This window comes from Equus asinus, chromosome 27 (assembly GCF_041296235.1).
Source record: "Equus asinus isolate D_3611 breed Donkey chromosome 27, EquAss-T2T_v2, whole genome shotgun sequence".
Classification (NCBI taxonomy): domain Eukaryota; kingdom Metazoa; phylum Chordata; class Mammalia; order Perissodactyla; family Equidae; genus Equus; species Equus asinus.
The window spans coordinates 36,859,407-36,931,495 of NC_091816.1; positions in this window are offsets into that span (position 1 = coordinate 36,859,407).

The following is a 72,089-nucleotide window of genomic DNA, read 5'->3' on the forward strand; positions in this document are numbered from 1 at the left end:
GATTCTCTTCCTGACAGAAATTCACAGATATCCTTAACACTACCGATTCAACAGCATGTGAGAAATTCAAATATTTTTTGCAGAATACCTGATGATGAGTCATACAGTGAATAACCACAGGTGTTACACAACTTGCACTTTCACAAACATTATGCATTTTTTTCTAAGCCTTTTTCTGTTCTACGTATATTTTCACCACCATCATTGGTAACACATTTTAGCAGATTCCACTTCACATTGTACTGGATTCATGTTTTCTCATCTTCTTTAAAAATACTGTCAGTTGTAGCTGTAGATGCAGACTCCTCATAGACACTACTTTTCAGTTACTTCAGCCTTGGCCTTGACTCCTGGAATAAACAACTCAGCAGTATGGGTAACATCCATCGCCTCACAAAGGGCCAAGAACGATCACTTGAAACCATTTGTCTTGTTTTTTATTGACTAACGACAATCCTCCCAATGTTCTCAACTCATCAAAGAACTGTTCTCACTGAAAGACGAATGGTCTTTAAAAAGCCCACTTTATCGGAACACATTTCTTCAGCAGCTACAGTCAAACGTAACATAATGAATTCAACATGGCAGAACTGCTTTCTTTGCTGGGCTAGCAAAAGAATCCCCCAGAAAATTACTTTGTGGCAGCCTCAATTTATTTGTTTATTTTTGTGAAGAAATTCTGCTCCGATGATATATTACATTATAAATTTTATGATTTTTCTGACTGCTGCCTCCCTGTAACTTGGGAAGGGTCAGTTGAATGCTTAATTTCGTAATGTTGGTCTATATTGTATGACTTTAGCACAAGTCTGGTGTCATTGCATAATAAACACAATGTGTACCGTCCATTTTGGTAAGAAAATAATCTCTACTCTGTCATGCCTTAAAAATATGAAATTCAAGGGTCACTTTTTTCTTCTTTTGATCTAATGTGTCCTTTAGTTTCCTCAGTTTCTGATGATCTCATTTGTCACTCATTAGGGGTGTGTATTGTATTTTTCCCTTTCTTAGTGTGCTCTCTTTCTGGGGAATTTTGTCTATGTTCCATCACTGCTAGGACCACCCGCTCATTCCCTAGTTAGCCTCTCTACACATTGTTACTATCATGTCCATGTGTCACTGACTAGTTACCCCAAGGAACTCAAGAGTGGGTTTGGGTATTTTAATTGTTTTTCCAAATTGTTCTTTTTCCTTTCGCTGTGTTGAGGAGATGCCGTCACCAACGACCCTGAACTAGACCAGGCTTCACCAGGAGAGCTACACCTGTGACCTTTGCCTTAATTTTAATGCTAAGATCGCTCCAGGAGGAGCTTAGGCCTTATTACCATCAGCTGCAGTGTCTGTGGAAGCACGTTTTCCAACAGAGCCTGCCCAAGAGGATACCCATATCTCCCTTTTGAATATTCATTCCCCATCCGAAATAAAAGTCCCTGTTTCCCATTGTTTGGGGACGCCATGACTCTGGAAATGATTCCACATGGTCTTCTATTTACCTCAAGATACTTTACTTTGTGAGACAACTACTCGTGGTTTAGAGTCTGATTTAGCTCACCAGTGATTTAGCTCACATTTTGGTTCAGTAACAGATATCAGTTCTGAGTTTTCTCATTTCAAAATATGTATTTTCCTATGTAAACGTAATTTGAAGCTTGTAATATTGTGGAGTGATAATTCAGTATTGTTTGACTATTCATTTCTCTATTATCATTTCACAGAATAGCTTATTAGTCACAGACAAGGCTCTGAATCAATTGTTTTATAAAGTGATGCAAGTGGTGATAGTCAAATTTTATCAGTTCCCCCCCCCCCCCCCCGCATTTATTATCTGGCCCTCTTATCTAAGAAAGAGTTTTTTTAACCAGAAAATGGAGTTATTTGTTTTTGACATACTATTCCTATTGAAAAGCAGGATAAGAAATTAACTTTTCCCTTTGCTTACTTCTCCAGTATAATATGTTAAGACTTCAGCGTAAGAAAGTAATTTAGCAGTCATTTCCAACCTTATTGATTATGTCGTTAGGTCTTGTATGTCCCACTTTCTTTATTTACTTGATCTGTCTGCACTGATAGATACTATGTTTCCTTCTGTTATTTTGACTGTCTACAAATCTTCATATTTTCTGTAGTTTTTGCTTTAAGAAAGTTGCGGCTTCTCTCCTTGGCATAGATAGCGTTAACCTTTTATCTGCATGTACTTTGCACACGTTAGATGTTTAAATTCTCTCTCTGGTCTGGGTTTGCCTTGTCTCATATCAAAACCACATTCTTGCCTTGGTTTGCGTTTGCCTTTTCTACCTTTTCATTTCTGTCCTTTCTGAGTCACTTTGCTTTAAGTTCGCATATGTGGAGAACATTGAGAGGAGCCTTACTGATGATTCAAACTAAAAGTCTTTTTTCTGTTATAAATTTACATTTATTGATTTGCCTCGCATTTCATCTGAATTTTCTGTAACTTTGTGTTTGTGTGTTTTTAACTTCTCTGATATGGTCTGTTTAGTTTCTCTTTCCTTCTGTGTTCTTTGATATTTAGGAAGCTTTGTATTTTTGTCTGAGAGGTTACTTTCTGCTGATAGCATTATACACCATTCTTAGTCCTCTCTTTCTTTTATACAGCATGCAAACTGGGTTCCTATTAAAAGAAACGCCAAAATACTTTTTGACACCTCATTTCTTTCCCTTTCATTTCTCCAGCACTCAATTCTAGTAAGTTTGTTGTTTTTCTGTGTACTTGTTTTATGCTCTTAGACATCTTGGGGAGCTGGTAACCACGTGGTTTCTCAGTCTGAAATGATATCTTGACTGCTACCTCTTGCCTGTGAGTAATAAGACAGCTTCCCATAGGTTTTCTCTTTCCTTTCCTTTTTCCCATTAAATAAATTAAAATTAATTTGTAATATGTGTTTGGTTAGAACACAAAACATTCATGTTTCATTCTTCCATCTTTTGTTTAGGAATTAGGTCCAGAATTTTTTATTCAATTATTTTGTTGTATTTTCCCCAATCATTCTCTAGGTTGTTCAAATTTGTCCTATAGTAGATTTCCCAAGGAGGGCTGTTTTCCACAATTTGTCCTGAGCTCTTTTATATTCAAAATGTTTTTTCTGTAGTGTTGATACTTGAAGGATAGCTTAGCTAAACATTGATGCTCATCAAATTTGTTTGATGGTTTATTTTTCCTTTTTCCTGCACCCCTTGCTTTCTTGCACTTTTTTGAGAGATTTATGCCAATAAAATAAATAAATAAATAAAAGATTTATGTCAACCTCTTGATATTTCTTACTAGTTTTGTTTATTTTTTTTGAGGGAAGAAGGGGTATTCAGCATTTTTTTCCCCCTTAAAGTTTAATAGTTTTATTTGAATGTATTTTTGAGAAAATCATTCCAGAAAAATTTCAAGGGATGCAGTGGATTCTTTCAATATTTAGAATCTGATGATACATTACAGAAAATTTTCTTGAATAATAGTTTCATTTATAGTTTTGATTTCCTTCTAAGGAACTTCAATCGCATATATGTTGATTTGACTTTGCTTTTCTTATATATCTATTATGTTTGATCATTTATTATTTTATTCTTTTTTGTCTTTCTTTGGCTGTAAATTTGGCTTCTTAAATTTTTGATAACTAATCTGATTTTTCCCTAGAAGTATATTTCTCATGAACACCTGGTTTTATTTTTCTTGCATGTTCTCTATCTGAATTTTTATGAACCAGCAATTAGGGAATAAAAGATTCGTTCTCACTTGCTAGAGTGACAGGCCCTTTGTAATTTATGGCATTTTAATGTAACATGGCTGGCTTCTGTTATTTTCTTTCTATTTATTTTTTTTAATTCAATGGTTTTTAGTATATATTCACAAAGCTATACAGCCATTATCATTATATTATTCCAGAATATTTTCATCATTCCCGAAAGAACCCCTTGTGCACCAGCAGTCACTCTCCGTTCTCCTCCCCATGCCCCCACCCCCAGGTGCTGACTATCACTGATCTACTCTCTGCCTCTATAGATAACTCTATTCTGGGCATTTCATAAAAACAGGAGCATATAACATGTGTCTTTTTGTGTCTGGCTTTTTTCACTTAGCATAATGTTTTCAAGGTCTATCCATGCTGTCAGAAGCATCAGCACTTCGTTTGTTTTTGTGATTGAATAATATTTCTTTTTATGGATAAGCATTCCTTTGATGGATAAACATTTTGTTTATCCATGTGTCAGTACATAGACATTTGGATTGTTTTCACTCTTTGGCTATTATGAATTTTACTACTACAAACATTCATGTACACATTTTTGTGTGAACATCATTCACTTAATCTTGAGTATATACCTAGGAGTGGAATTGCTGAATCATTTGACAACTCTATGTTACAAACAATCCCAATGCCCTATGAAGGGTAATCACAAAGGATTTATTGTGGTACATTCATGTAAAGGAATTATACACAGCCATACAAACAGAAGAAACACTACTACACACAACAGAATGAAAAAGGACTACACAAAATTTTGAGGAAAAACTGTGCCATCATAATTCATACGGTATGAACTCGTTTATATCGAGGTCTAAATGGACAAAAGTAAGCTCCGTATTTTAGGGATGAACATATAGGTGGGAAACGTATTTTCCTCAAAAAGCAAAGAACTGATTTAAAATTCAGGAAAATAGTCACTTTTAGGGGGAGAGAAATGTGATATCAGAAAGTACACCCACTGGAAGATTTAGGGTATTTGCATTATTTCTTGTCCACACAAGTGTTTATAAGTATTCATTATGCTCCACATGTATGCACTCTTCTGTATATGGCTTGTGTGTCACAGTTATTTTTTAATTCCATATTTCCCATTAAGTTAGGAGCCTCTATGATTTTTCTGTTTTTAGCCCTCAGCTCAAGCATCTTAAATTATTTCAAAATTTTGCATGTTTAAACAACACATTTCATCAGAATCACTGGAATCAACCATCTGGATAGAAAAAAGATGCTCATTCCTTTTAGGCACACGATTAAAAAGAACATGGAACACGAAAAACAGGATACGTTCGTCAGATTGAAGCCCAAGCAATTAGAAGACAGCAGCTACTAAAGGAGAATGCAGATTAGTAGAAGCTTTCGTTTTTCTTTATTTCTAAAATTACCTTTTAACTTGTCTTTACGTTGAGCACAAATTATATTATTCGTCTTCTACTAAGAGAGATTTACTTTTGAACGCCAATTTCTAAACATTTTAGATAAATAAACACTTTCATTACCTCTATAATGTGGAGTACCACTTTCCAAAAGGCTCTTAAGAATGTCAGAAGATGCAATCAGGCCAATGACAGCAGTTTACCAGTCTTCTATCCTCTACCTGAAAAGACCAAGTGGAAATACTTTTATAGATCATGTAATTCTGCACACTACTCTCTGTGTTCCACAAACACTAACTCATGAAATACATTAGCATATTTTAAATAGAGCACACTAAAGTTGATAAATCATATTCACATTGCATTTGCATAACCCTGATACCAATCTGGAGTCTGATATGCTGGAAAGAAAGAAAGAAAGAAAGAGAGAGAGACAGTGAGAAGAAAGCACGGATGGATAATGGTACTCATATCTTTCGTGGTGGGACGCAATCCAACCCACGACTCTCCATGTTATTTATTTCTTTTATTAACAATTACAACATTGTCTTAACTATGTCTTCTTTCAGTTTTGTTCCTCCACAGCTCTTTCTCTAAACCTATAAAATTTCTTTTTCCACCCTACGTTAGGCAATGTCACTCTTCTTACATTTTTTCATTTGCTGCATTTCTCACTCAGAGACAATGTCTTACCTTGGACTACAGGAATTTAATGTGACCTGGCCCCTGTAACTCTGTTGTTAGCTTTACCTCCACATGCACCTGCTCTGCTTCCATGCCCATTCTGCTCCTTCTTTACCTGAGAGCGGTGCACTCACCTAGGAGCCAGCGTACATTCAATCCTTCTGCCAGAAACGTTCTTACCTAGGTATTGTGTGGCTCAGTCCTCTCTTTCCTGCAGAGCCTGGATCACATGTTGCCTCATTGTGCAGCTACTTTTAACAGAGCTGTTCCACCACACCCCCTCTCAGTCTCCCTTGCCTTGTTTCAGATTTCTGCAAAGCATTTATCATCATCGGATAAACTGACTTTTTTGTTTCCATTGTTTTGCATGTCATCCCCATCCCCACACTATGCAACTACTATAAAGGTAGGGACTGTTCTGATTTGCCTGTTTGCCGTGTCAGCGGCACCAGGAACAGTCCAGCATCAACTAGGTACTTGAGGAATATTCGATGAATAAATGAATGAAGGTTTAGGACGGCACATTTTAGCCTCAGGCTGACCAACGTCACAACTTACTAGAAATAGTCTTGAGGAAGTCGAGCAGTCTCTCTTCTCGTGTTCATCTGTTAAATTGAGAGATTACCACCAGCTTTACAGTTGCAAAGTTTCACGCAACTATGCCTACAAAGTATAGTGCTTGGTACATGTGAGCTGATCAAGGAGATGGACGCACAAATATGCTCATGTCCCTTCTGCGTCAGGTCCCGTTACCAAGGTGGGCGGCACTCAACCCATGCTTTGCTTGAAGTAAAATTCCTTGAAGTACCTAAGTCTTTTAATTTCTTCAAAAAACCATGACCAAATTCAACTGTGAATTATTAGACCAAAAGTAGTTTATCAATTCAATGCCTGAGAGCATGTAATTGTTTAGAAAAGGAGTAGACCACCTTGTTAAAGTGTGATAAAAAAGTGCTCCAGGCATGGAAGAAACTGTATGTAAAATGTGTTCTGGTCCTTGCTGTTTAATGCACAGGTGATGAGAAGTGTGCTTTGGGGGTTAGATATTTAATTGGGCCACTGATTTAAACCAGGATAATAAAAAGAAAAATGTGGCTCTTTTTAGTTTCAAACTGAGAATAAGGATTTTCCTATCTTACCAGAGCAGATTAAACATATCCTGCCTTCAGCTTGTCGATGACAGTACTTGCATAGGTCAGAGAATGAGAGATCCTTCAAGGTATCTGTTGTGACGCAAATTGAACATTTATTTTTCACTGTCTGCCTCTCTGACTAGTATGTAAGACCTGTGAGGCCACGACGCTTGTCTGTTTTGTTTGCTTAAACATTGCTTGTTGCATTATAAATATGCAATCAAAATTTATTTTAAAACTTTTAAACGAATGAAGGTTTTCACCTGAAAAGTTAAATAGAATATTTGATAGTGAATATCCCTGTAGCATGCAAAGGAAAGAAAATGTGTTGAATTCTTTCTTTCTCAGGTAGACTAAATTATTTCTTTGAATATGTAACAATTTCCTTCTCAAGTTATTCATTGTTGTTAGTGGTTTAAAGGAGACCCATTGGGAGAGAATTTTCCAGGGATAACAGAAGGAAAGGAAAGGATAACTTATAAAGGAAACTCCTGTTATACCAGGGATTAAAATAGATGAGAGAGGTAATATAGTAAAGAAGGGCTGAGTGATTTCTCCAGGTTGGATAGTCAGAGAATATCATTCAGACATACCTGAGGGATGGACAGAGTGCGTTACACTTGAGAAAGACAAGCATTCCAGGCGCATGGAGGAGCTAATGTAAATATCCTATGATGGAGACATGCTTATTATGTTCACAGAGTAAGAACCAGCTTACTCGTCCAGAAGTGCAGTGGGTAGAAGAGGAGAGTATTTTCAGATAAAGTCAGATTTTATCTATTTTTACTGTTTTCATTTTTGTAATCCAGGCCAAGAAAGTTGATTTTATTTTAAGCCTTTGGAGTATTTCAAACAGGATAGGGACACTATCACTGTTAAATGCTGTTTGGAAGATCGCTCTTGCTCCTTGTGTGGAGAAAGGATTCAAAGAAGATATAGTGAGCCTAAAGAGAAGGCTTAGGTGACTGTTCCACTAATTCAAGGATTACAGGATTGGAGGAGTGCACAGTTCAAGGAAGCAGATACATCTGGATGCATTTTGTAGATAGAATGGACAAGAATCAATGGATTGAATAGAGAGAGAAATAAAAAATAACTCTAAAAATTTTTGGCTTAAGCAATTGAATTGCTAATGGTGACATTTATAGATCTGGGGAAGAATGCAAATGGTGTCGGATTCAGGATGGGTTGGAATTAAGACTTCGTTTCAAGGTCACAGAGTTGAGATTCCCGTCAGAGGAGCAGAGATGTCATATCTGAACTTAAGGGAGTCATTAACACATACATGGTATTTAAACTTATTGAACTGTGCAGATCAACTGCAGATAACGTATAAGTTAGAAGGGAAAGGATCCCAAAGAGGTCCCTGGGAGGACTATAACATTTAATTATTGAGCTTCCAGGCAGGAACTCTTAAAGGAGTTGGAGAAGGAAAAAGGAGGTCCAAGAAAAGAAAAGTATTCATAAAGCAGAGCGGTTACTCTTATGGAATGCCGCTGTGACGTCTGTGCAAAAGCAGAGATGGAGTCGTTAGATTTGAAGACATAGAAGGGATGCTTGGGACCTTGAGAGTTTCAGTCTCTCTGGAATGGTGAGAAGTGAAGCCAGATTGGGGTGGGTTGAGGAGAGAATGTCTAGTAAGAAAAACAGAGACCAAAGATAACTCTCTTAGCACGTTTTGATTTGAGAGAACACGAAAGATGAGGCCGTCTCTGAAGAAGACATGGACCTAAGGGTATGGTTGTATAGGGTAACTGATCATTGTGTTGCAGTGTTTATGGCCTTGCCAGGCCACTAACATGGAGAAAACCTCGTCCGGAAACACCCTCAGACATACCTAGAAATGATATTTAATCTGGGCACCACCGACTCATCAAGTTGACATGTGAGATTAACGATCGCAGGTCTGATCCCCAATCCATTTTCACTGCCCGTCCTTCCCTTCAAAAGGCTAACACTCACTTATTAATCAATTCATCGAATCCACCTTATCTGACACTCAACGCTCCCCAACAGCCTGACTTCCTAATGGCCATTCAGCTTGAAATCGTCAGAGAGATGGGATACGGAACCTCCTGAAGCAAGCGAGGCCCCCTCTCAGCGCGCTGCTGTCAAATTCTTCCTAATATTAAGCTCAAATCATCCCTTAGTAACTCTCACTTGTTCTGGTTCCAACCGACTGAGTGATTACGAATGCGTGAAATCCCTCTCCAATACAACCATCCTTCAAATATTTGAAAATGCTATCTAACGTTTTAGAGTTACCTTTTCTTCATTTCGTGTATTATGTCTTACGAATATGAATTCTTGCAAGACTCGACTCCCCTCTGCTCTTCTCTCAGAGTGCAGACTTTGCTATTGCTGTTCTCCTCAGAATGTGTAACGTCCATTGCAAAATTCAGACACGGTGGAGAGACCAAGCAGTGCACACACAACAATCAACGATTTCCCCCGCAAAATTCCTACACAAAACTGAAGCCCTAGAAATGGAGGAGATGCAGCTTTAAAAAATATGTGGAAGCAATAGATGCGTTGATTTCTAGAAAGATTTAACATTGCTTTCAAGGTTTAGAAAGCCCTTTAAACTCTATAACTAATAAATTTATTGTGGAAATTGAAAAGACACACTGAACATTTTTATGCTTTAAGGAGTCTTGTATGCTGTAAACGAAATTAATTCCCAGTCAGGTTGGGTTCCGCTGCCGAAAGTGTTTGAATCCTGCAGGGTCTTCAGAGTGTAGCCCAATCCTTAAGCATGTGCCTAGGTGTGGAGTGGCAGATCCTGAGCCCTTGGAAGAGAGAATTCTTTACAATGGGCAACACATATGGTGGGACATGGAAATCCTGTTGACAAGCGGTCAGTTCAATTGCTATACTTTTGTATATAATGCAAGAGAATCAGTTTATTAAAGATAGAATTTTTTTTCTGTGTCAAACATACACTTTGAGAATAATGCAAATATGTTAAGAGGCATGCAAAGAAACATAAAGAGCAGCTTATCCTACAATACAAGGATGGCTCAGAGGGAAATGCAACTACTGGAACTACACTAGATTTTATGCTTTAGAAAATATTTTTCTTGGCATGAGAGTGAGAATTGTGCTAGGTAATAATCAACTTTGATTCACCTTTGGAATAATTTGCAGATTGCTAAGAACATATATATGTAGCACTCTGTAAACTTCAGACAATTGTGTTAGGTGAAGCCAATGAGTAGTATATATAAATGTATGTACGGTTGGGCATGCTGGTGGTGTCGACTGGGATGTCTTATAAATATAGGAGAAGAGTTTTGATAGAACTAAAGAGTTTATTCTGAAAATGAATACTGGCAAAATTCTCCTAGTTTGAAAATATTGTTAATGCAAGGGAAAGTAGAAAGAATATTAGAAAGTTATTTATGTTTCATTTATATTAAATCTACCAACAATTATTGAGTATAATTTTTGTAGGTCAAATATTGTATGTACATATTTTGGGGACACACAGAAGATTAATTTTACTGTCTATGGAGTCCTATTAACAAATCACATTTACAACTTTGGCAGGAATATTGTAGTAAATTGCTAAATATATGAATGGGCAATTCACTAGAAAAGAACGTGGCCTAATTAAGATATTAACATATCTTCATCCTTATAAAATACAGGAAGGCAGCATTGTTTATATTAGTGACATGTTAGAAATAACTCAAATGTTCATCAGAAAGAGTTCAATAAAATATAACCAATTACAGCATACTCTTTTAAGAAACTATTATGCTATGCTTAAAAAAGAAAGATGCACAGCTATATTTGCTAACACGGAACAGTGCAAGCAGAACAGCCAAAAGAAAATGACATTTGCCACACATGAAGCAAATATTTTAGAATAGCTAAAAGGAAATAACATTTTGTATATGTTAAAATTCACTTTTCATAAAAAAATATAGATTTTTAAGTATAGAAGGAAAAATTAAAGAAGTATTCAAAATGTTAGACAATAGTAATTTCGTGGGTGCTGTAACAATTTGGGAGACTTTCACTTTTATATAATTCATGTTTGGATATTTTAATGCTTGAATTTGGATGGTTTCATATACTCTACTCAGGAAAATTATAAGAATATTATAAAATAATAGGAATTAATGGAAGAATAAATTAGTATATTCTGATTCTATTTAAGTTACTTATGGGACAAGGTTGACACCCCTCTGACTGGCCTCATTATTTTTCTTCTTCTCATCTCATCTCGTCGCTCATGTCTCCCATCCATGAATCTTGGTGTTTGGTTGGACTGCTCTGACCTACTCTTTGTGTATGAAACCCAACTTGCACAAGCTCTCATCTGTTTCCACAGGTACCAGCTTTCCTTAGTGGACAGTATTGACTGAAGGGCCAAGGATGGCATAACACTCAAGGACATTTGTCCACTCGAGTACATTAGCGTTTTCACATCAACATAGATTCCTATGTCCCTTCAAAATAAACAACAGCGGTTACATCAACCGAGCCAGTTTCAAAGGCCAGCGTACGCTCAGATCCACATCTGCTTTGCTGAAAGTCAAAGCAACATTGAGTTTCTATGCTGCTCAAACTGGGAACAATAAAAGTTTCTTTTTGTTTATGTTTCTTACCACCATTCTTGGTTCACACTTGGTATTCCACGTAACAGATGTCTGCCGGGGCTTCCAAATCTAAAAGTCAGCGCAGGGAGGAAAAATATAGGAAGAAGCTCCTATTTCTCATTTCATGATTTAATAAAATACAAGGATCAGAACTGCAGTTTTTACTTTGACGTTTTACAGAGCTTTGTGCATAACCACTCTTTACTTATACTGTCAGCAAGGAGCCCTGGAAGGCCCTGGCAGCCCCACAGCTGCCCCCAACAATACTGCTTACAAAGACTGTCTCCACCCCACATCTGGTCCTTCCTTTTGTTCTTGAAAGTGTGTATTCATGATTTGACTTTCAAATATGTTCTGTTTCTCTACGGATTTTTATTATTCTTCTTATTGCTAATTTTCTGACATGCCACTTTGCCATCTAGTTTTTGTTTTGTGAAGGGGATTGTGTCTTATGCTGTGGAACACGACAACCAACACATACACATGCTTTTCAAGTGAGCCTGGAAAATTCACTAGAGTAGATCGTATTTTGGGCTATACAGTAAATTTCAATAAATTTAAAGGGTTTAAGTCACACTAATGATGTTTTCTGATCACAGCAGAATTAAATTAGATATCCAGTAATCTGTAACATACACCAAATTTTGAAATTAAACAATAAAGTCCCCAATAATACCTGGTTTGAAGAAATCATGAGGTAAATTAGAACATATTTTGAATCGAACATTTTGAATATATCAAAATTTGTGTGATGCATTTAAGGCAGTTCCTAGAAAGAAATGTATAGCTTTAAGTCCTTTTATCAGAAAAGAAGTCCTCACATTAATGACCTAAGCTTCCTTCAGGAGAAACTAGGAAAAGAATAGCACACTAAATCAAAACCTAGCAGAAGAAAGTAACCATTAAAGGCATATCAGAAATCAATGAAAATGAAAAAAGAAGGTCATCTGAGATGATCAATGATGCTAAAATCTTATTTTCTGAAAAGATCAATAAAAATGACAAACTTCTAATCAGAATGATCAGGAATAAAAGAGAGAAGTCACAAATTACCAATAACAAGAATGAAAGATACTATATCACTAATGATTGTACAGATTTTAAAAAGATATAATAAAGAATGTTATGCCAGTAAGTCAGGTAAACGGAAAAAATAATCCTGAAAAATTACCCAAGTCAATCAAGAAAAATAAATAGTTGACCTGAATAATTCTGTCTATTGAAGACAGATTTTGTATTTAAAAAAACTTCCCACAAAAACTATGCCAGGCAGAGAGAGTTATACTATTGAATTCTACCTGACGTTTAAGGATGGAATAATACTACCAGTCCTACACAAATTCTTCCCAAAAATAGAAGATAAGGGAACACTTATAAACTCATTTAAAGACCTTTGCCTAATCTGTATTGAAATGTGAAAAGAAACTTTTTGAGAAAAGAAAATTACAGATCAATAATCTTCATAATCAGATATGGATTTGAAACAGTCAAGAAGCAATAGTGAGTAATAGTAGCTTTTCATAGGTCCATAGTTCTGAAATTAGTTTAGAAGCAAGGTTTTTTCTCCTTTCCACTAACACTTAACAGCAACGATGGCATTAGTGTAGAAATAGATAGTGGGTAATAGAGGTAATGTTGGATTAGCCATTTGCAAGCCAACATAAAAGAACAAGGGGTGTGTGTGTCCTTAGGCATACACCGACCTCTCTCTGTCCTCTAACTCCGGCCTCTGGAAGATGGCCTGAGATAACTGGATACTTACGGCACAAATCACTGAACAGGTACAGCTTAGCTTTTTTAGGGACACATTGGGTTCTTATTGTCCTCCAGGATAGAAATCAGAAGAGACAACAAACGAGAGTAGAAAAATAAAATTTTATTAGCTTGTGCACAGGACAGGCACAGGGAGCTGGTGCAAAATGAAAGGGGCAGGTGCCCGGCTCATTAGGGAGCAGGACTGTGGGGCTTTTATTAGGCAAAAGCTGGGGAGGAGGGCCTTGTCATCATGTGTAGAGGTGGGGTTGTGCTTGCGCCTGAGCTGTCACATAGCATGCTACTACACGGGAGGCACTTGTCATTAGTATGCTAGCTCTCCAGCCCTGGATGTGATTTTTACTAATGGGGCTAGGGTCAACTTCAGTGGTCCCCTGGGTGCTAGGGCACATGCCTAAGCCTGGTATAGTCCAAAAACTGTGGAATGTGGATCTTGGTGGCCTCTATCAGATTCTCCTAGCTTGCGGATTGGTTAGGGGCTTTATCTTGTTAGGCCAGGGGCTTTCCAGGTGGCCCTGTCTCATTAGGCTGGTCCTTTCTCAGCTTCATCCTTCCTCCATTGGGAACTGACTTGTCCACAGAAAGCTCATGCTTTCTTCTCAACCCAAAGCTGTAAATTACAGACAGATTCTCCTCCTTTTGGAGGAAGCTTGCCCTGGTCCAGCACGGCTGTAAGTAGTGATAAATCTGCATACTCTTGGTTTTCAGTGTTAGCTCCACCATCTTTCTAACAGAAGAAACTCAGCCACAATTAGTAATGAAGGCGACATATGGGCTTCTGTGTTTGTTTGTTTTATTTTATAGCTTGTCTGTCAAAGGTCCGTGAAGAACAGTCTCTCTACCAGGGATCCCCTCAGAGACCTCGGTAAATACTGAGAGCAGGAATGATTTGGGTGTAAAGGGAGTTGATGGAAGAGTCAGGTGGATAGTTTAGGAGACATATTTCTTCAAGAATAAGGAAAAGGAGAAATGTTGGCACACATGAAATAAAGAGGACCTAGGCATCAGTATCTTGGGGAGGACGAGCAAGGAAGGTTCTGCTACAACGTGGGGGGGGAGGAATTGAAAAGCACAACCTTGGAGCTGAAGCTGGGGAAGAACGAGGACTCAGCATCAGATGTTGATAAACTCAGGAGATCAAGGTCTCTGAATAGAGTTCTCTTGCAGAACATCCTAAAATAACGCCAATAGATGAGTGAAGTTTTATGTCCATCGTAAAATGGAATTTTCTCCTTGGGACCTTGACATTAACCTTTCAAATAAAAACACACTGTTATTGTTAGCAGCATTGCCTCTGTGCCATGCTTATTTTTCACGCAGCTTTGGGACTTCCTTTTGGGTAGCTGGGAAAATGAGTTGAAACAATTTTTCTTTCTTTTTTCCTTTTTTGGAAACTTGCTGTGTGTTGATGGTTTAGACTCTCAATCTATCATTCCTCTTGTAAAATTTGTATCATGACACTGATTCCAAGTATCAGATCCAGCCATTTCGAAATTTCCATTGTTCAAGCGAGCAGTCTTTGACACAGGAGCCGTAAACGCTTTACTGCTCTGGCGCATTAAAAAATATTCTTGAAGCTTGGTGGGGATTTTGACGCCCTGCCATCAATTTATAGTGATGGACAAAACAGAGGGGAAAACATCTCCGAAGAGTGGCACTTAAATGTCTTTTCTTTGCCTGGTTCCATTTTGATAGGCAATGAAAATGTTTTCTGGAGTGCAATAAAGAATGTAAATAAAATGTTATAATTTTTAAGTTATTTTTAAATGTTTTTTTATCGTGGTAAGAATACTCAACATGAGATCTACCCTCCTAACAGATTTTTAAGTGTGCAATACAGTATTGTTATCTGTAGACACTATGTCATGCATCGTATCTCTAGATTTACTCATCTTGCATAACTGAAAATGTATACCCTTGGTGTGCTCCGCTTTGGCGGCCCAGGGGTTTGCCAGCTCAGATCCTGGGCGTAGAGCTAGAACCCCTCATAAGGCCATGCTAAGGCAGTGTCCCACATAGCGGAACCAGAAGGATCTTAAACTAGAATATATAACAATGTACTGGGGGCTTTGAGGAGAAGAAGATTGGGAGCAGATGTTAGCTCAGGTGACAATCTTTAAAAAAAAAAAGAAAAGAAGAATCACTTGACAATAAAATGACTAAAATTTTAAAAATCCAAAAAATGTATACCCTTGATTAGCAACTATTTCCTCTTCCTCTTGGTCCCTGGCAATTACAATTCTACTCTTGGCTTCTGTGAGTCTGGCTATTTTTTTTTTTTTTGATATTTCATATAAACGGAGTGATGCAATATTTGTTCTTCTCAGACTGGTATATTTCACTTAGCATAATGCCCTCAAGTTTCATCCATGTGGTTGCATACTGAAGGATCTTTTCTTTTTAAAGACTGAATAATATTCCATTGCATGTGTATATCACATTTCCTTATTCATTTATCTGTTGATGGACATTTAGGTTGTTACCATATCCTGGCTATTGTAAATATTGGTGCCATGAACACGGGAGTGTGAATATTTCTTTGAGATCTTGATTTTGATTCTTTTGAATAAATACCCCAAAATGGGATTACTGAATCATATAGTATTTCTTTTCTTTTCTTTTTTTTTTTGAGGAAGATTGACCCTGCGCTAACTGCTGCCAATCCTCCTCTTTTTGCTGAGGAAGACTGGCCCTGAGCTAACATCCATGCCCATCTTCCTCTACTTTATACATGGGACACCTACCACAGCATGGCTTGCCCAGTGGTGCCATGTCCACACCTGGGATCCGAACGGGTGAACCCCAGGCCCCTGAAGCAGACCATGCGAACTTAACTGCTGAGCCACCGGGCCGGCCCCCATATAGTATTTCTATTTTGAATTTTTTGAGGAATTTCCATATTTATTTTCATAGTGACTGCACCATCTTGCATTCCCACTAACAATGCATAAGAATTCCAATTTCTCCACATCCTGGCCAATACTTACTGCCTTTTCATTTTTTTGTAATAACCATCATAACAGTTGTAAATTGATATCCCACTGTGGTTTTGATATGCGTTTCCCTGATTAGTGACATTGAGCACCTTTTCATATATCTGTTAGCTGTTTGTATGTATTATTTGGAGAAATGCCGATTCTAGTCTTCAGCCCATTTTTAAATCAGGTTATGAGTTTTTTGCTATTGAGTTGCAGAAGGTCTTTACATATTTTGGAAATTGACCCTTTATCAGATATATGGTTTGTACATATTTTCTCCTATTCCATAGGTTGGCTTTTCACAATGTGGGTTTTTTCCCCTGCTGTGCAGAAAGAAGCCTTTTAGTCTGCTGTAGTCCCACTTGTCTATTTTTGCTTTTGTTGCCTGTGCTCATGTCATACCCATGAAATCACTGCCAAGACCAATATTGTAAGGCTTTTCCCATGTTTTCTTGCAGAAATTTTATAGTTTCAGGTCTTACGTTTAAATTTTCAAGCCAGTCTGAGTTGATTGTTGTGTATGGTGTAGGTAAAGAGTACAAACTCATTCTTCTGTGTGTGGACATCCAGTTTCCCAACAACATTTGTTGAAAGACTATCCTTTCCTCATAGTGTGTTCTTGGCACCTTTGTCAAAGATCAGTTGAGCATACATTCATGGGCTTATTTCTGAGTTCTTTATTCTGTCTCATCGGGTCTATATGCCTGTCTCTATGCCAGTATCATATAGATTTAATTACTGTAGCTTTGTAATACACTTTGAAATCAGGTAGTGTGACGCCTCCAGCTTATTCTTCTTTCTGAAGATCATTTTGGCTATTCAGGGTCTTTTGTGGTTCCATATGAGTTTTAGAATGTTTTTCTATCTCTATAAGAAATGCCATCAGGATTTTGATAGGGATTGTATTGAATGCGTTGATCACTTAGGGTACAGACTTCTTAATAATAGTAAATCCTCCAATCCATGTACGAAAGATATCTTTCTATTTTTTTGTGTTGTCTTTAATTTTTTTCATCAATGTCTTGTGGATTTCAGTGTACATGTCTTTCATTTCCTTAGTTAACTTTATACCTAAGTAGTTTATTCTTTTGGGTCCTATTATAAATGGATTGTTTTCTTAATTTTCCTTTCAGATATTTTGTTAGTATACAGAAATGGAACTGATTTTTGTATACTTACTTGTTTTGGTTGTTTTTTACTCTTTTATGCCTGGATTCTTCCTTTAGGCATAATTTTTTTAGTTATTTTTGAGGTTATACTGTCTTATAACATTGTATAAATTTCAGGTGTACATTATTATATTTGAGTTTCTATATACACTGCATTGTGTTCACTTCCAATAATCTAGATTTTTTTTTCTTTTTGGTGAGGAAGATTGGCTCAGAGCTAACATCTGTGCCAATCTTCCTCCATTTTGTATGTGGGATGCCACAACAACATGGCTTGATGAGTGATGTGTAGGTCTTCGCCCAAGATCTGAACCCATGGACCGTGGGCCACCAAAGCAGGGCATGTGAACTTAACCACTCTGCCACTGGGCCAGCCCCTAATAGTCTACTTTTATCTGTCACCATACATATGTGCCCCTTTTTCTCCTTTTGTTCTTCGCCTCTGGTAACCACTAATCTGTTCTCCTTATCTATGTGTTTGTTTATCTTCTGAATATGAGTGAAGTCACATGGTATTTGGCTTTCTCCTCCTGAGAAATTTCGCTTGGCATAATGCCCTCAAGGTCCGTCCATGTTGCACACTGTAACCTTACTGGACGTATTAGTCCTCATAGTTGTTCTGTGGAGTTTTTAGGATTTTCTGTGTATAACACCATGTCCTCTGTAAACAGAGACAATTTTACTTCTTTTCCTATTTGGATGCTTTCTATTTTTCTTTCTTGCCTGATTGCTCTGGCAATCAATACTCAGACCAGTAGTATTTTCAACAGAAATGGCAAGAGTGGACACACCTGCCTTTTTCGTGATCTGAGTGGAAAAACTTTCAGTTTTTCATTCCATATTCATTGTCGAACGTGGTCTTAGCTGGAGGCTTCTCATCTCTGGCCTGTATTATGTTGAAGTAATTACCTTCTATTCTGACATTCTTTAGAGTTATCATGAAAGGTGTTGAATTTTATCAAATGCTTTTTCTGCATCTATTGAGATGATCATATGACTTTTTCTTCCATTCTGCTAATGTGGTGCATCACACTAATTGATTTCATGTTAAACCATCCTGGCAACCTAGGGATAAAAGCCACTTGGTCATAGTATATGATGCTTTTAATTTTGAATTAGGTTTGCTAGCATTTATTTGAGGACTTTTGCATAGATGTTCATCAAAGATATTGGCCTGTAGTTTTCTTTTCTTGTGGTGTCTTTGTCTGTTTTTTGTATCAGAGGAGGATTGGTCTCATAAAATGAGTTTGGAAGTCTCTCCTCTTTTCCTTTTTTTTTTTTTTTTGAGGAAGATTAGCCCTGAGTTAACATCTGCTGCCATTCCTCCTCATTTTGCCAAGGAAGACTGGCCCTGAGCTAACATCCGTGCCCATCTTCTTCTACTTTATATATGGGACACCTGCCACAGCATGGCTTGACATGCAGTGCATAGGTCCATGCCCAGGATCTGAACCAGTCAACCCCAGGCCATCAAAGTGGAACAGGTGAACTTAACTGCTGTGCCACGAGGCTGGCCCCTCTTCTTCCATTTTTTGCAATGGTTGGAGAAGGATTGGCATTCATTTTTCTTTGAATGTATGGTAGGATTCATATATATATATATATATATATATATATATATGAAAAATATTGCAATATGTTTTCTGATGTTTTAGGAAACTTTGGATATCCTAGTCGAATTTCCAAGATCGCTTTAAAAATGGCTTACAAATAGAAATTCAAGCTTCTAGCATCATCTGGGTTTAGCCATGAGAAAAATATTAATAACTGAAGATGGAAATGTGTGGGATTAAAAATAAAACTTTCTAGGGGCCAGCCTGGTGGCACAGAGGTTAAGTTTGCACACTCCGTTTCAGCGGCCCAGGGTTTGCCGGTTCAGATCCCAGGCACAGACCTACCCACCGCTTATCAAACCATGTTGTGGCAGGTGTCCCACATATAAAATAGAGGAAAGTGAGCACAGTTGTTAGCTCAGGGCCAGTCTTCCTCAACAGAAAGAGGAGGAATGGTTGCGGATGTTAGCTCAGGGCTAATCTTCCTCAAAAAAAAAATAAATAAATGAATAAAACTTTCTGGAAACATATTCTTTGAGAGGCATCTGCAATATTTGAAAGCAGCGTGAAGTCCTACATTGAGTCCTGCGCCGTGCTGACCACGAGTGGTGGGTCTGGAGCAGTAATGAAGGCAGCAGGAACAAAATATCAGCCAACTGCCAGCTGCATAGTCAAAGCAAATGAAGGATGCTGTGGGGACTCACCTAATGACGAAGCCGCTCAATGTTGAAAAAGTCCCAGGCTTCGCTGTGCACTTCATATTAAACTATGTGCAAAAGGAGACTGCTAATCTCTAATACCAGGAAAGTACCAATGAAAATGAAATTGTCAGTAGAATGCTGAATACATGAACACACTACTACTTGTTAGGTGTGTAAATAGAAGCCAAAGGAAAATATTGTGTAGCCCCCAGAGAAATGACAATAGAAAGTAATGTAAGAAATAGCATATTCAGTAATAGCATATTCAGATTTTACTTTGAAGCCGAGAGTCAAGATAAATATATATGATAATAACATTGAACACACTTCACATAGTTCCTTCACAATTGCTCATATATATATATTAATTTTATATAAGGAAAATAATTCAGCGAAGTTGATTACATTTTTAAAGGTTGCAGCAGGCTTTGGGAAAATGCAGAACACTGAGAGGTCAGCATGTTATTGTATGAATAAAACTGAAATAGTTGTTAGAAGTCCTAATTGCCACTACGATAGCTGTGAATCCTTGTGTTAGCTTCTTAACCTATGACTCAACTTTATTGTAAAACAGGGATTGTAATAATTTTTCTCTTTTACAAAACTGTCATGGGAAGCAAGCACGACAATATAGATTCATGTCCTTGGTAAAGTTCTGTGCCGTCATAGAGTCTCATAGACAGGACCCATGACCTGATGTTCAATTATTGTTTTGAGGGGCTGGCCCCGTGGCCGAATGGTTAGGTTCGCGCACTCCGCTCCAGCGGCCCAGGGTTTCACTGGTTCGGATCATGGGGACATTGAGGTGGTGTCCCACGTGCCACAACTAGAAGGACTCACAACTAAAATATACATCTATCTCCTGGGGAGATTGGAGGAGAAAAAGCAAAAGAACAAAAAAATGTTATTGTTTTGAAATTTTGCATTTTTGGGCCACCACCAGTTTTAACAGAAGCACTTGAGCCCTTTTAGTACCATCAATAGAGGAGGGAGATCCCCACTCGTCCCTGAAGCCACAGTGAAGGAGGCAGCACCCCAGGGCCGTATTCAATGATTGGTTCAGGATTCCTCACATGTCTGATAAAATAGTGGCTTCTCCCTGGGCTTGTCTACCAAATTGTCAGAGATGATGCTCTCTCCCTGATGTTGCTTGGCCGGGAGGCTGGGTTTGAAGCTGTCACTGGCCTTCACCCCAACAAGTGAATAAAACCCATGTTAAATTTTAGCCTAACAGATGCAAACACGCTGATGGATCATCGTGGTCTCTGAACCGGGTTGCTTCTGGAGCCAGGCTGACCTCTGTTCTCTTTGGTTAGTGAATCTAAGAATTCTGCCTCTCTGATTCTAAGTGTGTGTGTTAGTTTCCCAGGGCTGCCATAATAAACTATCACAAACTGGGTGGCTGAGAACCACAGGAATGTACTTTCTCCAGTTCTGGAGGCTATACACCCCAAACCAACATTGGTTCCTTGTGGAGGCCCCGCGGGAGAGTCTGTTCCCTGCCTCCCTCCTCTTTTCCCGTCCTTGCCGACAATCCTCCGTGTTCCCTGAATTGCAGCTGCATTAATTACTTCAATCTCTGCCTGCCTGAGGGTTTCCCTGTGTGTCTCTGCGTCTTTTTTCACAAAGACAGCCGTGACTGGATTCCAGGTCCACTCATCTGCAGAATGACTTTTTTTAACTTGATGACATCTGCAAAGACCACATTTCCAAATAAGGTCGCATTCACAAGCACCAGGGTTAGGGCTTCAGCCTATCTTTTTAGGGGACACAAGTCAACCCACAACATGTGCCTGGATTCTAGAAATTTTCAGTAGTAAAACGCTTGTCTAATTCTCCCCTCTTTCTTTTTCTAACAGAGGCAGTCAAAGTGAGGGATAAGGTGATCAATGCTATTTTTGAATCTTAAATGAATTCTATTTTTCTGCAAACAAGTAATTAGAGAAACTTATACTAGGAATTAATTTGCACTGTTTTCTTTTCTTTAGAAGGAACAAATGGCTATTTTGACTGTTATGTTGAAACTTTAATTTTTCATATTAACAGATAATTAGACTGATAACTCACTTATAAATTTAATAGCTCACTTGTAAATTTAAATGTACCTGCATACATGGATACATAAAACATAGGTATATTTATACATCCACAATCGGGCCAAAATTATTGATGTGTGCATTATTAAAAATATGTAGCAAACAAACTGTATGTCTTCATTAACACTACAATATTTATTTCATTTATAATTCCATGCATTGTCTCTCCAAAGAATTGGCCAAGGTAATTGCTATTTTTCATTTTGCAATGCAAAAAGCAAAGACATACAGTGTAATATTATATACTGTTTTTCACCATTTTTCAGGAAGCATGTCCTCTTAAAAGAATCATTCTGAGAATTCCAAGACTTAAAAACAACAGAATGACAGTGGACTATAAATAATGACAAAATTTTAAAGCTATGATCCATAAAATACTTCAAAAGGATTGAGCTAGAGCAGATGCAATGGCCTGCCCGAAGTAAAAAGAAGAAAATGTTACTTCTCCTTTGGACTGTTGTCTGAAGTGTTGTATCTAAGTCGAGCTTCTGCTTTAACACTGTATTCACTGTTTACTCTCCTGAACCTTTCTAAACGGCTATGGTAAACAGGCAGAAAGAAAGTGTCTATTCTTGCTTGAGTTCACAGTGATGTATCATTACTTTATGTCTTTACTTTTAATTAGAATTTTTAAAAACTAATATTTGGTTATCTTGTAAAACTATTTTTAAATGTCTGATATAGTTATGCCATTATTTTTTCTATCTAAATAATGAACAAAAAGTCATCCTTAATCTTGCTCTACTAACTGTAACAAAATAAAAATCTAATATTAATTACAATAACAAAACATCGACAACTGTAGGGAATTTATTTAGTGCTTATTAGGTGCCAAGATGTATATGCTAAGTGCTTTGCATAAATTATTTCATTTATTCTATTATTATTTGTAAAAGGGTAATATTATAAAAACCCTTTGAAGAAGATATTAACTCTACTTTACAAATGTACTGCAGAAGACAGCACTTTCTCGTCTTTTGAGTAGAAAAACAGGATCTTGAAATTCTTAGGTGAGACAGTCATCTTGAACAGTCTTTTTAATGTTCAAGTGTCCTGTTTTTTGAAGGTCAAAAGCCCGGCCCCTGAAAATTGGCCATGAACAAGGAAAGAGGAAAAGCTGAAACGCCGCCTTAGACCGTGCTGTGCTCAAAGTAAATAGACCAGAGGAGGGGATCTCAGAGGTTAAATGCACGGAGTCCCGGTCGTAACAGTGGAGACCTCAGAAGGGACCAAGGGCAGAAGAGTGTCCGTCTCAGGGTGCGTTCTGGAAAACAGGAAGCTCAGAAGTGGTGTGGCAATGGGAGAGTGGAAACGGCTTCACAGACTGTCTTGGGAAAGCCCCCACAATGGCTCCTAGGACCTGAGGTACAGAAGATGCATGAAGCAGGATTACAGAACTTCCCACACAGTCCCCTCAGGCATGCAGGCGGGTGAAGAGAGGGCGAGAAGCCTGCAACAAAGGTGGAGCAATTCTTGCGCTGTGTGTTCGAAAGCGCTCGTCCCTGCCTGGAATTCCATGCATTTGGTCTTGAAATCTCAGCTCTCTGATGGGCTCCATCAGAGAAGGGCAGTGAAGGGTTTTGTAGATGGTCCAGCTTTGTCAGTCTGTCTGTCTGGGACTGGTGTTCTCCTGAGAGCTTTGTCTCCTGCGTGCATGTGTAACTCTAGGATGTTTATGAATTGGTGGTGCGTTTTGAATTTTGTCAACATCCCTCCCTCCAACCCTCGGCGGCCCCTGACCTCAGTGTTTCAGCCCTAGCCCCCTGAGTATGACGGCAGATGCCTCCACTTCTCAGCGCTCTAGCCACCTTTCCCAGAGGTGGGCGTTTTCAGGACTAAGGGAAACCTCGCTGCAGGTTAGGTTTTCTGGAATTCAAGCTTGTCGTTCAGGTTGGTCAGGTAAGACTTTACTACCTTCTGAGTTATCTTCAAACAGATTTTTAAAACACAATCTGTCTAATCCTTCTAGTTTTTTCAGTGGAAGATTTCATCCAAATTACTCAGTCCACCATGACTGGAAACAGATCTCTTCTTTTATATTTTTAATATAAATGTTGCTGTTTTATGGGTTTCTGTTACAGATACACATGGATTTAGGAATCAGTTCCCATGTATGGTGTTGAGACTTCCGGTCTAAAAATGTGTCCTTTTTTTCTTCTTTTTTTTGGTGACGAAGATTGGCCCTGAGCTATTATGTATTGCCATTCTTCCTCTTTCTGCTCGACGAAGATTTGCCCTAAGCTAACATCTGTGCCAATCATCCTCTATTTTGTATGTGGGATGCTGCTACAGCATGGCTTGATGAGCGAGTGGTGTGTAAGGTCTGCACCCAGGATCCAAACCTGAGAATCCCAGGCCACTGAAGCGGAGCACACAAACTTAACCTCTACACCACTGCCCTGGCCCCAAAATGTGTCTTTTTTAAAAAAATATTTTTTCAGCGAGTGAGACATGAGGGCCATGCATTGTCAGGATAGCTCATTGACACTTCAGGTAAATTCAACTGGTGTGCATCACAAGAGAGGTACCCCTCTTTCTTCAACTTTCCAGAGTTATTATAATGGAAGTGGGTGTGAAATCAATTTATAAATTTCTAATTGATGTCTAGATGTGATACCTTTAGGAGGGAGCTAAATGACACAGCTAAAGCGTCACCTTCACCATTTGATCAATACCCCACGTAACCGACAGTAAAGATTAGAGGTGAAGGAGCGGGCCTGGCATGGTAGAAACAACCTATAAATGCCACTTAGATGCTCAGAATAAATTTGGGAAAATGTTAGCTTACATATTTGTGCGGAGCATTCTTCATGTGATAACCTACACCTGCTACAAACCGACTGCCTGCTGCAAAGGAAAAAATAACCTCTCCTCGCGGCTGACGAATTGAAGTGTCTGTCACCCGTGAAAAGGAAGTTGAGTTCATGTTTTATTCCTTATTCTATAAGTCGCCCAATCTAAGATCCTTACATTTTAACTACATTTAATATTTTAATGGTATTTAAAAACTTTACGACCACACTTTATATACCTCCCAGCCAGCAAAGAAAGTAAAACTTTGAAGACCCAAATAGTGTCATATTCAAATCGAAGAATGACAAAGTAAAGAAAAACATGTCTGAATTTTAAAGTCAATAGCAATAAAATTTAGGGAGAGTTACTGTTTATTTTTCTCGCTATGCAAGATATGTTTTTAACCCCAAAATGGTTTTCTTTTAAAAGGGGTTCCTTTGAAATACCTCAGCTGAACAGACTTCATGAAGCTAAAAAGTGGTCTTTATTAGGGCTGCATGGAGTGGACAGGGAGGATGAAATATCCCGCCCTTTTTAGGGCTTCGTGGTGGCCAGACGGAGGTGAAGCTGTTGAAAAATCCACTTGGACGAGTAAAGACTTGGAGGCAGGACCTGAAGTGACCCCGACTTGCTGAAGGAGAGAGAGTCACGTAAGCTCCAGTTCCAACTCGGAATACCCCAAAAAGGAATCTTAATGCCTTTACTAGAAAAATAGGAGCCCGAAACCTGTGGAAAACCCACCTAAAAAGGTAACACCAAACCAGAAACTGCAGGAGAATTCCCCCCTAAATTATTTAATTCCCCCACAGGGCTAAAGAAGTCTGATGACAACACTAAACCCCCTCCTCTCCAGGGGACTCCAGCCTCAAAGACAAAGCATGTCCTTCCATCACAGCGTCAAGAACTCTCCTGCCGAAGCCGCCTCCTTGCTGCTGTGTCTCTGTTCTTCCCCGGGTTTGCCTTCTCTCATTTTTCTCTCCTCTGTTCTCCCATTGCTGCAGACCACGGAGGAATGTTACTTCTTGAACTGAGGGGAAAGTACACATGTATGTCATCTGGTCACAGATTGATTTATGGCAAAGACCCTTTCCCCAGTGGCCATGGAGGCAGCGGGGTCCAGGTGGGAATCTTTCCCGCTCTCCGAGTATTCTACGAGAGCAGTCCCAACTTCCACGTCAAAATGCCGTGTGCACCAGAGGGCTCAGCTCTGACACCCCCACATGCAGAATGTAAGATGCACTCAGCAGAAGGGATTTTTAAAGCTATTTTCGGAAGAGACTAAAATCCAAGGTTTGGAATATATTAAGTGCACACCAGCCTTTGGAGTACGGGAGTGTTACTCTGTGGGGCCATCCTGTGCTCATTAGAAAACAATGCATATTCATCACTGTGTGCTTATACGATATGAATTAGGCAACACAGAAGGTGCGTCTGGAAAAGCAGCCCGCAGGCTGAGAAATTCTGCTATGAGTAAATGAATTTGAGATAGCTATTCCTCATTTAGAAGTATTAAATATTTGAAAGAAAATTTTCCAAACACTAAATGTGTCTCTTCTTACTATTTGCTTAGAATCAGGAACCTGATTGGGACTGTAAAACTAGGATCCTTTAGAAGCGGATTATCAAAAGCTATAGGTGTTAGATTTTTCTCAAAACAATTATAAATATATCACAAAATGTGCTTTTGGACATGGTGTGATTACAGGTAAATAGCACATTTGATCAAATAATATTTATTTTGGAGCTACTGTTCAATTTTTTTTAATGTAGTAAATTAGGAAACATACACAATTTATGGACTACTGAGTTTGGACAAGAGTGCAAAAAAGTCCTCATGGGAGCACACAGAAGTGAATAATTAATTCTGTCTGCAGATGTGTGTAGTTCAGTGAAGGCTTCGGTGGCTCAGGTAATTCACTGGGTTTTGGATACAGACACGAATCACCCAGGTAATTTTCATGCTCGGTTTCATAGGCCAACTGCATAGTCCCTTCGTTTTTTTAGATTAGGATGGTATTGAGTAAAATGCAAATGGGCATGATTTATCTTTGGTGACTATTGCCAGTGGTAGATAACGGTTGAAAGTAAGAATTGTAGGAATATCACGGACAGTGATCTCATGGCAAAGTTTTGGAAAGAACTGTTAATGGATTCACAAGAGATTAAGTTGGAATAAATGTGTTTTAGGAAAATTGACTTGGAAGTAGTATGCTACGACAGACTTAAGTCCTGAGAGCTGGAGGGAAAGCCGTTCCGTGGCTGCTGAGCTTTCCCAGGTCTGGAGTGGCCTGAGTCAGATGTGGTGGCAGGAACATAAGGGGAGAAGGGACAGGAAGGGTGGAGGCTGTGCTCCCCGAGGGGGTGCGTGTGAGTGGGGTGGGAGTTTCGTGGAGGATGGAGGAAGGCAGGAGTATGGATGAGTGGCCAGTCAGGTTACAATTTACAGAAACTGAAATCCAGAGAAGGATCATCTTTGAGCAGAGAAATAATACTTGGTTTATTTATTTATTTTTTTTGACCTCATGCCATCTTTTATAGTAAAACATACCTTTTGTAGGTTCCTGACAGGGACACTAGCTTCTTTTTCCTTTCTGGTAACTGAGTGAAATCCCAATAGGTCTTACTTACTGTCTTAGTCTCCTTGTTGATGCCAACCTTCCCTAAAGTAATTTGAATAATAATTGCAAACCAATGTATTTATTGTACTACATATTTATATGATGGATTACAGCCTGATCATTTTTATACAAAAAACTTGTATTGATTAGTAAGAATGCTGTTCAAACATATTCTGGGTTATCTGTTAAATCTACTCAAAAAATAGAGATTTTTGTCCACCGATGGCAATAGCTGTTTGTAAATGCAGGTGGAGGGTTGTCTGGATATCTGCTCTCTGGATTCAGGACGAAGCCTTCACTGGTCCTCTTGCAGGGGAAGCAGAGAACTGAGTTTTAAAAAATGGAGGTAGTGGTGAATGGAATGCCAACCAGTTAGTCTCTCACAGGGTTTTTTGCTAATGAAAGTCAGAAAAGCATGTATAAATTACATGTCTGTTTCCAGTTGCAGAGAATAAGTACAACAAATTTATAAAGCTGTCTGCTACATGTATTCACTTTTGATTAGCTGACGAGCAAACTAAAGAACAGACCAAGATGGCTTTGTTTAATTTAAGAACAGTGATGTATTCATGGCATTGCTTATAATTCAGGATAAGATGCTAATGTGGCATAATTTAAATAGTGTATCCAAATGCAAACACATATAATGAAAAAAGTGTTTGTATTTGTCAAAAATTGTTAATACAGGGTGTTAAATCAAATAGGAAGAAATGGCATTGCAGGAAATTGAGATTACAGAGATTGTGGAGAGCAGCACATCCATACTTATTTTGCTGTGACAAAGGCAAATTATGCAAATGGGGTGAGCTTTCAAACTCCTGACTCCTTCATTTTATTGCCCGAGGTTGTTAAATAAACCATGTTGTATAGTATATGCTCACGCATGTGACACAATTCTGAGTCACTTACGGAAACAATAGATAAATAAAACACTCTTTAATTACAAAATACCCCTTGAGAAGCCATTTATGAGTTCTTTTGATAACCTTTTTCCGATTTGAATAGCCCATACTTTAAAGACATTTTTCCTTATTCTTAATGCAAGTCTCATACTTTCTCTCCTATTACTCAGTTCAGTGTGGGACAGTGAACAGTTGGTAAGCTTGTGTTACATCATAGACTATGTGATATTTGAAATGAGTAGAAGCTCTCTGCTCTGTTGCACTCAAACCTGCATACCTCTGATTTTCGCATCTCTTCCCCTATTCTCACAATGTTCATTTTCCAGCCCTTTCATAAAATCGCAGAAGCAAGCTCTACCCTGTTCGCCTAAGGCCTAACGTTGTTTGCTAGAGGCCATGAGAACTAAATATGGCAATAAGCAAAAACGACGTCCTTAGGAGAGAGGAAAATAACTTGCCTAGATTCTTGACATAATTAACTCAAACCAGATTCTGCTTCAGTCCTCACACTGTTTTCTCTCCATTAGAGGGAGTCATTTCTCAGGATCCAGACCCCTCCTGTCTCTAAGGCTGTCCCTGGGGCACAGGAAATCCAGAGTAAGGAATTCTCCCTTCATTTCAAACTCCAGAAACTGATATTTTCCTTATTTATTTGGTAACGGCTGCTCATCACTTTCTCTAATTTGAGCTCATCCTCTAGGTCAACTCCTGAGATCCCCTCCTGTGAAAGTCTTAGAAATTAAATGTGTCAGAGTGCTGGTCAGGGCCCACTTTGAGGGCCTCCATGGGAGTGTGTGTGCTTGTGTGAATAAGACTTGCTCTTGGGTTGATACTCTATAATTTGCAGTAGACAGATTTTGAAAGTCTCTACAGAAATAACATTTGGATGAAGAATGAGAAGAATAAAGGAAATATTCTTCTATTTTAACCTAGTTTTACTGACTATGCCAGAATTTTGACTCTAGTAGAAGTGGAGTTTGAGAGAGTTTTCTGACTTGCATAGAGATATAATACCTAGAATGTGTTAAATTGGACTTCATGAAAGAAAAAGAAGTTATCAAGAAAGACTGAACTTATATCTTCTATAATTAGGATTATATATAGTTTATTTTACCTGTATGTATATCAAAAAGTTATCCATCTAAAGTTTATCAAAAAATTATCCATCTAAAGCTTATAAGTTATATCAAAGTAGCTGTCCCCGGATTTATGTCTTCACGCGCCTGGCCTTCTCTCTTTATCAGTACGGCTGAAGGACTGCTATCTGTTGTGGCCCCAGACATCTTCCCATGGTGTGTCTCACCATGTTCCGCTCATTTGGTCTGGCCTGTGCAAACCTATCTGTTTTCAATTTCAGAGTACTTATTTTCAGTCCCTATCCTGCATTCTATAAATAGTTTAGAAAACTTTAAGCAATTTATTTCTACGGAAGCATTGTGTTTCCTTCTGATATGCAAAATGCTGTCTGTGGCTGTGGATTCTTGGAATTTCCTGTCTTCTTAACCTCAGAAGACTCTTCTAGTATCTTCTGTGGGGTTAAGCCTTTGGGAAAGACTGTTTACTTGGACTAAGAAATAGAAAATGTATTTATGATCTGAACAAAACCATAACACATACTCACGAGTAAGCAATAGAGAAGTGAGAATTGTTAGAGTAAAACCATGTTATGTCCGACGTTGTTGATGCACAAAAGATCTGAAGCCATTTGCACTGTGCTTTGGACTCCACAGTTTATTAATGGGCAAAGTGAACATGGCAGCAGGAGAGATCCTACTGAACATTGCTGCCTTTGTACTTGTATTTGAAAGTGCCTGTTAATCTCACTCTTACAAGCATATTAGAATTCTAAATCTGATTGTTCACCTTTCAATCATGTAAAGCAAAATTGGCCACAGAATGGTCTCGGTTCATCGTTAATCAGAGCTAATATTTACCGGGTATTTGATGCATCCCACACACTCCTCAGAATATCAGTCTTTTGTTAGCTCATTTAATCTTCAAAAATATTTGCAGCTGATGCCATTATTATCTCTATTGCCTCATAGGGTTATTTTGGGAATTAACAGATTATCTTTGAAAGATAGTACAGGATTTGGGCTACAGTAAACACTCAAATGTTTGGATTTTGTTATAATATTGTTATGATTATTACTAAAATGATCTTAAAAATAAAATCTATAAATAAAAACCAGAAACTGACTATCCTTAAACAACTATCTGAAAGGTATTTTGAAAAGGTAGAGATGTAAACTAGGGATAGATAGGAAACACCCTCAATTTGATAAGGAACTTCTACAAAAACATCTAGAACCTCCTGGAACTAATAAGTGATTATAGCAAAGTTGCAAGATACAAGGTTAATATACAGAAGCCAGTCACTTTTCTATATATTAGGAAAAAAAAGTGGAATTCAAAGTTTTAAATGTACTATCATTTATATTACCACCTCCAACTTTGAAATGTTTAGGTACAAATCTAACACAATGAATATAAGGTTTATACGAGGGAAACTATAAAACTCTGATGAAGGAAATAAAAGAAAAACCAAGTAAATGGAAAGATATTCCATGTTCATGGATAGGAAGGCTCAATATTGTCAAGATGTCAGTTCTTCCCATTTTCATCTATATATTCAATGTAATCTCAATCAAAATTCCAGTAAGTTATTTTGTGGCTATCAAGTTAATTAGAAGATTTTTATGGAGAAGCAAAAGACTCAGAATAGGCAACCCAATATTGAAGGAGAAGAACAAATTTGATAGATCCATGCTACCTGACTTCAAAACTTGCCATAAAGCTACAGTAAACAAGACAGTGAGGTATTGGTGAAAGAAAAGACAAAAAGATTAATGAAACAGAATAGAGAGCCCAGAAATAGACCCAAGTAAACATAGTCAACTGATCTTTGACAAAGAAGCAAAGGCAAGACAATGGAGCAAAGATCGTCTTTTCAAGAAATGGTGCTGGAAGAACCAGACATCCACATGTTAAAAGAAAAGAATCTAGATACATACCTTATACCCTTTACAAAAATTTACTCGAAGTGGATCACAGACTTAAATGTCAAATCAAAAGTGTAAAACCCCTGGAAGATAACATAGGAGAAAACCTGGATGGCTTTGGCTATGGAGATGATTTTTTAGATGCAATACCAAACACGTGATCCAAGAAAGAAAAAATTGATCAGCTGGACTTCACTAAAATTAAAAACTTCTGCTCTATGAAAGACAATGTCAAGAGAATGAGAAGAAAAGCCAGGCACTGGGAGAAAACATTTGCAGAAGACACATCTGATAATGGACTGTTATACAAAATAGAAAGAAGCTATTTAAACTCAGCAGAAAGAAAACAAACAACCCAATTAAAAAATGGGCCAAAGACCTTAACAGACACCTCATGAAAGAGATATATGCATGGCAAATAAACATATGAAAAGATGCTCCACATCATATGTCATCAGGGAAATGCAAATTATAATAATGGGATATTCCTGCACTCTTATTAGAATGGCCAAAATCCAGAACACTGACAACACCACATGCTCGTGAAGATGTGTACCAAGAGAATCTCGTTCATTGCTGGTGAGAATGCAAAATGGTACAGCCACTTTGGAGGTTAGTTTGCCAGTTTCTTACAAAACTAAGCATTATCTTACCATAAAATTCAGCAGTCAAAGCCTTAGATATTAAATTAACTGATTTTAAAACTTTGTCCATAAAAAACTGCACAAAGATGTATATGCTTGCTTTATTCATATTTGCCCCAAACTGGAAGCAAGTGAGATGTCCTTCAGTAAGTGAATGGATAAACCATGTGTCCTATATTTATAGAATGCAATATTATACTGCAATAAAAATAAATGAATTAGCAATCCATGAAAAGACAGTGATGAATCTTAACTACATATTGATAAGTGAAATAAGCCAGCTGTATAAATTTGCTATATTATTTCCATTACAGAACATTCTGGAAAATGCAGAACTGTAGAGATGGTAAATAGATCAGTGGTCACCAACGGTTTGATGGGACAGGCAGTGGGGCTTAGGTGAGGCAGAGGGGAGTTTTTTATGGTGGTGAAAATTTCTGTGTGATAGCGTAATTATGATCCAACATGTTAAGCATTTCTCAAAAACTATACAACATAAAACTCTACAGAAGAAGAGTGAGCCTTAACATATGCAACATGTTTAAAAAATAATTTAGGAAGTCAGGGAATTCCAGAATGAAATGCTGAACATGACAAAAGAATCTAAAAATGTTACAAAATGTTTGAAATGACTTCACTTAACAGAGTGAGGTAATAAAGTGCTGATCTAAGAAATTTGGGAAATGAGTGGAGTCTGTAAGACTAAAAGGAAAAAGAACTGTACACAGGCACTGTGATTTGGTTGATAAAGTTGTTTCCCATGGGGTTACAGGTGAATAATTCTAAAGCCACTATGTCACACATATGAATACTGGAAATGTATGTCTAAATGTGTATACAGGTGGATATATATATAGTGGAAATGAACAGTTAAGTGCATGGTTGGTGGATGTAGAGAGCCAAGTTCATCACTGTTGGAGTAGGAGTTTACAGATAAGCAAAGGGCAGCGATGGCAATGATCCGTGTGGTAATGGATTAGAGCTGCAATCATCAGTACACACTCATGTTTAGCTCAATATTGATACACGTAGAAATATTTGTAGGTATGAGTATATACACAGGTTAGTATACACGCACATATTTTGTTCCATCAGGTTAGAAGTCCTACAAGCGATGGAATACCAGTATCAATAAGCACACCTAGAACCCTTTTCTTGGTTTCTAATCCCATTCTCTAGTAAGAGAAACCATGGATTCTTGGAGAAATGGCTGTTTCCAGGACTGTGGCAGGAGGTATACAAGATGAGCCCAGAGTATCTTGTAGTGCTAGAAAGTAAGAAAGTGCTAAACAAACAAAACACTCCACACGCAATGGTGCTGGTATATCAAAGAGACAGAGAAGACCTAGCTGAGGTCCTCACCCTAATGACTCCCAGTGCCTCTCTGTCGATTTCTGTGACCACAGTAGCAAAGGGGCTTGCAGAGTATGGTCATCAGCTCCATGGCATCCTCCACACATTTGTCATTGGTGCTTTCTCAAGGTGGGAGCTCAGGAGAAAGTAGACGATGCTGAGCATATTCCGGTCCTGTTATCACTATGCTGTGGAGACGTCTCCGTATTTCTGACAAAGGAGATGCGCATCGCTTTCTTTCATCCCCAATGCTGACGGTCCTCCACTTGCATAGTCTTTTTTTCTCATGTGATTCTTCTAGGTGATGTTTTTGATGCACATGGTCCTCTCACTGTGCATCCCGCCTGCACGAGGGAAAGTCTTTAGACATGTACTTGTCTTCTTGTTTGCCTTGAAGTTAGCTGGGGTTTGGACATGGGAAAAGTAACTGTACATGGATTAAAATGTAGATTCTAGTATGCACACAAGAGTTTTATTGTAACTTTCTGAGTACCTAAGTAGAAAGAAAAACTATACATACAAATATTTAGAAAAGTTAATGGAAAGAAATGATTTTATCACTCCTGATATACTTTCATTATATTCAAGAATATAGTGATGAAGATGGGTACCATGTCATAAAGCTTAATTTATTTTAGCTCAAATCTTTCATTCCATAAATATCTGGACTTACATGGGGTGGGGGGGTCTAAATCTAAGCTTCACCCACACCACTGGGTAGAACTAATGTTACATCTCTAAGATAGTTTATGATTTGAACGGTAGATAATATAGTGGGGAGAAGAAAGGCAACAGATTCAGAACAATGTGGCGTACAATTCCAGGTCCAATTGTTCCGATCTTAGGCAAGGAGGATACTTACTGTCACTGAAGGTATAATTTACACAAACTTGAGAAGATAATAACATATAAAAAACAACTATGTCATAACTCGCTGTGTATATGTTTTTTGATACTTTCACTTATTAATTAATTTGAAATATTAAAGCACTAGTTTGCAAACATCTGAGTGTGTGCCATTGTGATAAATAATAATATGGTTTTGGAAACCAATGAAGATTAAAGATGGGAAATGATCATTAGTTTCTCTAATCTTACTTGAAATCTTATCTAGGAACAGTAAAATTTCAGGACAAATAAAAAACAAGATTCTGGCAATTTCGTAAGATAATAGTTTTTTATGGTAAGAAAGCTTACTAGTGCTGAGTAAATATACAAACCAATAAATGTTTAGCTTCATTCTCCGTCACATTCATCATAAATCTCTTGGGAATTAAAACAACATTCAGAGGTTTGTTTTAGGAAAATTTAAGATTGTGAATACATAAACCCAACTTTTTTTTTTGAGGAAGATTAGCCCTGAGTTAACTACTGCCAGTCCTCCTCTTTTTTGCTGAGGAAGCCTGACCCTGAGCTAACATCCATGCCCATCTTCCTCTGCTTTATACGTGGGACGCCTACCACAGCATGGCATGCCAAGCAGTGTCATGTCCGCACCCGGGATCTGAACCGGCAAACCCCAGGCGCCGAGAAGCGGAACGTGCGCACTTAACCTCTGCACCTCGGGGCCGGCCCCCAACCCCAACTCTTCATATTTTTAAACTAGTAAAATACAATGCAAGGTTTTTTCCCTGAATGTATAAGTGGAAAAGTGTATACCTACAAATATTGAGGAAAAAAATGTACGGGCCTGCCCAGTGGCATAGTGGTTAAGTTCACGCACTCCACTTTGGTGGCCCAGGGTTCATGGGCTTGGTTCCTGGGCACAGACCTATGCACCACTTATTAAGCCGTTTTGTGGCAGGCATCCCACATATAAAGTAGAGGAAGATGGACAAAGATGTTAGCTCAGGGCAACTCTTCCTCAGCAAAAACAGGAAGAATGACAGTGGATGTTAGCTCAGGGCTAAACTTCCTCAAAAAAATAAAAAGTTAATCTAAAGAAATAATTTTTATGTAATAACCTGAAATGTTTTCACTATATTCAGGAATATTGTAGTGAAGATGGGTACAATGACATAAAACACTATTTACTTTAGCTCAACTCTTTCATTGCATAACTATCTGGAATTACATGTGTCTAAATCTAAGCTTCACTCAAAACATTTGGTAGAACTAATGTTATATCTCTAAGATCATTTATGATTTGAAGAATAGCAATTGTTTTTGTAACATCAAATATTCTTATATTAGGGAAATGAAAGCTGACGTTTTGTTTGTTGAGCTTTGAGATGTTGAATTGAGTTGCTGAAGATTTTTTAGGTTATTATTGAATACAACAATTGGATGCTTAATAGATACAAAGAGACTTGTACAGTGTGGTAATACCAGTCTTAATTAAAATAGATGGTAGGAAGGAAAAGCTGCTGACTGGCCAAATAACAAGCTGCCTATAGGCAGGTTAAAATCAGAAATTTTCAGATTGCTATGCAAAATTACTACACCTGGCAGAGAACTTGAAGCAACTGGCTCAGGCCTTTCTTAGAGCAGATGCACCAAGATTTTTAATGAATCCATATTTCATATTATGTGTATATATTTATACCTATGTAATTTTTAAAAACGTATTGAGATTGCAAAATGCTTTGAAGAGTACTTGGCACAGATAAAATATTATGCCAGTGTTTACTAAATGACTGCATGCACAAATGAATGAATTCCACTTGATAATGTCTCAGTTCCACTTAATAATGTCTCAACAAGACCAGGAGTTGCTCAGTGACAGTTACATAGAGTAAAAGGCATATTGACTTCCCAGGCAAGTTTAACGCTCACGAATAAATGTGATTAGATGTTAAGAGTTATCAGTCATTTTGATACACTCATAGTCTGTGCTCAGATACCTAGAGGACCAAAATGGAAATCTTCACAGAACCATAAAGCATCTCCTAATTAACCAATATGAGTAATGCCATCTTTAAGGAGAAGAGTAAAGACAACATCATTTTGCAAACATTAGAAATAATTGCTTTATGATCAAAGGAAATTCTTCAGTGTTTAAGACAATTCTTCTATAAAGGTATTAACGTTGAAATATGTTCTAAGAATATTGGAAAACTTTTTCAAAATGTACCGTAAAGTTCACTCTAACACTCCACTTACTCACTTTATCGCGAGTTTTGTGTTTGTGGAGTGTACCTTTAAGTTTCTTGGCGATGTCTGAGCTTGAGGTCATACCTCCGTAAACGTGTGTTGAGTGCTCTAGAATCTAAATTCTTTTCAGGCATTCACCAGTATTTATTTCCAAAAGGAAACTTTTTGCTTCTTAAAAAACAAATCCATGTTCCGAAGTCACCGGTGGTTTCAGTGATGGCTGGGTGCAGGGTTCCTGGGGGCCGTGATGGTCTAGATTGTACAGAGAGCTACAGGTAGTGAAAGGGTTGTATGAACAAGCTTCTACCCCACAGGCTGAAGAGAGATTAGAGATGTGAATCTCCTTGGCGGTGGGCCTGAGCTGACCACACCATCATATCAGAAATGATCGCTCGAGGCAGTTCCGTGAGGAGAGCTGGTGGCCTTATCTCGGTGTGCTGCTCCTCCTGTAGACCCCTGGTGTGCGCAGCCCTACAGAAGCCCATGGACCAGGGTGGGAAGTGGGCAGATGGCAGCAGGACAATTCAACTTATGTCACCAAATAAGTGGGAGTAGATGGAGGGCAACACATTCTCAAATGCCCATGGAATATATATTATCTTTTTCGTATTAATAAAATTTCGACAACAATAGAAGAAAAACATAGATTTACTTAAAGTAAATCTTTAGAGTCGGTGAATGGTAACAGATAAAGCACAGGTGTTGTAAAGTCTAGACAGTATCAGCTCTGGCATTCCTTAACATTAAAAATGTCACTTAAATCTGTTAGTTATCTGCTCTTGTATGTCAAAGAGGGCCTTTAAATTCATTGCCTTTCATTAAATGTCTTTGAGAAAAAGGCCAGGGATAGATAGATAGATGATTGATGATGGATAGGTAGAGAATAGACAGTAGATGATTGCTATCCATAGATGATAGATATATAAATAGATATATAGATATAGATGATAGATATAGATGATAGATGTAGATGATTGATAGATATAGATGACTGATAGATAATAGACATAGATAGGTAAATAGATATGATAGATGATAGAGGCAATAGATAGAAGACAGATATCAATAGATAAGTCAGATAGACATGATAGAGAGAAGATATTTTAAATGGAAATTTGCAGAATTAAATTACTAATATGGACACACATGATTATTTTCCTTACACATCATTGAATATGACATTTCCCAGTTACCCTGGAAATGCGATAAAGTGTGGATACTTTTGTCCTTATTTTCATTTTAGCGGGAAACTCGAATTCACTAGGGAGCAGTAAGCTGTATTCCTTTACCTTCTTTGATGCTTTGTTCATTTAACACGAAGTTATTCAGCAAATAATTTTTCTTAAATGTTTACATTATGATAAATTAGAGGTATGTAAGATATAGATGCATGCAGACCAGGATGTAACAAAATGTTAGCTCTAATACTGAAAACTTAACAATCTTGGATAAGAAAAAGGAAAAATATTTACCGCCTATAACTGCGGAATATCACTATGGTATTCAGTGATATTTAATAAAAATTACCAAAGAAAAATTTATTATCTAAAATAGCATATTTTCCAACTGCCTGTCCCAAATCCCCAATTTCTAGAGTGTGCAGAGTGGATTTTGTTAACGTTAGATGTTATTTTTTTCAGTTTTTATAATTTAGGCAGAAGTCTAGAAAGAGTTTAACAAACAATAATATAAAACTTGAGGGAAAAATCTCCTGCTCCTCTTTATGTGTGTGTGGGAGGAGTGAGAATTATATGTGAAGTATACAGAATATTCTGTACAGTATTTTTGTGGAAGAATCTGTAATTGATATTGGAGGAGTCCTTTTCCAGATAAAGCGCCTATGTACTCACCCAATTAGAAGGAGTTTCCACATAACTTCTGAGTGCTGGAAAGCAACAGCCTTGATTATACTCAGGGTGGGGAGGAGGGAATCAATGTTAAGCAATTGTGAATATTTGTCACTTAACTCAGAACGAAATAAAAACAAGAGTAGAAAAATAGTAATAATTTGCTTAAAAATCACACTTTAAAAATTTATATTTTAGAATTTTCAAATCAAGAAATTGACTTTGATGGTTCGCTCAGCATAGAAGTTGACCATGGACTTGTTGCGGGTGAAAAAGGATGATGTCTGAAGTCAGCAAATGTTGCTTATAGATTTCAGTAAGGAAGCTGAGTGGTTTTTTTTGCATTAGAAGAGCTAATTTTCATTACGTAAGTCTCCCAATAGCCAGCTAAGCCTCTTAATGAAGAGAATTACTGCTGCTATACTAGCATATTCTTGGCCAATATCTAAGTGTCATAAGGTACTTGAACTGCCAAAAAGAAACCGTGATCTAAGTCTGCTTAGGTATCCATTCAGTTGAAAGCAAAATATGTATTCACTGAAATACAGCGTGCAGCACTGGCATTCTCATTAGTTTAAACTTGTAGATTCCAGTAATTCCTTTGAACCACTGTGAATCTCATATTCATCCTTGAGATGCATAAGAAAATAAGACAAGTCATGTTCAACATTTGCAAGAAGTCAATCATAAATATCGTCCTTTTTTGTGGATCTCGTGTCAAAGACGGACATTAATTTTGTCACCTTTTGTGAAACCTGGTGGAGCCAAGTGTTTTATTTTTCCCCCAGTTTCCTAGTCCACTTGCAAATGAAGGCGGTGGAGCTATGCATAATGTGGATGTAATACTTTTTATCATATTTCATAGTAGCACAGACCTGCCTTTCTCTCATTCCTAGTTTTCTGTGTCCTTTGCAGTTTCTCAAAGGAGAATTTCAGCTCTTAATTAATTCTTCTTGCATTACGACAGAGTTCCTCTTCACACCAGAGGTTATTTTAGAAAATTCTGTGAAGTGAATGGCATTCCATTAATTCTCTTAGTGAAGGAAGTTCTTTCAAGGGAAACAAACTTAATTGCTATTCAAAATTATTCATGATTTTAAAATGTTTGCTTTCTTTTTTCAAGTGTTCACTTTTCTGTGGGTGACAGGTTTTTGTTCCAGGCTATCTTGTAAGGTCATCTGTACAGCAAACATTCTTGGAAGATAGCCATAGCATCTCCCTTCCAGGAAGAAGGTAGGTTTGTTTCATGACCAGGATAATAAAGATTACATCTCCAAGGCGAAGTCTGGGCAGACGTGTTAGCAGCCTGATTTAAAATACGGGAGTTCTCTACACTCGGGCTTCTTCATTTGTGGTGTAGACCCACAGCATCCCCCTGGGCCCACCTTCACATCACCCCCACGGCCCTTGGGGAACAAGAGGCACCTTTGCAGACTTGAAACCTGTGTTGACTACCGTGCCATGAGTAATAAAGTCCTTGACTCTGAGCCAGGCATCCTGTGTCTCCTGCCAGCATCTATGAAAGTGCGACCATTTGAACCGTTAGCTTGCAAGCAGGGAAAAACATCTCAGAACTCTCACAATTCTTAATAAAAGATGAGATAAATTTACACCCTGAATTCCCAAACTGAAAACAAGGAATCATCCTTTGCTATGCAGTTGAAACTGTAATCAATCTATCCCCAGGTTGGGTTTTTTCTGCACTGTCCCTCAGATATTAGAACCACCTCGGAAGAGGATCATGTCGTTTTCTTAGGTTTGTTCCAGGAGCGGGAGGAGAAGGATCCGAATGCCGTCAGTATAGAAAGAGTCAATGGATAATTTATTAGATTAGTTTGAGTCATTTATCTCAGGTACATAACAAGCTATAAAACAAAATTTGGATCCATAATAAGGCAAATGCATTTATTTATTTATTTATTTATTGACTGGATCCCTCCAGAATCTGACATGGAAGCGCCTGGTAGGTTGGTGAGGCAGGTCCGTTTGAGTATCTGCGTTATTGGCATGATGGAAGTGCTCACTGAATGGAAACTGTGAAAACCTATGCAATTAAAGAGGAGAAAGCTGGGCAAACCATTCTCTGTAAGTGGTCATCAGAGCAGAGTAACTGGAGAGTGGCTGTGTTTTATCTCAGCTGTTGGAAGAGCAGGGCGAGGAGAGCAACAATGCAGACTGCACGGTTCGTTGCAACTAACTGACATTTAGGAGCTACCCAAACACTTAAATACTTCATTCTTTTCTTGTCAAAGCTGATAATTGAGACTCAGTGGGATGATTCTCCCAAAGCGCCGTGACCTGAAACAGGGCCTGAGGCTGATGTGCTGCTCCAAACTCCAGTTCAGATTCCCTTTTTCATCTCATTTTTATGGAAGACGACAATAATTGCAACCGTGAAGCTCTCTTGTTTGTTAATAGCAACAGTAACAACACCATAAAGCACCCTAGTGTCCTGGGGCAGAGGTGACAGCAAATTTACAGTGCACTTGTTCAACTGATATTAATATTTCTCGAGTGAATGACTGAAGCTAAAGATGGGCGTTTAATCCCTGTTTGGTTTAATCACAGTTCAATCACTTATTATTGTATTAAGACTGGACTTCCCAAGCATAGGGACCTCACCCTGCTGTTGCGGCTTTGACGTGACGGCCTCCTCTGCTGAACTTGGAAAGTGATATTTATTGTTGACCTTAAAGTCATTACTTAAGTGATATTGCTCACTCAAGGTTTTGTATGCTTTCTAAAACTCCATTGCGAAAGAGGAAAACATCAATAACAAAATGCAATGCCTGGTAATAAAATGTTTCATTTCATTGTGATGGGCCTTAGAAGAATTTCGTTAAAATCATCTCGTCTGCGGTGTTTCTTCAAAGGAAAGTCCATCTTCGGTTTTAGTGTGATCTTTTTCCCGACATATTGCACATTGTTTATAAAATCTGGTCTTAAAACTAGAAATATATGTGTTTATTTTTTTTCTGGTTCCATCCAATTCTTTTCTAGTTTTGCTGTATAGAAAGCCAATGTATAGAAACTCCCATAATTTGGTTCCATGCTTGATATTTAGTGTGTAGGACACATATATAAAAGGACACCACATTAATCTTAGGTGTCTTAGGAGGCTAAGGGATTTTTATGTATGTACAAATTGGCAAACGAAAGCATAAAAACATCTGTACTTTATCTCTGTGTAAAGATTCATTATTGATGAGCAAGGCATGAGATGTTTTAGTCATACAAAGGAGAGAAAAAATAATTTTAAAAGAAATAGCACTGCTTATGCTTTTTGAATCTTTTTCAGAGTTCGCCCCAACCACATCTCCGGAAGAACAGTCTCTCTCAGTTGACCTGTTGTGTTTATATCAAATTTTCTTGGTATCAGACTTTGTTTAAAATTATCTGTTTATAAAACCACCTTCTTCATTAAGCTGTGTGTTCCTCAAGAATAAAGAATTTGTCTTAACTGATTTATTTTCCTGTAAGACTCCAGCTCAGACTGCAATCTTTGTTTTCAGAGAATGTGTGCTGAATTAATGAAGGACTCTATAGAAGAGCTCGGTATTCAGAGGCTTCAATGAGTTATGTTATACATATTCACGTGGATTGTCCACGGGATTATAGAAACATTGCAGTTTTATGTCTTCATCTCCAAAGGAAGAGGCTTACAAGGGAGTGTATTCAAGACGCCGACCCTGAGAATATTTGCTGTTTCAAAATTTTTTTCTCTCTCTTCTAGTAATTAAAAAAAATTGTTTGCAAGCCCCAAATTAAAACTGTTACTCCTTTTTTTAATATCAACATTTAAAATAATACTATCAAATACAAGTTATAGTGCCAATCAAATTTAGCTCAATTTATGACCTTCAAATATCTAAAATCTCTCATTACAGAGACTTCTCATGTTAATGGCAGGCTTTTCCAAAACTCTCTGTGCAGATGAGAGAAGGCAAGAAAACACCTGAGAATTTGAGTTGCCTTCCACAATGCAAAAGGAGAATCATGTTATAAAAATAAAACAAACAGAACAAAAACCATATGGGAAAGCTATGCAAAGGTGGAACTATGACAGCCCCCAAGGAGAAATACAAACCCACCACACAACGTCAAAACCATGTTATGGAAACGAGCTTGGAAAGAATCTCTTCTTTCATCCAGGGTCAGTGCCACCATCTGTGCAAAATGCACAGTGGCATAGATGATTGACAGCTGGAGATGAAGAAACAAGCCTCACAAGGTAGGCTGAGTCCGTATTGACATCGTAAGATGTGGCGGCGGGTCCGAGTGGACAATCTGGAGCTCGGTGTCAGTCAAAGCTGAATTCTGATCCCTGTCCGTCTACGTATTTGCCAGTGGACTCTGTGAGAGACGAGGTTCCTGGGAGCTTTCAGACTAGAAATCTCTTCGCTGTGCATGGGTTATCCCAACTTTTAATTTACCCATTGCTTTGTAGGATGGTCAGTGATTTAGTATCAGATTGGGATAAATGCAAACAGATGAATCAGAAAATGTTATTTAAATAATAGAATAAAAAATGAAACTACAATTGGTAAATTTCTCTTTCTACCTACCTATTTTAGGGTTCAAGAATTCTCTCTTAAATAATTTCCAAAATCCAGCCTACATACAGAAAAATCTGTACAATGTAACAATAAATACTCTAATGGAAAATGATACTGTGTGGCTACTCAAAGACTATGTTAGATCCTGAAAGCATCATCGCAGAGCTAATAAAAATTAGGATAAAAACGTGCTATGAACAAACAATAATGTATTTTATTCATTCCTTTTTCTGTTCATTCATCAAACATTTACTGAAATCCTTCTATAGTCCTTTAAGAGCTAGTGTTTTGGAGGAAAAAATACACCTACTATAAAGATCTAAGCTTGAAACTAATGAAAATAAACAGCAATAATAGAAAGTTAACAATTGGGTTATTACAAAGCAGAACATCAATGGAAGCTCTAAAGTTACAAAAATGGTACAGGTTGACAGACTCCTTAAATGATGCAGTTCCAAGACACAATTTTATGCAAACAGCTTTCTCTAACAGACACATGGACATTTCTTTTCAGAACCATTTTCCTGTGTTTCTTCGGGAGAGAAGGTCTCCACAGGAGTGGGGACAGTTATGTGGTGAACAGACCATCTTTCCTGTCCAGACATTTCTGACCGGGATGAGATTAGTGTCCTTCATGCGTCACTATGAGTGGCCTGAAAATGTCTCCTGGAATTTGCAGCAATTTGAATCTAAGGAAAATATAGTGCAATCTCAAAATCATCAATTATCATAAGGTCACTCCCCCAATTTATTATTGTACAGCAATCAAACTTTGCATCTTCCTCAAGGATGACTCTAGTTATATGGCCAAGACTATGTCTTTCTCATCCGTAAAGTGCTTGACATCAAACACTTAGGATTGAGCAAGCTTATTCTAGATGATGGGATTTCCCTGGCTCAGAGGTTGGCCATAGTTGATGTGCATTGTCAGTCCTGGCCTTCCACTAGGAGGGCACTCCTGAGTAGAGACGTGTCCACTCCTATTCTCTGGCGTGGTCATTGAGAGTCTCCCTTCTCTGACTCTTTCTCTTCAACAAGGGTGTCAGTTGCCCTCCTCCTGTACTCGTGTTAACCAGGCCATCAGTTTTGGGGGCTGTGGCCTGGGGGCGGGGGGGGATGTTATTTTCATGGTGTTATTTTCTGAAGTCCTTTCAGAGAAATGATTTTTAATCAGAATCTAAAAGTCTTGCCATTTGGAGGGTAAAGGAATCCAGCATCCTCATGTTATTTTTGTTCTGTTAATTGTCCTGTGGGTCCAATTCACAGAGGTCGCACAGCAGCTCCTCACGCATCACAGTGTGAGGATGAAAGACATGGGTGCAGCCCAGGAAGGAAAGGCACAGAGTAACAAATTGGAAAAGCATATCGTCAATGCTTTACTTGTATGTGAAAAATGAAGTTAAGTATAAAGAAAGGCTCCTACTCACATTTTAAATTTTCATTTGAATATTCACATTTTGTGTATTCGATGTACACTGTGTCCTTCACATTTTGGAAGTGATGGGTCCTTGGCAGCATTTTGTAGTGACAACAGCATAGGGAGAGCTTTGTCCCGGTACGAAAAAGAAGACAGGAGAAGTGGGCATGGAGCAGCTAGCGCCATCTCCCGCTTGTCTCCCCCTCCAGGGCAGAAATCAGAGGTGGGTGTTTCTCTTCTCCATTTGATGTTTTCAGGGGATTAGCAGTTGTGTTTATGTCTTTTGAAAATAAGAATAAGAGAGGAAAAACAACCCACAGTCTATGACCCACTCTGTGTTAGCTGGAGGCAGGTGCTTTGATTTCTTCTTTAACATCAACTCATTTTTCCTTTCCTGCAATAAACTAAGGATTTGAGCAACGACAAGGGTGAGGGCAAACTTGTTTATATATTGAACAAGTTATTCTGTATTTGTACATTGTGCTCACTAGTTTAGATATGGGGTGGGGAGGAATCTGCGGAAAATGCTTCACATGAGCATACATTCCTCAAAAGATACCATGTTATAATGATAATAACAAGACATCAGAAGCCATGTGAGAGCAAGGGCCAGATTCCTCCTTATTGATTGAACTTCAGGATCAGATTAGAGATGTTAATGCAATAACGGAATTTTTATTATGTGCTGGTTAACTCCCCTCCCTCTGCTGGGCTTACTTTGCAAGTTGCTCAAAAACGAGGAAGCAAAGAAAAAAACAGTAGAGGAGCATTTTGTACCATGAAGTCTCTGCATTTAGGCCTTTGGTATGGTCTTCAAAAGGCATAAGAAGCATGGTGGTGGGATTGTGGTCCTGTGAGAAGGCAGTGATAAGCATGACACTTGTGACTAATAGGAGAATTTTATTTTCAAATGGAATGCCCTTGAAGATAAATGGAACGGGGCAAAATGCTAAAACACTCTTCTGACACCAGATGGAAAATTGGCATCATTATGAGCAATTTGTATCCTCAGCACCAGCGAGATTATGGCTGTCTTTGGATATATGGTCATATAATTCCAAAGAGAATTTAAAATGCATTCTCTTCTGGTGTTCAGGAGTTTCAAGATCTTTCAATGTTCCAGGAAGAGGTAAAATAATGACTTTACATCAGATTCTGATAAATGAAGAATGCATATTAATCTCTAGGGTAACCTCTAAGAATTATAAACAAATAAAATATATAATTTCAAAGATAATGGATGGACAGAATAAGATAAAAATATAACAATCCAAAGGGAGGAAAGAAAAATAAAAATATACAACAGGTGATGAAATAGAAAACAAATAAAAAGTTGGAAGATTTAAAGCCAGATATAGCAGTAATTACAATAAATGTAAAATGTAAATTGAAATGCTCTAATTACAGTCAAATATTGTAAGAATGAATAAAAAAGTAGCAACTATATGGGCTAAAATACGTGTGGCATATTAGCCTTAGACTCAATATCATCAAGAATTAGTTTAGAAGTAACACGTGGTTGTAAATAATCTTGTACCAGGTTTATTTTTGACAGGATTTAGAACATGCTACCCCAAAATGTGGCACCTGCCATATTGGGTATTTTAAGCTGAAAGAATTTGAGAAACAGCAGGTACAGGAAGGATTTGCTGCTGTTCCCATGAAGCAAATCATAAAACCCTCACGTGAGAGGTGTGGCTCCCGGACCTGGAGGCACAGAGCATCTTTATTTCTGAAGAAGGGATGCAGAGAGGAATCTGGAAGAGCAGGCTTTGCTGCGTCGTTCCCCAGTTCACTAACTGGCTCACCTTTGTGCTGTCACGTCTTTCCACAGCTGCACCCTTCATCAAACCTAGCGTAAAAATGTTCAAGCTTAACCACTTCTTTTGGTCCTCATTTCCTTGTGAAGGCTCCTGTGTCACGTAAAATTTATATTCAGTAAATTTGTATGCTTTTCTCCCATCAGTCTGTTGTTTGTTCCAAGAGGCCCAGCCGAGAACTTAGAAGGGTAGAGGAAAAAGATATTTTTTCTCTCTACATTTTCCAAACAATAATTAACTTTTACCAGTTATTAGTCCTTACAGAACTTATTGAATGAAGCTGTGAAGAGGCAAAACTCATATTATCACCACATTTTACCAAAGAAAATCATGTGTTCTGTGTTCTGGGATGGGCGAGAGTGGACCCACACCACTTTTGTCTCTGGGTCCAGTGTCTGCTTTCATTACCTTTATATATATATATATATATATATATATACACTATGGACACACACACATACATACTGTATCACTTATTGGTGTATGTAAACCTCATCAGTATAAATGCTTACTGTTTTCCTTTATTTTTCATTTTGTCTAAAAACTCATTTATGTGCAGAACTGAAAAAAAAGCATCAACATTGGAATTAGATTGATTTGAGTTTGAATAATACTTTGTCATTAAATGTGGGTATAATATTAGGGGCATGGATGAAGCTGGGAGCATTGCACTCATCTCTCTGATAAAGTAAAATGTGCCTGGCACTGTAATTTGCATTTTTATACTTTATTATAATTAATCTTCACCACAACTCAATAAACATGGCATTGTGCCCATTTTCCAGATGAAGTGACTAATATATGGAGGGGTTAAATAATTTGTTCTACTTCCATTACTTAGTAACTATTAGATGCTGGATTTGAATTCAAAGTTGATTTAAAAGCCCATGTTCTTTTCTCCACAAGAGCGTTTTCCAAAGTGTGTTCTTTGGAGCAACAGTTCCCAAAAGCATTCCAAAAAATGGAGGGTGGTAGATGTCAGACAGGTGTACGAAAACCTAGGTTTGAACCCTCTTCCTTCCTGGTCCACAGCATGCATTAGCATCCCAAAGACTCAGACAGAGATTGCAGTGAAGCCAGCCAAACATAATGCAGGTGTTTTCCACATTGGGACCTTGCTCTCATGTGAAGTGGACAGATTGCCAACAAGCAACACTGATATTTTCACAGAACGCGCTGGGAAACACTGCTGTCCATTCAGGCTGTCTCTTGAGCAATTTATTTAGGCCAAAATTGCTTCATTGGGACTTTAGGAATAACATGTTCTTTTCAGAGTTGTGATAATTCAATGAGATTATGCAAATAATAAGTCTACTTGTTTGCAAACTGAGTCAGTGATATGCTTGCATAAAAAGAACCAACACAACAGACAAATTTTTCACACTAGTCATAATAGCTAAAACTTTATTGACCAGCCATTATTTGCCCAACACTGTTCTAGGCACAGAAGATACAAAAAGTCAAAGCAGACAGATTCCTCCTCCTGCCCTTAGGGAATTAAGGACAGAGTTGGTAAGTCAAATTCAGTGAGTAGATAATAGGAAAGCACAGTTAAGGCCGTGGAGTAGCTATGAGAAGAAAGCACTGCTGTAAAAATATCTAAAGTTCTTAGAACAAAGTTTGACCTAGTTTCTGCTACAATTGAAGAGCTCAGCACTTGAGTTCTCTTTGTTACCAGAGGAATTTAAAATTGCTTATGATCCGGTCAAGTGATGTGTTTTTTTACCCATGTTAGGGACCATCAGTCAACTAGTTTCTGGTTTTGTTGGCCAATCTGATCATGATTGTAAATGCTTGAACATTTTCACATTGATAAAAATTGATGCTCTGAAAAGTTACTGATTGGCAGTTGATTGAGCACAACTGGTTTATTTATTTTTAATTAATACAATTACCGTTGTGAATATAACATTTCTCGGTGTGTCAAACTGCAGTCAAAGCCGTGTGTTTTCAAGGGATTTGACTCTGCTGATTATTTCTCTTCAGACTAGTGATTTTTAGCCTGAGATCTAATTACTTCATGTTACTTGGGGGTTGAGATAGAGTTAAATTCAAAGACCTCTTTGTCAGGCTTATGACAAGAAAAAAAAAACTAATTCCTCAAATCGTACTCAAGATACTTAGATTTCGGGATTACCCACTTTCACATTCTAGTTACTTCTCCTGTTTTTCTCCTTTGTCTTTCTGACTGTATAATCACTATGGTCACACTTTTCCTACAGATACAAGAAGTCCTTTCAGAGACCCATGCTGAAATGAGGTATTTCAGTTGAAAAGCCATGAGTAAAGAGTTGGGAAACTTAACTTACACCCCAGTTCTGCCACAGAAAACATGCTGTCTTATTTGAACTAGTCAGTTAATCTCCAATGGGCCTTAATCATCTTTATAATGAAGAAATTAGGTCAGATAAACTGAAAGGAACTTTTTCTCTAAAACTCTTGACTCCAAAGAGGCTGAGCTCTTAATTGCTACACGATTATGTAGTTCTTGGTTTTAACATGGTCTTAAACTTACTCAGAAAGACACGTACAATGATTCTTGAACTTCCAGTCTCAAGCCTGGCATGTAAGAGACTTTGAAGTTGTCTTTCCCATCCTCACAACAACAAAAAAGATGGACAAAGTGATAATCAACAACTCTCCTTACAGCCTTTAGATAATTGAGGTCAGGGGGCAAACCACTGCCCCCCGCCCCACAATGGGAGAGACAGGCAGAAAGAGAGAATTACATCTCACTGAAACAGAAGCCCAGGAGCAGAAACCTCTGCTGGACCCCAAAACAAGAGGAATACAATTGAAAGAATTTCATATCTCAGATCCTCTTTAGGAAAAATTCTCTAAGAAAACCCGAAGACAACAGAAGACAAAATAAGGAGAGCAGAGGAAATTTTAGCCTCCAACACCTATAGGTAGAGCAAACAGTAACCACAGCCTAACTCCCAGGCATATAAACATACAATCTCATGATAAGGTCTATTTAACTCAGCTCCTTTAACCCCGTATGTCATGTCTGACTTTCAACAAGAGTGTTGTAAGGCATACTGAAAGAAAATGTAGTTTAAAGAGACAGAGCAAGTGTCAGGACCAGATTCCTATAGGACAGAGACGTTGGAATTAATCAGACTGGGAATGTAAAATAAGTATATGCTAAGGGCTGTAAGGAAAAGAGTAGATAGCATACAAGAACAGATGCATAATATAAGTATAAGGATGGAAACTCTAAGGAATCTAAAGGAAATTCTAGAAATTAAAAAAAAAAGGCAACAGAAATAGAGAATGCCCTTGATGGGCTCATAGGCAGATGGGACACAGCTGAGGAAACAATCAGTGAACTTGAGCCTAGGTCAATAGCAACGTCTAAAACTGAAATGCAAAGAGAAAAGAAAGGATGAAAATGAACAGAACACTTAAGACTATGGGACAATTCCAAAATGCACACATATATAGGCACATCATATTTAAACTTCGTAAAATCAAAGACAAGGAGAAACATTTTAAAGAAGCCAGAGGAAAAAAAATTATTTATCCATAGAGGAACAAGAATAAAAGTGACATTGGACTTCTCACAAACCATGCAAGCAAAAAGAGAGTGGAATGAAATAGATACAGCGTTAAAAGAAAAAAAAACAAACCTAGAAGTCTGTATCAAGCAACGTTCTCCTTTACAGCAGAAAGGGAAATAAAGACTTTGTCAGACAAACATTGAGGAAATTTGTCACCAGGAGACCTGCTTAGCATGAAATGTTAAAAGACATTCTTTAGAAAGAAGGAAAATGAAATTGGTCTGGAACTCAGATCTACATAGGAAAGAAAGAGTGTTAAAGAAAGTTAAATAAAATCTTATTCCTAATTGATCTAACAGATAACAGTGTGTTCAACATGAAGACAGCAACATTGTATTGGTGATTATAGCTTACAAGTAAGTGAAATGAATAACAGCAATATTGTAAGGAATGGGAGGCAGGAATTGGGAAACTCTTATTAGGTACTCACTTTACCTGTGAAGTGATATAGTATTATTTGAAAGAAAACTTGGATTAGCCCTAAATGTAAATTGCAAACTCAAGGGCAACCACCAAAAACACTAAAAATTAATATTGTAAGAGAGGAGGAAAAATGGAATCATACAAAATGCTTTATTAAAGCCAGAGAAGATAGACAAAAGTAGAAGAAAAGAAAAGGAAAAATAAAGAAAGAACAAGGACAGTGACTAGAAACCAGTAATAAATATGGTAGATATTAATACAGCCATATTAGTAATCATTGTGTCAATGGCTAAGTATATTAATTGAAAGATAGAGACTATTGGAGTAGACCAAAAACAAGATGCATGCTGTCTACATGTAATACAGAGACACATTTTAGATATAAAGACACAAGTAGAGTAAAAATAAGGCAAAGGAGAAAGAAATACCATGCCGACACTAATCAAAAGAAAGCTGAAGTTGCTATATTAATTTCATAAAAATGTTCTTAACAACGGAGAAGGGGAAATTTAATTTTACATCATTAGATTATTAATTAAATTAAACTTTGAACAAGGGATCTACTGCTGAGCATGTAAAGAATGGTTATTAAAATCCTTACTGTGAGTTAAGTTTTTTTGTCTTATTTAAACAAAAAGAAGAATGCTACGCGTCCGCTTTGAATTCAGTGAAGGCTTTCTTCCATGTAACGTAGTATAGTCTCCTGGATCCCTGGATAATGAGCTCACTTACTGACGAATAGTCTCAACCCACAACATTATTAAATGAACATAAAATCCATACCATTATTATTATTTTGTTACCCTACTCATGATGTCTCTGATTTTTCCTTCTATTCCCAGTACGAGCATGTGCTTTAATTTTAAGGCTTAATACAACATAGACCAAATCTGCCAGGCACAAAATACCATCTGATCCAATTTGACTGATTTCCTTACAGCTTTTTGCATATGCCAGCTTCCTCCTGTCACTTTCAGCTCATTTCTCCAGTTATTAGTACAAAACAATTTAATAATTCATATGAAAGACCTTAAATTTTTTCATTTCTTGTGATAAAATTCTACTTCTGTGGGTTTAACATAAGGAAACATTTAACATAAGGAAAAAATTAAGTTTAAACCAAAAAATTATTTTATCACAGTATGCAGTAATGAAGTTGAGAAAGAATTTATGTCTGTATTTTTTTCATTCAAAAATAGATGCCAGGTGCTATTTTATACCTAGTTGGAAAAGTAGTGGAAAAAATAGGTTGTCCTCATTAACCTTACATTCTAGTAAGAAATTCCATTTGTTTTTAGAAATGTAGTATTAACCAAATATTTTAAGAGATACTCATTTAATTAAATGCTACCTAGTCAATTAATTGAAGATAGAGAGGAAGAATCTTGAAAATGGCATCCAGGTAGTAATTTTGTAATCCTCTTGATCTCCCAGAAAATCAGAGCTAAGAGCTAGCTACCAAAAATAAAAATCCACAGACAATATTTCAAATCAACTAGATGACACGGTGTTCCATGAAAACCTCAAAGCACAGGTAGAAACAAACCAATGACACCCACAAACACTGCACAGGCCAAGCTATATCTATTAAAGAAATTAAACGAATACTAATAATTTTCTAAAACAGAAACACCAGGCCCAAATGGGTTCACTGGTTTGTCTGAAATTTTACCAAATATTTAAGGAAGAAATTAGGTCAAGTCTGTACACTGTCTTTCAGAGGATAGAAGCAGAGGGAATACTTCTTAACTCATTCTCTGAGGTCAGCCTTACCCTACTACCAAAACCAGAAAAAGACACTACAAGAAAAGAAAACTACAGATCAATATCTCTTGTGAACATAGATGCAAAAATCCTCAACAAAATGTTAGCAAATTGAATCCAAAAAAGTATTTTAAAAAGTTATACACCATGACTATGTGAGATTTATCTCAAGTATGCAAGGCTTGTTCAACATTTGAAAATTAATTAGTGTAATCCACCTTATCACAGACTAAGGAAGAAAAATCACATGATTATATCAAAAGATGTGGAAAGAGCATTTGACAAAATCCAACACCCATTCATGATAAAAACTTGCAAAAGACAAGTTAAAGAGAATAAATTTCTCAACTTGATTAAGACTATCTACAACAAACTACAGCTAATATCATACGTAATGGTGAGAAACTCAAAGTTTTTCCACTAAGATCCAAAACAAGGTGAGGATATTCCCTGTCAACACTCCTTTTCAACATCTTACTGGAAGCCCTTGATAGTGCAATGAGGCAAGAAAAGGAAAAAGAAGGTATACAGATTAGGAAAGAAGACATAAAATTGTCTTTTTTGGAAGATGATATGACCACCTAAGTAGAAAATCTAAAGAATCAACCAAAAAACTCCTGAAATTAATAAGCAGTTATAGCAAGTTTGCAAGATACAAGGTTAATATACCAAAGTAACTAGTTTTTCTATAGACTAACAATGAATAACTGGAATTTTATTTTAAAAATACAATACTACTTACATTATCACCCCCCAAAAATTAAATACTTGGACATAAATCTAACAAAATAAATATGATATCTATATGAGGAAACTGCAAAACTCTGATGAACAAATTCAAAGAATTAAATAAATGGAAAGATATTCCATGTTCATGGATAGGAAGAATCAATCAAGATGTCAGTTCTTCCCAAATTGATCTATAGGTTAAATGCAATTCCAATCAAAATATCCACAATTATATTGTGGATATTGACAAACCAATTCTGAAGTTAACGCGGAGAGGCAAAAGGCCCAGAATAGTCAACACAATCCTGAAAAGAAAAAATAAAGTTGAAGGGTGACACTACTTGACTTCAACACTTACTATAAAGCTGTAGTAATCAAGACAGTGTGGTATTAGTGAAACCACAGACTAATAGATCAAAACAGAGAGCCCAGAAATGGACCCACATAAACATAGTCAACTGATCTTTGAGAAAGGAGCAAAGGCAATACAATGGAACAAAGATAGTCTCTTCAACAAAAGGTGTAGAAACAACTGGACATCCATGTGCAAAAAAATGAACCTAGACACAGATCTCACACTCTTCACAAAAATTAACCTAAAATGTATCACAGACCTAAATTTGAAACACAAAACTGTAAAAAATAGAGGTAAAATATTGAACAAGATTTTTCTTTGCATGGATAAATCTCTACATGTAAAGCTCAGGCAATTTAGAGAGAAATAGACATTTCTGAAGAAACAAAATATATCTTTCCCATAGATTGGGCAACTTCATGAAGATTCAAGAATTCTTCTGTGACTGCCAAGTTGTACTCTGATGTGAGTGATCCATTGTCTTTAGACATGTTACACACACATTATGGGTTAAATTGTGTCTCCCCCCAAAAGATATATTGAAGTCTTAATCCCCAATATATTGGAATATGATCTTACTTGGAAATAGGGTCATTGCAGATGTAATTAGTTAAGAGGTATTCATACTGGAGTAGAGGGCGCCCTAATCCAAGATGACTGGTGTCCTTAGAAGATGGCCATGTGTATGCACAGAGAAACACAGACAAAATGCCATGTGACACTAAAGACAGAGAATGGGGCTATGCAGCTGCTGGCCAAGGAAAGCCAGAGATTGCCAGCAAACCATCAGAAGCTAGGAAGGGGCAAGAAAGGATTCCCTTACAGGTTTCAGAGGCTGCATGGTCCTGCTGACATCTTGATTTCAATTTGTGTCCTCTAGAACTATGAGACAATAACTTATTGCTATTTTAAATTGCCCGGTGTATAGTACTTTGCTATGGCAGCCCTACGAAACTAATACAATATGCAACTGAAGTGTAGGCTTTATGAGATGACGTAGCTATTTGAGGGAAGGGCTCTGTTAATGCTGCCAATAAAACTGCAACTAAAGAATAAACAAAGCATTTTAAGCATACAAAACAATGTGAAAAGTGATATAATAGAAACCTATGCCTGGAGGCCTGCCTGGTGGTGTAGCAGTTAAGTTCATGAGCTCTTTTTCAGTGACCTGTGTCACCAGCTCAGACCCCAGGTGCAGACCTATGCACTGTTTATCAAGCCATGCTGTGGCAGGCGTCCCACATATAAAATAGAGGAAGATGGGCATGGATGTTAGCTCAGGGCCAGTTTTCCTCAAAAAAGAAAAAGAAAGAAAGAAACCTATGCCTGTAAAACCATATTTAATAAATATTTGTTAAATATTTGTTTAATCTCTACTCTTTCTTTTCTTTATTAAAGAAATAAAACTTTACAGATGCAGTTAAGCCCATCACCATCTACCATTGCATTCCCTTCTCTCCTACTTCCGTCAAATTGTATCTCTATCTTGATGTTATGTGCATCTCTTTTTCAAATTTTATTATTTTACCATGTCTCTTGATAGTCACAACAATATGTAGAGTTTCTTCTTGAAAATTTTGAAAGAATAGTAACAAAATGAACCTTCTTGGCACCCAGACGTGCATATCAGATTTTTAATTGTTGAAATGTATGTATCTATGCTAATCATTTTAGTTGTGTGTCTGTATCAATTTAATTATCCAAATCTTAACTGAAGAACGTACAGAATTTTAAAAAATTTTTGACAAATAATCCTCTATATGTTTCCTTGCATGAATATGTAAAGGTGTCTGATCAGGACATATAAATCTAGAAGCGAAATTTCTGGTCAAATTTTATATGATCTTTCCATTTTATTGGATGTTACCAAAATTCTTCCCATAAAAATGTTGTATAAATTTATTTTACCACCAGCAGAATGTAAGACTGTTTTTCTCCGCAGCATCAAAAACACTCGGCTTTATCAGTCTTGTTAGTTTTGTCAATCTGATAAGTACTATTCTGATATACGTTTCTTGAATTAATTATCCGATGGTGCATATTTTCATATGATTACTGGCCCTAAAGCTTATCTCTTCTGTGAGTTAATCTTATCTTTTAATTTGCAGAATTTAAAGAATATGTTCTTCATATTAACTCTTCAAGTTTTCTTTCTATTATAACTTCATTTTTTGCATTTTTCTCTTACACATTTTAATGTAGTCAAAATAAGCAAATGTTTCCCTTTTTAATTGGATATTTCTATCTAATAAATTCTCCTGTATTTGCAGCTCATAAAGATATTATCTTCTCTTTTCTTAAATAGTTTTTTAAATGTTTTGCTTTTTCACAATGCGATTTTTATCCTTCTCAGTTTTTATAGCAATTCAGACTGATTTAAAGTATGTAAGTGCAATAACGAAAAGTTATTTTTAATTTCACATTGAATATATATTAGATTTATTTTCTTCTGTTTTATACTATGCATTTTAATCTTTCATATTTTAGGTTTATGAATATTTGAAATATCTTCTGTTCTATTTTTTTCAGTTCATTAATTCTTTTTCTAGCTATAGCTAATGCATATTCTATTCAACTTTTTTTGTCTTTATTTTAATTTTTAAAAATTTCTTTTTGGGGGCTGGACTGGTGGCATAGTGGTTAACTTTGCAATGCTCCACTTCGGCAGCCCGTGGTTGACAGGTTTGGATCCTGGGAGCGGGCCTACACACCACTCATCAAGCCATGCTGTGGCGGTGTCCCAAACACAAAGTAGAGGAAGATTGGCACAGATGTTAGCTCAGGGCCAATCTTCCTCACATACACACACACACAAAATTCTCTTTTAATGTCAGTTCAGTTAATAAACTCTTTTTCAATGTTCACACATTTAAATTGCCCTTTTATTTATGTACGTATCTGAAACATACTTATTTTACTTTCTACATCTGAAAATTCCAACATAAAGTTTTTGGGGGATTAAGTCTCCTGGGTGTTATTTCTGGTGATTCTGTCCCATGGCAACTTTTGCATCATTTGTTTTCTCATTGTGTGTGTCTTTGTGTGAGAGAGAGAGAGACAAACAGAGACAGAGATCATATCTATGAGTGTCTTCAGTTTCCTACATATTGAGTGCTTTTTCTTGTGGGGAGAATTTTTCTTCCTAGTACAGGATTTAATCTTGTACTTCACGTTATCAAGCATACCCAAGACTTGGTCTCATATGGGTTTGTAGCATTCTTATATAAAGGGTTTTTTTTTTCTAGCACATTATTTTACTTATAATTTTGCCTCTAAGCTTTCCTGGAACTTTCCAAGCATCGCCATTTCAATTTCCCACCTTACAGAGTTCTAAGATTGTAACCCACTCTCCACTCTGCTGTTCGTGAAGACTCCGGGTTACAGGTACCCTGTGCCTCTCAGACAGCAACCTTCAGTGCTGGCTGCTGCTCAGGACCACTTCCTCTCTGTTTTCCTCCTTGATAACTTTCTTCAGTTCTTTCTGAGTTTGTTTCTGAATCTTAATGGATTTTTGCTGGAAATTCATTGAATACTTTGGGAATTTTTCATAGTCAAAATTCTGAAAGTAGAATTAATAAAACTATTTAGTTTCATTTCCAGCTACCAAAGGTTTAAACCCATGTGAAAGTACATATTTAAAAAAATATTTTCCTACAAAAAAATATGTTTTAGAAAATGTTATGCTATTGCCATTCAAAAAGAGTAAAACTTTAGGGATGAGTAAAAATTTGCTATCTTCCAAATTATGATTCATAATCCCAATGTAAGTATTTCTGGTCACCCTAAGGGAACTTTTTTATGGGGTTGTAAATGCTCGTTTTATAGGGATGTAAACACATTACATAAGTATGTGCATAAATTGTTCTTCACACAAGTGCAATTTAAATATGGCGTATCTTTTATCATCCACTCCTACAGCCTAGATATGTTAGTTTTTAGATCTTTAAGAAAATAGCAACAAATGTGATGATGGTACTCACTGCCTTTGAAGGAAGTTTAAGTATCTGAACTATTATTTCCAAGGGCAAAAATAAAATTTGGCTCTTTTAGATCATTCTAGATAAATCTATTTTCTTTAATTAAATTTCAGATAATTTACCAGAACAAAAGCACTGAACTCTGACAAGAAATATCCGCATATTCTCCAAGTATTTACGTGCATTTGCTGGCATAGGATCATTTCATAGGCTATTCTGAGCCTCTGGAACACCTATCAGGGTTGGTCCCTGGAGTTATGCTAATAGGCATCCTTCTATTCACAAGACGCAGTGGCTTTCAACCTCCGAATGCCTGCACGAGTCCACTCTTCGTCCAGGAGGCCCATCTTCAGTCACAAACCATTGGCCAGGCTTCTTAAACCAGATATCTGTACCCTAGAGTTTTGTGGTGTGCTAGAGAATAAGCATGAGGATCTTTTTGGAAACTTTTTAATGGAAAAAATGATATTTTAAATAAATAACAAATATTAATGAATGATAGCAGAAACAACAAAGAAATTGGCACTTCTCTTTTGCATCTCCAGACCCTCACAGAATCAGAAGAGTCCGTCATACTGGAGAGAGATTTTAAGGCAAATATTTCAGAGGCATTCCTCAAAGTTATCAAGTTGATTGTATTATTCTAGACTAAGAACTGTTTGAAATGTTTTTACAATGTTTATTAAATAAGCTTATTTCATTCTCCTAATCTCACAAGTTTGAAATCAACTTACAGTTTTAGCTCAGTCTCTTGAAAAGCAGTAAATAATTTTTGCTTTTGTAATTGTAATGTGTTTCATGATGATATTTGCTATAAGAGATACTGATACATTCCGACTTAATATAGCATTGCTTCATAAAAAATAAATGTTTGCTTCTCATAAGTACGATGGTTTTGAAACGTCAACATCAAAACTGAGTTTTTCAAACAGCTTTGACTTATTAAGGTTAGGAACATATTAATTCTCGGTTCTTATTAGGGAGCACAGTGTTTCTCATTATTGAAAGTTTAAACCCAGAGTCACAATTTTCCTATTGTTGTTTGCTTTTTAACTCAGATAAAAAGCCATGTTTGATCTTTTTTTTTTGTACGTTCAGTTTCTTGTTAGAATAAACAGCTCTGAAAATTCAATACTTTTATGATACAGAAACTTCAGTTCAAAGTTGTCATCCTTTGTAATGTTTCTATTCCAAATCCACTGAGCCCAATATATTTTTTAGGTCATGGATTTCACAGAAAAGAAACTTTATGTTTATTATAACTTTTTACACTTTGGCTTCACTAGTTTATTTAGCCTTTCACTTAACAGGTGCGTTTTGAATTCTTAATACATGCAGAACGCCTCTAGGCGTTATGACATTCCGAGATGTCGCTGTAGATAAATAAGTGCACTAGTCAGCACTGTGCTGAGCCGTACAGCAGTAAGAGCCGTGTCAGTGATGCACAGAAGTCATTATTGACTGAGATCAATGGACAGCCCTCAGGAGGTTTATTCTCAGTCTCTTTCTGGAAAAACAAGCAGAGTTTGCTAAGATGAAGACGGGGCAATGTGCACAAGAACGAAGGCACACAAATAAAATAGATGAGAAGGTAAAAAGTGGAAAAATTGAGAGAATATTTTATCTTTTCCTTAGAACTAGCGTTTATGGATAAAGGAAATAGAAAATTGGCTTGAAAGACAGAAATAATGGTCTGTGACGGCCTAGGTAAAACTGCATTATTTTCAGTTCAGAAATTAGAAACTAAGTCATTGAACAATTGTGTGAAAGGATCAAACAGTAGCAGTATGAAGTGAATGATCGTTTCTTCTGCATGTTTCAAAAACTGAGCGGCATGTGTAAATATACCTCACTTTAGAAAAGAAATCTCAAATGCAGTTTCTAAATACATCTTTATCAACTAGCCCATTTTGTGTTCTCTTTAATTAAAAAAAATGAGCCAAGATATGTCACTTTTTAAGCATTGGCATTTTTTTCTAATCGGTGAATGCAGAAAAAGTAATTTAAAATTTATTGGGGATTATTATATCACAAGAATCTCTTTCACTTCTTCTTCAAGTCGCACCTACCTCCCTCTCTCACCTCCGCCCCCGTCCCTTACCCCTGGCAACCACTAATGTGTTCTCTATTCCTATAATTTTGTCCTTTCAATAATTTTATATAAGTAGATTCATGCAATATGTAACTTTAAGAGACTATTTTTTTCCCCTCAGCGTGATACCTTAAAGACTCCTCCAAGTGGTTGTGTTATCAGTGAAAACTTATGTTCCCACAGAAAACCTGTACACAAATGTTTATAGAAGCTGTATTTCCAATAGCCCCAAACTGGAAACAACTCAGATGTCTTTCTATGGGTGAATGTTTCAACAAACTGTGGGGCATTGTACCATGGAATACTACTCAACAATAAAAAGGAACTGATTATTGATAAACTATTTCACTTTTAGTTAAAAGTAGTATTTTAAACCAAATACTTTTAAAAACTAAAAAATTATTTTATTTTTAGTTAAAAACTTATTTTTGTCTTTCTATTGAAATGGGTTTGTTTTAGGCAGCAGGTAGCTGGATTCGTATTGTCCATTTGACAATCTCTGTGTTTTAATTGGGAAATGTATCCTATTTACATTTAGTGTTACTACTGATACAGTTAGATTTTATTTATCATCTTGTTTTATTTAGTATATTTGTCACATCTGTTCTTTGATCCTCTTTTGCGTGCATTCTATTAAATTTCTTCAATATATTTTACAAACACATTTTATGTCTTTTTGGCTTATTAGCTCTAACACACCGTTGAGTGTATTAGTGCTTTCTTTAGAATTGATTCCACACATCTTTGACTCACCACGGTCTGTCTTCAAGTGGTATTATATCACTTTACACACGAGTGAAGGACCTTGCACCAGCATACTCCTATCTTGCCTCTTCCGGTTTTTGAGCTCTTTCTTCATATATTTTACTTTAAATATGTTATAAATCCCACACTAATTGTCCTTTTGCTTGAACAATATCTTTAAAGTAAATTTAAATTAAAAAAATTAAATTAAAATAACTTAAAGAAATCAATAAACAAGAGACCCTGTTCACAATTTTAAAAAAATTAAATAAATTAAATAAATTTAAATTAAATGAATTTAAATAAAATTAAAAAATAAGGGGATTTTATGTTGACCCATGTGGTTATATTTCCACAGTTTTTCATTCCTCTGTGTCCTCTAGTATCATTTTCTTTCTATATGGAGTGTTTCTTTTAACATGTCTAATGGTGTGGGTTTGCTGATGACAAAATCCTCCACCTCGTTTTATGAGGATTCATCGCTAAGTCCAGAGTTCTAGGTTGACAGAGCCATCCGTTCAGGACTTTAAAGATGTTCCCGTGATGTCTTCTGACCACACTGTGTCGTTGTTTCAGTAGAGAAATCTTCTGCAATCCTTTTGTTTGTTGCTCTGTATGGAATGTGTCTTTTTTTTCTCTGACTTCTTCTAAGAATTTCTCTTTATTATCAATTTTGAGCAATTTCATTGAGATGCTTTGGTATTTTTTTGAATGTTTTTGTTACTTAATACTTGTAGAGCTTCTTGAATCTGTAGACATATGGTTTTCACCCAATTTGGAAATTTTTCAGCAATCACTTCTTCAAATATTTTTCTGCCCCCAGTCTGCCAAAGGAATTCAAATTATGTGTAGATTTGGTTGTGTGATGTTGTTCCAAACCTCACTGAGTTTCCAATCTTTTATTTAATTATTATTTTTTTCTTTGTGTGTTTTATTTTCGATACCTGTTATTGCTATGCCTTGAAGTTCACTAATATTTTTCTTCTGCTCTGTATAAATGACCACTAATCTCATCTAAGGTATTTTTTATTTTGGACTTTGTATTTTTCACTTGTAGAAGTTCAGAAGCTTTTTGTCTTTTTGGGTTTTTTTTTACATATACCTTGTCTCCTTGTCTCTATTTTACTTTTTTAACTATATGGTAAGGTTGTGGTAACTGTTTCAGTGTACTTTTCTGCTGTTTATAAAATCTGCATCATTTCTGGGTCCATTTGGATGGATTGATTTTGCTTCTCATGGCAGATGATATTTTCTCGCTGTTTCACACAACTGGACATCTTTGATTGGATCTTTTGGGTTCTAGATATTTTTGTATGACTATGATGGCTGAATTAACATTTATCTCATATTGTGTACTTTACAACTGCTGTTACATTTTTTAATCTAAATATTTATGCATGGACCTTTATTTTTGATTCAGATTTTATTATATTTTATTGTGTCTGTTAACATGTTTATTAAAGACATTAAAATCTTTGTTCATTCTGATACTTTTGCTGCTGATGGAATCTGAATCCTGTATGTTGTTGCTTTGAAATTCCTCTGCTCCACAATTTAACATTTATTTTGGTCTCTGAGGTCAGTTATTCTTCAGCTGTTCTGGGAGGTAATGTGTGTGAAGGAAACCAGTAAGCTTCTGTGCTTAACGAGATGCGTGACAGAGCATCAGGCACCAGAAAAGTACTCTGATCAGGGATTCAAACCAGCTGCCTAAGGAGAAGCAATTTTAGAATGAGACACACCTGAGATTCTCGTGAATCAGCTGGGGAGATTGGGAGCAAAGCTTCGAGGAAGAGACTCTCTCAAACCGATCTGACTTCATCTCCTTTCTGAGCTCATCATTCGTGCAGGGCTTCTAAGCTAATCTGATTTCACTTGAGCTTTCTGCACCCGAGGTCCAATTCTCTGTTGCTGCAAATACAAGCACTTTGAAAGGAAGCGAAAGTAGATCTCTAACAACTCATTTCCTGCAAGTATTCTCCCATAGCTGTGCCCGGCCACCTCCTTCCCAGCGCCGCAGTCACCCTCCATCATGGCACATCAATTCCAAACTGATCCCTTTACCTCAAGATTTTCCACTGTTTTCTTGGTATTTCCCTTGGCATTTGCGCAGATCAACTGTAAAGGAAAAAGCCAGCAGTCATGGTAGTTGAACCTCTTAGTGACCATTCACTCACTTATTAATAAACATTTTCTGTTCACTATGTACATGATATTGTTTCTAAACAAATTACCCTAAACTCAGTGGCTTGAAACAATAGTCATTGAATTTCGCGGATCTCTGTGTTGGATGACAGTCAGCTTCTAATGTAGATGTTTCTGCCCGTCTCAGCTGGGTTCATTCACGGATCTGTGTTGAATGATACATGCTGGATTTGGTGTGGATGGCTTTGCTCCAGGATTCTCTCATCATCCTCTTGTGATCACCAAGCTAGCCCAAACATGTCTTTCTCATGAGAATAGCAGAGATGCAAGAGTGGGCAATTCCAAGTGACTCAGATTGTGTCACATTTGTTAACATCTCATTGGCTAAAATAAGCCACACGGTTAAGCCTATAGGTGAGGATTTATATATCCCACCAAGGACATTGAGAGGGCCTTGATACCTTACATGGGAGTGATGTAAATACAGGAATGACTGAGCCAGTAGTGCAACATCCTACATCCATCCATCAACTATTTCCTCAGAGTTTGTAGCATGGGATTCGGGATTCTTAACATAGTTCAATTTTGTTGGATTTCTGGTCCTTCACACCTTTCAAGAGAGTTCACCCTTGTATAGTTTTCTCTGATGAACTTCATTTTCTCTTCTCCTCTATCATCTTCAATAATTAAGTTTACAATGTTGATCCTTTTTGAAAGGTCCAATAATGATTTCAAAATGAAGAAGTCAGAGATTAGAGTGCTATTAGAGATGCTAAGCTTTTCTATACTGATCATCTAAAATTGATATTTTTTAGAGTCTTACTATGATGTTGATATTGGAAAATCCCAGTATATTTCTGGAAAACTAGTTGGTTGAATCAGATTCACTGTAGAGGCTATAGATAAAGAATTTTCTCATTGTATTAACAGCCTATATTGTTGAGCCATTTTGGAAAATGGAAAGAATGAAAAAACAAAACAAATGGACAAAAATAAGAATATGACTCAGTCTGTGCTGTGCATACAAAACTGGCTTAAAGTCCAAACTCTACCTTAAATGCATCTGTCTAATCGGAAGAAAATTACAGTCTGCTATATCCTAGGAATGACCCTTCAAGCCAAAAACCTGTCTGTCTCATTGGTCTGTGTCAACAATCACAACCTTCTCTTGAGGTCAGAGGTCTTGCTTTCTCACCATAGGATGTGGTCCTAGGGTTTTAAGGCTCCTGTTATGGATTTTGTTGTATGTGTGAACCCATCCAAATCACAGCACATCGTGAAGATGAATATGTGTGTGCTGGCAAATATGCCAACTTGGTTGTATTCATTTCTTTCCCATCTATCACAAATTTATGAAGGACCTAGGATGAGTGAAATATTGACGAATACGTCTGCTTTTTTATGAATTCTAAATTGGTTTCTAACTGAAATCCATCTTTTCTAACTGATCTGAGTGAGCTGAACTGGATGATCTCTAAGAAATACTAAAGCTCCATTTTCCACCCCTTGACTAGATATGTCTGCTAACTACTTTCCTTGATTGCCCCTGGAGAGCTACAGAGTCATATATGTTCCACCAGTTCTCCCAAACAATAAGTGAACAAACCATTCATCCAAGTACAAAAATAAATATTCAGGTGAAATTCATGCAACCCAGCCATCCAGAGCTCTCCTTTTGTTCCTGTAACTAAAGCAAGTGAAAATGACTTGTATCAATTATCTATAGCTGCATAAGAACCCACCCAAAAGTTAGTGGCATAAAACAAAACCAATCCTGTGTTCCCCCGATCTCATGTGGTTCTGCAGGTTGACTGGGCTGGGTGAGGTGGTTCTCACTTCGAGTTTCTCATGTGGTTGTAATGAGAAGTGGCTGGGCTGCAGTCATCTTGAAGTCCTCACTGGCTGTCAACTGGGATCGCAACTGGAACTGTTGCCTGTTGCCTGTAATACCCACATGGCCTCGCCTTGTGGTCTGGGCTTCCTCACGCCATGGTGACTGGGTTCTAATAGCAATGTCCTAAGAGGGAGCACAGATGCTACACGGACTTTTCTCAACAAGCTTTGGACTCTCACAGAGGCATTTCTATTATATAACATTCTCTGAGGCAGTTAGAAAGGCTCTCCCAGGTTCAAAAAGAAGCCATGTAGACTCCACCTCTTAATGGGAGAAATGTCAAAGGATTTGCATATGTATTTAAAACCAACACATGACTATTTTCTGTCCTTAAATGTGGAGTAGGATTGGGACACATAGAGATAAAAGAGAATTGATTCAATTGCTCTCCTGCCTTGCCCAAGGCATACATGATTTCCTCTTAAGTTTTCTGACATTTATCTCAGCATTTGTTCATTGATTAGATGCTAAACTGGAATTACGTCTTCTGCCAGTTTTTATGCTTCTTCAGCCTTCTCTATCCCATCTTCCGTTAAGTGTCCTAGGTAATTATCAGTGCCTACTTGTTGAAAATAATTGGCTGTAGTGAGAAATGTGAGGCCAACATGCAGCAAAGGTATTTTGAGTTCCATATTAAACATAGCAGTAGTAATCCTCGGGTTACCACATATTTGCTCCTGTGGTGAAATTATTAGGCAATTATTTCCCCCAAACAGCATTTTAGTGATAAAGATGAAAATTATACAGTTCGCTTTAGTCATAATTTTTTTCCTCAAGGTTAACACATTTGTCACATCATATTAAACACCCATATTAACCATTAGAACACTTCATAATATAAGCATAGATGTCTCTGGGAAACTAATAAAAAGAACAAATTAGAACAATCGTCACCATGATTCTCACATCTGTGAATAATAACAATACGATGTGATAGTTTTTGTTTGTTTGTTTGTTTTAGGACAAATGAAACTACATCTGTGATTCTCTGTGCTTAGCTTTTTAGGCATTTAATACAGTCTGGGAGTGCATGGTTAGAGCAAGGACAATAATGGTAAGCTCCAACGCTGGATTTTCTATGGTAACATTTAAACCGAAAGATCTCTATAGTTAAGCATAATTGTGTTTCAGGAGAAAATAATTAATTCATTTTCAAATAGTTATTTGGTTCCCAGAGTTAGACATTAAATACTACTTGGCAGGAGTCTTGTTTAGTAACACGTGACATGATTCTTCTCCTCCATGTCTGAGTGAGCAAGACCATCAATGAACCCTAGACCACTAATTCCAGGTTCCTTACAGTTGAAGCTGCCGTGCTGATGCCTGCTTTGGAAAATCCCTTGGGTGCTTGCTTAAAAGGGAAAACGATCCAGAAGTTCAAGGTCGACGCCTTAATTCTCTATGACTGATAGCTCAGGTGAGTATCCAAGGTGGTGGCTAACCAGAAAGAATTCACATGAGCAGTCAGATTCCCTCGTTTGACTACTCCTCCTTCTTGTAAACCAAAAGAAAGCTTTAAATTTGAAGGAGGATCACCACAAAGGCATGTATTGTAAAGTATAGAAGCACAAAAACTACGAATCACTGAAATAAAAAAGAAAAAATCCTTCCTGCTCAATACGGAGATCTCCACAATTTTATCAGTCTAATGAGCTGAGGCTGCAGGTGTGGTTGACATATTTGTGTCACATATTTTAAAGGAATAACTGAGCTTGAAGCTATATTTGAAGTCATTTCCTAACTAAACTGACACATATCTCTGTCACAGTGAACACCTCAAGATAATAGACAAAATCACAGACATTGGGCCTCCTTCAGCCTGAATGTCACATCCCAGAACGCCTCCTTTTCCTATTGGGTCAAAGTCCAATATCTAAATATTAATATCTAAATATTAAACCTAAATATTGGATGTTTTTGAAGAGATACTCAACTCCACCTGCCTACTGAGCCCTCAGCTGCTTGCTCCCCGGAAGATTCTCAGATACGGACACCAGAATGTCACCTCTGAACACTGCCAGATTTCCTCTGGGTGAGGACCCTGCCAAGCTTTCATTGGTCTGCTAGTAACCAACCTTTAATTCTGGTGATCAAGCCCGGTCATATGGGACCTACGAAGGCTCTTGTAAAACTGCCTGAATTCACACCCAGCTGCATGGTACATGCGGTATCTGCCTCCCCAGTGTGGCCTGGAAGATCGGGGTAACACACCCTGAAGGGCAATGGGGTTTATTGCCCCTTGAATTGAATTTTGACTTTTGAACTATAGAAGAGCAAAGCATCAGGCAGGAAAATCGCTCCTCCTTTCTTCTGCCAATGGATACTTATGAGGAACTACGCTCTCACTATACACCCCGAGAGGGACGGCCACAGTGCTGTGACCTGCTTTATTTCTTTCCTGACTCACTTTTCTTTTTCCTAAAATCTCAGGGCCCTGGGAATTCCCCCCAGAAAGCATTAGTTGATAAGACTTCCCCAAGGCTTCATTTCCTAGGGATCTTGGCCTAAAATAATCTGCCACAGCAAAACCATGCATGTCTGCTTACGGTTTGTTTGTGTTGATCATCTATGGTACAGCCATAGAATTTTTCATCAAGATATCTAAAATCTGTTTAGTCAAATACCCTCTAAGATCTCCCACAGCTGGGTAGACCTTCCTGAATTGCTATATCCATATTGTGACTCTGTCTGGATCACAGCACGTTGGACTTTTGAGCAGGCTCTGCTGTGTCCACATAGAGTGGTGTACCTATATCGGGTTTTTAAGTTTTCACTTTTCTTTTGGCGAGCAAGATTGGCCCTGAGTTAACGTCCATTGTCAATCTTCCTCTTTTTGCTGAGGAAGAGTAGTCCTGAACTAACATAAGTGCCTATCTTCCCCTATTTTGTATATGGGATGCCACCTCAGCGAGGTTTGATGAGCAATGTTAGATCCACGCCCAGAATCCAAACCTGTGAACCCCAGGCCACTGAAGTAGAGCACACAAACTTAACCACTATACCCCCAGGTCAGCCCCATTAAGTTTTCACTTTTTATTTACTTATCTAGAAGGAAAGATTGGACTAATGTGTTGTGATCAGAAAGCTGTTTTTGGTGTAGATGCTGAAATAAAAAAATGTGAAATATTAATGTTAAGAAGTAAGGAAAAACTCAAGGGCAACTCCTGAATGGAGTCCAAAATTAAACTCTTGGAAATACGCATTACAATAACACATTGTGACACTGTCCTATTCTGACGACAGACTCTGGGTGACTTTTCATTTCATTAGAGCATTAAGATTTTCTTATGAGTTCACGACACTGAGCATTGGAAAGATGATTGTTCAACTGATGGAAGCGAACTCATAACTAAGTTACTTAGTATATTATCAAATTTTGTTACTGTTTGGAGAATGCAGTTTATTTTTATAAAGCACAGTAAATTAAAATGTAACAGCTTACAAACCCTTCAGCACTATAAGTGCTGATTTCGTTCTGGCAGCAGGAACAGATAAACAAAGATCCAGAGAGAATGATTCAGATTCAATTAGCTGACAATATATGACACACTATGCCTAGAACATCCACATTTTCATGCTAATTTAATACTAAACACATCCCTCCTAGCGGGATGGAGGGAAATGATCTATGAAGAGTTCAAATCGCCTGAATAAGGCTGCCCGGCCATCAGTAGTTGTGGGGAGAATAAGACCTCCATCCTTGTATTCCTTCTCACAGTCTCAATGATATTCCACACGGCTGAGTTTTGGTTGACGTGTTTGTTTTTTTTTCTAGCACTGAGGACAATTTATTAAAGGAAGTGAATGGAAAATACTGTACAGACAGGGACTGATTTTGTACAACTTCTTTCCACGGGTGAGACCTCTTTGACTGCTTACCAGTACAAGGTTTTCTTCTGTTCCAGGCATCCGGGAAGATTGCACTTTTCCAACTTCCCAGGTTAGGAAAGACCATATGAGTTGTTTTAGCCAGTGAGATGCAAATAGAAGCAACATTTGTCATTTCCCTGTAGAAGCATTTAATTGTTAGAGCTCGACTCTCAAACAGCTCCTTTTCTTGGGCTGATCTGAAAAGCATACATTGAAACAGAGTTGTCATGCGATTGAAACCGTCTGGAACACTGAGCCAGTACAAAGTGGGACGTTAACCCGGAAAGCTGCCTGGATTCACGGTATTGTGTGAGTGAAAACACATTTTTATTAGCTTATCCTGCTATGATTTGGGGCTTGTTTGTTACAGCACTATAACCTAGGCTATCCAGTCTGAGTTAGATATTCTCAATTATTTATGCTTGTTGTGTTAATCTCATTGGTGCTTTCATTTCTTTATTTTATGAAGAAATAACAAACATTGAGATTTATACTAATAACCTTTGAAAGCTACTAAAATGTTTAATGAGTGACAGAACATAATCAATTTCTATCTCAGGAGTCAATAATGTAATTGATATAGTTGTGTAACATTTTAGAGCATCTTTACCACTTTCATTTTTGATTCATATATAAATAAATAGTCCCACCAAATTTTTATCATAGCTTTGACCTTATCGTGTGAAAATGTTTTATGAAAGTATGATAGTAAAAGATAAATAGAGATGTAAATTGCATGGCCAACACCAAAGAGAATAAATCTGTTGACTTTGGACATTGGAAAGTTCAGATTTCTCTAAACAGTTTTCTGATTTTCCTCTGTGCTTTTAAATAACTTTATTAATACATAATTTACATACCATAAAATCCACTCGGTGTGGGTTTGCAGTTCAAAGATTATTAGAAAATGTGTAACTCATGCAACCATAACAGCAATACAGTTTAGGAACATTTCCATCACCCCAAAAATGTCCTCATGCCCTTTTGTAGTCGACCCCAATTCCATGCCAAGGTCCAGACATGTGCCTACCTGTTTTCTGTCTCTGTCATTTTGCTTTTCTAGATACAGCTGATAAATAGAACCATAGAATACGTAGTCTTTCCGTCTTTTACTGAGTATTATGTTTTTAAGGTTCATTTATGTTGTCGCCTATGGTAGTGCTCATTTATCTTATTGCTGAGTAATAGTCTATTGTATTGCTGTGTCACGATTTATCATTTCATGGCTTGATATGTACTTGAAGTATTTCCAGTTATTTGCTTCCTGTGAACAAAGCTTCTCAAAACATTTTGGTGATGGTTTTCTTGTGGAAATACATTTTTCATTTTTCTTGGATACATACATAAGATTAAAATGCTGGCTCGTATTGAAAGCAAAGGTTTCATTATTTAGAATCTTCCAAAATGTTTTACAAAATGACTTTACTAATTTCTATTCCCTGAGTGATATAAGAGGTTTCCAGCTTTCTTACACGCTTGTCAACACTTGGTGTTGGCAATCTTCTGCATTAAAGCCATTTTAGTCAATGTCTGTCTGTGTTCTTATAATTTTAATTTGCATTTTCTTAATGGCACAAAATAACACAATTAAAAATGGGCAAAGGACTTGAACAGATATCTCTCCAAAGAAGATATATAAATGGCCAACATGTATATGAAAAGATGCTCAATATCATTAATTATCAGGGAAATGCAAATCAAAATCACAATGAGATATCACCTTACACCTGTTAGCATAGCTATTATTGAAAACACAAAAGACAACAAGTGTTGGCAAGGCTGTGGAGATTTTGGAGCCCTTATGCACTGTTGGTGGGAATGTAAAATGGTGCAGCCACTATGAAAAAAAGTATGGAGATGCCTCAAAAAATTGAAAATAGAATTAAAATATGATCCAGCAATCCCAATTATGGGTATGTATCCAAAACTATAGAAATCAGAATCTCAAAGAGATATTTGCCCTCACATGTTCATTGTAGCACTGTTCACAATAGCCAAAATATGGAAACAAGCCAAGCATCCATCAACAGATAAATGGATAAAGAAAATGTGGTATACCCTTATAATGGAATGTACTTCAGCCTCAAAAAAGAAGAAAATTCTGCCACCTGCCCCAACATGGAGGAAATTACTCTAATTGAAATAAGCCAGTCATAGAAGGACAAAGATTGCATGATTCCTTTTATGTAGGGTATCTAAAATAGTCAGTTATGGAAGCGGAGATTGCATTAGTAGTTGCCAGGGGCTGAGGGGGAGGGAAATGAGGGGTTGTTATTCAAAGGGTATAAAGTTTCAGTTTTGTTAGATGAATAAATAGATGTCTGCTCCACAATGCAGTGCCTGTAGTTAACAATGAAGCATTGTGCACTTCACAGCGTGTGAGGAGGGTAGATATCATGATAAGTATCCTGAAGAAAAGCCAGAGACAGAACATGAAGAAGCTCTGTGAGGTGTTGAATACGTCTATTACCTTGACTGTGGTGATGGTATCACAGGTATGTGTACATGTCCAAACTCATCAAATGGCATCTATTAAATATGTGCAGTTTTTGTATATCAATTCACCTCAATGAAGCCGTTAAAAAGAATACTGTTGTGAGTGAAATTGTTTTATTTTAATTTTGTTTTCAGAGTGTTCATTTTAGGATATGGGACTACACTTGGTTTCTATATACTCATATCCTCAACCTTGCTAAACTCATTCTTAGGATCTTGTACATTGATTTCAAGATTCAGTATGCTTTTCTATATATAGAATCATGTCATCTGTGGATAATGAGAGTTTTGCTTCTCCCTTTACAGTATCCATGATTTAATTTCTTTTTTATGCCTAAATACACTGGCTAGAACTTCCATTACAATGTTGAAAAGCAATAATGAGAGTGGACATCTTCGCCTGTTGGAAAAGCATTTGTTGATATTGAATATGAATGCTCCGATATAGCAGAAGGTAGACCCTCAGTGTCGATATGTCTCCCCCTGAATCTAATTACGCAGTGCAGAGCCCTTGGGTCTTTGTTGACTCTTTTCTTCCATTCTGGTCAGGTTCTCCCTCCACACAGACAACATCTAGTGAAGGAAGGTCAGTTATGCCCTCATGAAGAACGGGGTAGGCATCAGGAATTGTGTTTGCTCATTTCTATCTTCACATTTAAATTCCCATTGAATGTGGATTAAGTAACTCAAACCACTTTAAATCATACCCAAAAGATGCGTTCCTTCTAATCCTGTGCATCAGGCTTCATGTTCTAGCCTGGTTCACGTATCCTCACAAAAAACAGTCCTACAACCAACAACAAAGGAATTTGTCCTTCATGACGACAAATCTCAACCATTAAATGAAGGTCAAGGAATTCATAGAATGTGCATGGTTATATTATCTCTCAAATTTGTATTAATAAAGTAATCTAACCTATTTTTAATAGTTCATGGGGAGCTAATATTTTCAAAATACTTTCTTACACAGAATATTTGTTTTAATTCACTATTCCAGGATAAAAAGAACCTGCCATTTCATGGTAAGACTCTTTGAAGGCACTGGCTCCATCAGAGCCCTATCAGAACATATAGTCCCTATCATGTTGCCATATAGGACTTTTTGGTCCTAGTCTTCAGAATATGTTTGCGGGCATGCCCTGTAGCTGCCATAGTAGAGCATAGTGTTTCAGGTAACTGCTTTGTCTTTGTGGGTTTAAGATAATTCCCACCTGCCCCAAGTTCATTTTCCTGGCATTCTGCTCTATTCTCTCTTTTTTTCCAGTTTTATTAAGATATAATTGACATATAACATTATATATGTTTAAAGTATACAGCATAATGATCTGATACATCAAACTAAAAAGCTTCTGCACAGCAAAGGAAACCATCAACAAAATGAAAATGGAACCTAGGGAATGGGAGAAAATATTTGCAAATCACACATCTGATAAGGAGTTAAGATTCAAAATATATAAGGAACTCAAAAAACTCAACAGCAAAAAACACAAATGATCCACTTAAAAAGTAGGCAAAGGACCTAAATAGACATTTTTCCAAAGAAGATGTTCAAATGGCCAACAGGTACATGAAAAGATGCTCAGCATCACCAGTCATTAGAGATATGCAAATCGAAACCACAATGAGATATCACCTCAGAGCTGTTAGAATGCCTATCATCAAAAAGACAAGAGATAACAAGTGTTGGCGAGGATGTGAAAATAAGAGAACACTTGTACACTGGTGGTGGGATTGCAAGTTGGTGCAGCCACTATGGAAAAAGAGTATGGAGGTTCCTCAAAAAATTAAAAATAGCAGAACTAGCTTATGACCCAGCAATTCCACTTCTGGATATATATCTGAATGAAATGAAATCACTATCCCAAAGAGGTATCTGCTTCCCCATGGTCATTGCAGCATTAGTCACAATAGCCAAGGTATGGAAACCACCTGAGTCTCCATTGACAGATGAATAGATAAAGAAAATATGCCCTATTCTCAATACTTCCCACCAGCCATCTGAATGCCCTCCTCTGGACAGTACCCATAGGGTTCTGCTGTATTGCCAAGACCAAAATATGCTGCCTTAAATCTCTGGGGTTTTCTCTTCACTGATTTCATGACCAATTTAAGCATGATTTTGTTCTCTGTGTATGTCTTATTTATAACTGATGTGCATGCTTTAAAAGCT